The sequence below is a fragment of the Heteronotia binoei genome, chromosome 15, assembly GCF_032191835.1.
Source record: "Heteronotia binoei isolate CCM8104 ecotype False Entrance Well chromosome 15, APGP_CSIRO_Hbin_v1, whole genome shotgun sequence".
NCBI classification, from domain to species: Eukaryota; Metazoa; Chordata; class Lepidosauria; order Squamata; family Gekkonidae; genus Heteronotia; species Heteronotia binoei.
In genome coordinates this window covers 33,151,872-33,223,960 of record NC_083237.1, presented here as the reverse complement: position 1 = coordinate 33,223,960, position 72,089 = coordinate 33,151,872, and the positions used below count along the sequence as shown (strand labels likewise).

The window sequence follows — 72,089 nt, the reverse complement described above, 5'->3', positions numbered from 1 at the left end:
GATAAGAAAGGATATGTGGTAAGTAGGGTGTCATAGATACAACATCAAGGATTATTCTGAGAATCTAGGAACCTTCAGCAGATAAATTTATTGTTTTTGCTTTGTTTTTACCACATGGGAAGTACAATGTATATCTGTGACCTCTGTCAGCAAGCATTATCAGAAGATCATGTACTACAGACCTTCACCCATCAAGAATGCATTGTGGAGTCCCATGGGCACCAAGGAGGAAAATGATAACCTTAGAAAAATATAAACTATTTTTTGTACACAAGAAAGCCAAAGACACTAAGAAAATGGTCAACCCTGGCATACAAGGATGTCACATCGGCTATACTGCAAAGCTCTGAGAAGAGAGTTTAGGAGCAATAATTCAGATTGCTGTACAGAAATGCCCCAAGTTTGCTTATATTTCTGTCACACCTTTCAGTGGACAGAACTTCAGAAGCAGAATGGAATCTTCGTAAGTTCATTCCCATAGATATTTTACATGTCATTGTGAAGTTTGTGCTGTTGAGTTCAGTTCTCTAGTCTTCAGTTGTTGCACTTGGGTGCCTATCTCCAACCAGCATGTTGCCACCAAAGATACACATTCTTCTCATTCATTCTGTTATGCAGTGACATCTCTTCTGTCTTTATATTTCATACCGCTCATCTACTGGATCCAAAACACATACCTCATTTTTATCCTCATGCTTCTTCATGGCCTCCCTACCCCTTTTTACTCTTTATTACTTGCACATCTTGCTCAGCCCTCCTGTCCCGGGAAAAAAGCAATCTTTCGCGCTGCATGTAGCAACCTCCAGCGCAAGCTTCGAGACATTCAGAACGAGTGGTGGACCAACTTGCAGAGAGAACCCAGCTGTGTGCAGACACTGGTGATTTAAGAGGGTTCTACGAAGCCCTGAAGGCAGTATATGGCCCATCATATCAGGCTCAGAGTCCCTTGCGTAGTGCAGACGGCCAAGTGCTCCTCACAGACAAGGCATCCATACTGAACCGGTGGTTGGAGTATTTTCAGGTTCTCTTCAGTGCCAACCGCGTAGTTCAAGATTCAGCAATCCACCTCACCCCACTTCAACCAGTGAAAACAGAGTTGGATGAGATCCCCACCCTAGAAGAGACTGTTAAAGCCATCAAGCAACTGAAAAGTGGCAAGGCAGCGGGAGTTGATGGAATCCCACCAGAGATCTGGAAGCATGGGAGCACAGTACTACATAGCACACTTCACAAAGTACTTGTCACCTGCTGGGAACAAGGCAAACTACCACAGGACTTTCGCGATGCAATCATCATCACTCTACACAAGAACAAAGGAGAAAAGTCAGACTGCTCCAACTACCGGGGGATAACCCTGCTCTCCATCGCAGGCAAAATCCTTGCCAGAATACTCCTGAACAGACTGGTGCCCACCATTGCAGAAGAACTCCTCCCAGAGAGCCAGTGCGGCTTCAGAGCTAACAGGAGCACCACCGACATGGTATTTGTTCTCAGGCAGCTCCAAGAGAAATGCAGGGAACAGAACAAGGGTCTATATGTGACTTTTGTCGACCTTACCAAAGCTTTCGATACCGTTAGCAGGAAAGGCCTGTGGCAAATCTTGGAACATTTAGGATGTCCCCCAAGGTTCCTCAGCATGATCATCCAGCTACATGAAGACCAGCGAGGCCAAGTCAGACACTGCAATGACCTCTCAGAGCCCTTCCCAATAGGCACAGGTGTAAAGCAAGGCTGCGTTCTCGCGCCAACTCTCTTTACGATCTTCTTTAGCATGATGCTTCAAAGAGCCACAGTAGATCTAGATGATGACGATGGTGTCTACATCCGCTATCGCACTGATGGCAGCCTGTTCAACCTGAGGCGACTAAAGGCTCACTTCAAGACAATGGAAAAACTCATCCGAGAGTTACTATTTGCTGATGATGCTGCACTCGTCTCCCACTCGGTATCAGCTCTGCAGCATATGACGTCCTGCTTTGCAGAGGCTGCCAAGCTATTCGGCCTAGAAGTTAGTCTGAAGAAGACAGAAGTTCTCCACCAGCCTGCACCCCAGGAAGATTATCACCCTCCCTGCATCACTATGGGTGAATCAGTACTGAAGACAGTCCAGCAGTTCAGCTACCTGGGGTGCATCATCTCCTCAGATGCCAAGATCGACAAGGAGATTGACAACAGGCTGGCAAAGGCAAACCATGCATTTGGCCGACTGCACAAAAGAGTGTGGAGCAACAAGCATCTGAAAAAAGGCACAAAGATCAATGCGCTTGTGATGACAACCCTCATCTACGGCTCCGAATCGTGGGCTTTATACCGTCATCACCTGCGACTCCTTGAGCGCTTTCATCAGCGCTGCCTTCGCACCATCCTCAACATCCACTGGAGTGACTTTGTGACCAATACTGAAGTCCTCAAGAGGGCTGAGGTTACAAGCATCGAAGCACTGCTGTTGAAGACGCAGCTGCGCTGGGCAGGGCATATATCTAGGATGGAAAACCACCGCCTTCCCAAGATTGCTCTGTATGGCGAACTTTCCACCGGCCATTGAAATAGAGGGGCACCAAAGAAGAGGTACAAGGACTCCTTGAAGAAATCCCTTGGCACCTGTCGCATCAACCATCACCAGTGGTCTGACCTAGCCTCAGATCGCAAAGCATGGAGGCACACCATCCACCAGGCTGTCTCTTCCTTTGAGAACGCACGCATAGCTGGTCTTGAGGACAAAAGGAGATTGAGGAAGAATCTCAGTGCTACAGCACCAACCCCAAATCAGACTTTTCCCTGCAGCCACTGTGGCCGGATCTGCCTGTCCCGCATTGGTCTTGTCAGCCACCAGCGAGCCTGCAGCAGATGTGGACTACTGCACCCTTCTTAAATCTTCGTTCGCGAAGTCAAGCCGAGAGAGAGAGAGAGAGACTATGCCCTGGTATATCTCTGCCTTTGGTCTTCATTTTTCCAGACTCACAATGTGAGCCATCCTAAGGTCTCTCATCACACTTCCATTCTTTCGCCTCTTTGTGCTTCTCAGACCACCAGAGGGATGACAGCTCTTTCACTGCCTTCTGATCCTTCTTTAAATTCCCCCTCTTCTGTGAAGTTTTGGTCAAGACCCTTTAGATATTTACATAACAAAATTACATGCCATGGAGCCCATTCTTCCTCTTTTTTCCTCTCTCCACTTCGCCTCTTTCTGCTCTTTTTGCTGTCATTTATGCATCAAATTATAGATTTCATGTGGACAAGACAAGAGCTAAAATTCCCTTCATAAAAATACTGTATGAACTCATGATTTAGCTGGATAAATAAATGGCAAAAAGAATATGAACGAATGACTTACACAGGTTCAGAAACAAACAACTGTGCTGGCTGCTCTTTGTAAGTAGGAGTTTTGTATACGTAGAAGACTTGAGAAACAATCTCACCCACAATCAGGTCACTGGGCTGTTAAAATGCATGAGGAATAGGAAAAAGATCAGCAGCTGAGGTACACTGAATGGGATGCTTCTTGCAAACGCCATGGCACAGCAATAAAAGCAGCAGTACTACCAGCAACTTCATCATGCCCCACTTTTCCTCCATTCACAGATATGTGTTACCATGTGTTGTGTTTTCAATATAAGATTTTTATTTTTCTGACTTTCCTGGATCAGCCAATTAATCTGTGGATGTTCTTTAGCCAACTTTAGCCTGTAAGGAAATGTAAGTGGAAGGTTCAGTTAAGGGATTCTTTCCTTCCTCTCCTTCAGCACTCTGAACAATTCAGCGGCTGTTGTATTGCCCAGTTTAACTTTCTGTTAAGAAATTACCTTCTCTAAAATAGTTGTAACCAAGAACTCTGCCTGGGTGTGAAATGTGGGGGTAAATTCTGAAATCAATTTCCTTTTAAAAATGCAAATTGGAAAACAAATTTTTGATGGTCTAAGTAGCAAAAATACTGACCAATGTCACAATGATGCAACGAGCCCCACCCCGTAATAATGAAGGGACATCACAGTAATGTTTCCCTGACTGGTAGTAGATAAACCATTTGATCCACTCCCCTTTCCAAATAAAATTAAGTGGAAGTTAAAGGCTAAGGAAGAATAGGGAAGAGATGGTGTTGAATTGGGGCTAGATTCAACCAACCTCCGTGTCAGATGGCTGTTGTCCATGCAGATCCTAGGATTATCAAGATTGCCTTTATATGTGGTCAAGAAAAAGAAAAGAAAAGACCAAGGGTGTCAGCAAAGGAAAAACATGTTTTATTATTTGGCTGCATTTTGCCAATAAGCTTCTTCAGGGGAATATGTTCGTATTTCTGTATTTCTTCAACAAGGTTACGATCTTAATTTTAATTTTCTTTCTTAAATTAAGTTTACTTTAAACCTTAAAATTTATAATTTTTCTTTAATGTACATCTTTCAGTGTTCCTTCAAGAAAAGTACAAGAAAGGATTATTAAAAGTAGAGTAATGCAATGCAATTTTAATTTACTTGCACCAGCAACCTTGGCCTTATTTTTTACCTCTTTGTGACTGGTGTAGCTCTTTTATTTTCTCCTTGGTCAAAGATGATGCCTCCTTACTTGTCACCAGCAGAACTCTGGTTGGATTCAACTTCTACTCATCTTGTACATTTTTTTTTTGTTAAAACGTATGGTGGAATGAGTAGGAAAATACAGATGTACAGTAGAAATAATGGTTTAGAAAGCCTGACAGAACCCTGACTGCCCTTGCCTCTAAGTCATGCTGCTATATGGAGATTTTATATGCAGTGATTTTTCCCCTTTGTGCTGGTCCCTGGAAATTTGCTGTTGAGTGGAGAGGGCAGGAAGTATAATGAGTATGGCACTCCCTCCTGATTATGTGTTCTGATTTCACCAGCTTTGATCTCAGCCATTGAAATGGGCACAATTTAATTCAATATGTATTTGTACAAGTGCAATAATTTAAGGGTGAAACAAGCTAAAAATCAAACCCTCTAGTTGTACCTACTTTGAACAACTGTTTAGTTTAGTTTACTACAGTCTCAAGACCAGAATACAGTGCAAACATAATTTAGAAAAGTAAAAGCAAACATATTATATAGAACTAGCAATCTAAATTTAAGAACTTTTAAAATGCAAATCCCACAGTCTAAGAATCAATGCACAAAGCTTAGCAACTAAATGTTTAATCTCTGGGCGTTTTCCCACAGAGCTTACCGCGGAGCGACGTCCCTCTTCACCGTGCAGCGTCTGTGCGGATTTCCCACCAACTGCTCCATATAACCAGGAAGAGCCGCGGCTTTTGCGTCGCTAACGTAAACTGGTTTTTAGCAGTTTACATCTGCGACGCAAAAGGTCCGGCACTTCCTGGTTCTGCGGAGCAGTTGGTGGGAAATCCGCGCAGACGCTGCGCGGTGAAGAGGGACGTCTCTCCGCAGTAAGCTCTGTCAGAAAATGCCCTCTGAATTCTTATCTGATAAGAGCCAATAAAGTCTCTGATGTTTCCAAATGACCAAAAATGTCCTTATTCTGTGGTTATTAACAAGTAAGGCATGCCATGATCTAAGATGCTCTAAGAATTAGCATCTGCTCATGTCTGATGATGATAAGTTGAGCTTCTATGTCGAACTTGAAATCTTTCTTTGCCAGAAGTTAAACAGTCAATGGTGATGCCACAGACCAACAGATGAGGTCACTGTATGCATCATGCTCACAAACAAATATTCAATTAGCTGCCCCTTAATCCTCAAACAACCTTAAAAATTATGCATAATGCAAAGAGTGTGTATATTTCTATCCTGAGACAAAATTTCATTGTATTGTATTAGAAAAGATCCCATAGAAACAAAACAAACAAACAACAAACAAACAAATTGTGGTGGCCAAATTAATTGTGCTTGACAACACCAAAATATTTGGAGTCTTAAAACACACTTCCATATGAGGCAGGATGCTATCTTTGAATGAATGCACGTTTCATTATTTGAATACTGAATGAATGATTAGTCCTTATACTTTAAAAGACTTTTATTTTTTATGCTGTACAAACAAAATGTGCTGAACATAAGCTATTAGGAAACAAGCACAAACTGTTTTAAATAAACATTTTAAATAAAACCATCTAATTTAAGTGATACCTGGCATTGTTTGCACATTTTTTATTCCAAGGTATAATTGATCCAGTGTCATTGTTGTTCCCTTCCAGGTTTCGGATTTAAAATGCATGATCAGACAGCGACATCTGCCTCCCATTCCCCAGTGTTTGGCATTCGTTTTGACTCACCTTTAAATCAGAGTTACTAGGTCCCAGGGGAAATCTGGTCTTTACATATGTCAGCACTTTCACCCTAGAAGTGTGTGAATCTTTCTGTCCATTTCTGCCCCCCACCCCTTGTGCATCCCCCCACCCCCTGCATTGTCAGTTACTGCTTGTGCATTTCTTCACCCAACACTCTTTTGGATTTGGGAGCCCCTGGGGGAGTTGCTTTCGAGTGACAATTCCTCCTGCAAACCCCTCCTGTTTCTTTGGGTTGAAGAGCCAAGGAAATAGTTCCAAGTTAGGAACCCATATCACCAGGGAGCCTGGGAAGTGTGGCAACCCTACTCCCCATCCCACTTTCCCCTATGCAAACTGTGTTCACAGAAAAAAAGTTGCTATTGGAGAGCACCCCAAGGCTGAAATAAAAGTAAATGTTCTGAAGTCAATGGGCCTACTCATGTAAATCTGCATGATGCTTACACTCTTTCCCCTCCCCATGTATTCCAAGGAAGTGAGGCAATTTGAAGAAGGCTGACAGGAGCCACAGTACTTGGCAGAGGGATTGTGGAGCTGTCACAAAGGAGCCAGAACCTCAGATACATGCTTATGTGCATGTGTGGAAGGGGGGGGGGGGGAAGGAAGCCCCTCTCCATGATTACCACGCAGCAACAATCTGAACAGTCAATGATGATGTGAGTGAGCAATGAGGTGGGTTAAGGATGGCATGTTTGGACAAAACTCTCTGGAACAGCTAATACCAGATAAAATAGAAGTACAGCCAGGTTGACCAAGCCTGTGGTCTGACCACAGCCTATACAGGTGCCTTGTCCATAGTAATAAAACTGTTAATATTAGATGTAAATGATAATAGGACAGTCCGCACTACTCTGCAGGAAAGTGTCCTAAGCTTCTAGAGCTTTTGTAATACAAACCCACAAGTGGAGGATCCTCAAGGACATGCCACTTTTCTCTGACAATTGTGTTACATTTCCACTGGTTGTATTTTGGACATAGTATACTGTTTTGCTTTCTGCCATCTTGTCCTCACAACTACTCTGTCAGTTTGGTCTGTCTGAGAATATATCCCTTGGCCAATGTTATCCAGCAACCTTCTATGGCAGAGTGGGAATTTGAATTGGGATCTCCTTTTCTGATATTCACACCACATAGGAACTGATAGGTCAGGGAAGGTGTGAAACTGATTAGTATTGTCAGAAAGGGGTCATTTTCCACCTTACCTTTTTTGCTGCTTGCTCTTTCTTAGTTTCTGTTGAGTGAATCATCACTTCCACTTCAAAGAGCAGAGAACCATTGTGGAGCTGTACAGGATGGTATCATTGCCTTCATTTTTGCAGGTTCATCATCATCCTGGAGCCATTAAGCAATGGTGAGGCACCTAGCTTTATTTTCCTATGAGATATGCCTAGGGATGGTCACAAACTGAGAAAATATGGTTTGGTTTGTAATATGCATAGTGTACAGGCCATAAACTATCACGAACCTTTTGGAGCTAAATGAATCTGTTAAGTTCATGTGGTTTGTGATACAATAGAATATTGTCTGGCATTCTAGAGACACTAACTCACAAAGAATCTTTACTGGCCTGTTCTCTACCTGCCCTCCAAGGTTGGTGAGGATTCGATATATGGGGTCCAAGTTATGCCCTCTCCCAGGCAACCTCAGAAAAGTGTTTTCTGGAAAAATGACAGGTGCAGGTTCAGAAGTGATTAGGTTCAAAAGTGCAAGCAAAGGCAAAAGGAACCCACTTGTGTTTCCAAGGCTGGAGAATTCCACTTATCCTGTTGCTTTGAAGTTGCTTTGTTGCTTTTAAGTTTGTAAGTGTTTTGATTGAGTGGAGAAAGTCTGCCTGGATATATATCCACTAATGAAGTAGCATGAACACCATGACCTGCTTGAAAGAACTTGGAAAGTTTTGACAGTATATGTCGCTTTAAGGCTTCTTAATACTGGTAAAGGATTATGTAACTACAACTAGGGATGTGCAAAAAAAAAATTCGGATTGACACGGATTCGGAAGTATACGGGGGGGGATTCGGAATAGCCGCATATACGGTAGATGCACAGCTATTACCGAATATACGGCCCTATTATACCCTACGGGGCATTGAAATCAATGGTAAATAGGGTATATTTGAAGCCGCATGGAGGGGAGGGGGTTTGAGATAGAGCCCCCAAATTTGCAGGGGACTTGCAGGGGACTCTCCCCTCCAACCCCCCCAAGTCCCAAAAAGATTGGGCCAGGGGATCCCATTCCAGGGGCACCCAAAGAGGGTGCCCCTATTCCATCATTATACCCTATGGGCCATTGAAATCAATGGCAACATAGGGCATAATTAGAGGCTACTGGGGGGCAGGGGGTTTGAGGGAGAGCCCCCAAATTTGCAGGGGACCTGCAGGGGACTCTCCCCTCTAACCCCCCCCAAGTCCCAAAAATATTGGGCCAGGGGGTCCCTGTCTTTGGGCTCCTCAAAAGGCCCATTGCTAACAATGATGGGGAAAACCCAATTAGCCACTTCCTCACTGTAATTGTCGTGGGAAAAGTGGCTCTGGAGAGCAGGGGGTTTTGAGGAGAGCCCCCCAAACTGCTGTGCAGCTTCAGGGCACTGTCCCACACAAAACCCACAAAGCCAAAAAAAAAATTGGACCAGGGGGTCTAATTCCTGGGGCACCCAAAGCCAAACCTAACCACATCAGAGAATCTCTATAGGACCCAAATGCACTACATCCCTCTATCTACAAACCTGCTGGTTCTGGGTCTCTCACCCAGGTGCCAGCTTCTCTGCCACAGAACACACAATCTACAGATGCCAGCTCTCCAGCCCTGCCCCAAACAACAAGGGGAGAGCTGGCCATCCACAACAAACCTGCTGGTTCTGGGTCTCTCACCCAGGTGCCAGCTTCCCTGCCACAGAACACACAATCTACTCTATAAAAACAAGAAAGTGACCCAGCCCACACACACTCTCACCAACCCCCACACCAACCAGAGGCAATTTAAAAAAACCAAAACAAAACCAGCAGAATCACAAAAGGCCAAGTGTTAAAAAAGTGGCCTTTTCACCAACAAGAAAGCTCAGGCCAAATAAGTCAACAACACCCCCCCCCCTAAAACCAGAACCAGGAAAAGGGGGACAATCCCAAAGAAAAAGAAACAATGGAAATTGTTTTAAACAATGGAAATTAGGCCAAACAGCACCCCCCCCCCCAAGAACCCAAAGAAAAGAGTAACAGCAGCAGCACAACACAGCAGCAACAAATCAAACACTGAATACTTTTAGAACAGTAAAAAATTAACTTTTAACAATACAGGAACTTTGCCAACCCCTCCCCCCCAAAAAACCCCTTCACCCTAACCCCAAGAAATCCAAGCAACCCAAATCAGGAGAAGTAAAAGGACACTGCACTTTTAAAAGTCCTCTCACTAAATTAAGATATGGGCAAATTGACAAAACCCCCCACCCAGGCCCCCTCCCCAAGCAGAAACCCCCAAATAAGCTACCCCACCACCACCACCACCCAAATCTGGATAAGTAAAGGGACTCTAAGTCTTAAAAAAAGTCCTTTTACCAACAATAAATAAAAACAAGAACCCCAAGAGTGTCTTACCTTGTCTTCTCTAGTCCAGGGGAAGTCTGGTAAGGCTGAGTGAGAGAGCTGCAGGCAGCACCTTAAGCCAAGGGCCAGCCAGACCTTTGCACAATCTCTCACACACAGCAGCAATGGAGGAGTCAGTCCAGGCAGGAAGGAAGACTCCTTAAAAAGCCCTTCAAAGCATGCATTTGCAATGCATTTTGCAAATGCATGCTTTGGATTGGCTGCTGGGGCTCCTCTTCCCCCTCCCCCCCTCCCTGATCCCAAGGAGAGGTGGGAAGAGGCCACTAAAGGCGCGAAAGTAGGCAAGCAGCTCCTTTGAAGCTGCAGAAGCTACTTTGTCGCCTTTTGAATTGACAGCCGTATACTTACGAATAGCTATTCGTAAGTATACGGCAAGCCATATTCGGCTGCTGTATAATGGGCGCCTATGGGGATCGGCTGCAGCCTATTCCGCATACAGCCGAATCAGTGCTGATTCGGCTGTAAATACGGTTCGGCTGAACCGAATGCACATCCCTAACTACAACTATACAGGTGTAAGTAGAAGCATGTGAGTAACATGTGCATCTCATCAGCCAAATGAGCTATGGGATTGGCTGGTGGGGGTATAACAGCAGAAGCCACACTACTACCTCTTGTGGGAGAGTTTGGAGAGGATTGGAGGAGAGTGGAGTGTTATACTGTTGGATTGATGAATGACTTGGATTGATGGACTGTTAACTGACTATTCTTCTGGACTGTGATTATTGTACCTTTGAACTGGCTGGACTGAATGTGAGTGACCTGACTATTGGACTGTACTTGACTTATGCTTATTGCCTGAACCCTAATATAACTGTTGAACTGGCTGTCTGTGAGTCTGTCTTCATTAGAACTCTAGCTGAAGCTGGGCTGACCAGAGTGCCCTACGGGACGTATTCCAGCACACTCTGTCAAGTTTGTGCTAGTTGACCTGCCATGAACTAGCCAAAGTTCAGCATAAAATTTAGCTTGTGAGGTTGTTTGTCCCCATCCCTAAATATGCCTTCCACAGTGAACCATATTTTTCAGTGTAGGAGGGGGAGGTGCCTTCAGATAACCTGAACTAGGATTTTGAAATTCCCTATCATAAGCAAAGTGTGCAAGCAGAGTGAGCAAGTGAGGACTGTGTATTTTGTAAGTATCAAAGGATTTGTGTGTCTTCTCTGCAAGGCATAACTCATCTCAAATTCAAATATTTCTTAATGGTCACTGTTCCCTTCTTGGAAAACTTGGATTGATGATATGCTTCAATATGAATTACGTGGAAATCTTTGGTTAAGCCTCAGAGTCTTCAATGATTAACATAGAGGATTAACAGCGATATCACAAAATCACCAAGAGTCCTGCTCCCATGGTCCCACCTGTCCTAGACTAATACAGGTTCCCAGACTAGGCCTAGTGAACCTGTGATGCAATAGATATGGAGTTATAGACATTGGTACTGATTTCTCACTGGCATTGCTCTACCCCAGGCTTCTGTTTCCCCCCGGCACAAGCGACCAATTTCCCACCAGCTGTTCCATGAGTGCATTTTATTAACAGAGAACATAACTTTGAATTTAAGACCATAGCATCGAAATGTTATGTTTTAAACGGTTTTATGGCTTTTATGTCTTTGTATGTTTTATACTCATGCATACGCATGAGCATGTAAGCTGCCCTGAGCCCGCCTCGGTGGGGAGGGCGAGATATAAATGGAATTAAATAAATAAATTTGATGTGTGGCTCCCTCCAGCTCCCTTCAGAGTTTCTTAGTCTTTAAAAGACAGCATCACAAAGCTGTGAGAGGATCTGGAGGGAGCCACACATCAAAATGTGACCACAGAACAACTGATGGGAAATAGATTGCTTGCACTGGGGAAAACAGAAGCCTGGGGTCACAGCAATGCTGTCAAGATCAACTAATAACAACTTAAGACTGAGGGATCATGGTCTAAGCAATAGGCCCTGTTAAAATCATAATGGATCCACTGCTGCTAATGTCTCTCCTTAGTTGCTTCCCTTCCCCCCTTTTCTTATTTTGATTTGCAACTGGTGTGAAGGAACTAGTCGGCGCCTTCTCAGGGCCGGTGGTGGGAGAAAGCCTTGCATAACAATTCAAGGGCACTGGCCAGCTATCTCCTGAGAAAGTATCTAGTAGTTATGTGTGAATGTTTCCTCCTGTAAAACCCCCCCCGTAGGAATGTTTTTGAAGTGTACCTTAAAACCCATGTATCAATGTATTGGCTTCATTCTTAGCAAGCTAGAGGCTTGCGCCAGAGTACTGGTTATGAATAAATGAACTCGTAGTATCAACCTTGACTCATTCTTGAATCCATCGACTTGACATTTTGCTAAGAATCAACTTTGAAGCTTAACCACCCTGGCCACTTTGTAGCAAATGGCTGAAAAGATACCAGAAGGTGGTGAGCTTCCTGACACTGAAGAAGGGCTGTCCGTTCCCTGGAACGTCTTGGACACCCGGAGAGCAGTGGCATCTCCTCTACAGTTCCAGCAACTGCTCGTCACCCCGAGGCAGTGGCAGCCGCGGACCTCCACCAGTACAATGGATGAGGCCCCGGCTAGACGCGAAGCCATCCTGACCCGGCACATGCGAAGGATGCAGATGGCGAATGCAGAAGAGCCCAATCCGGGACCCATGGAGCCGGAGGAGATCGACACTATCATGGTGGTTCCGATGCATGAGGAGTGCCCGGAGCCAGATGAGGGAGAGCTGGGTGCAGTGGCTCCCAAAGATGAGGAGGACGAAACGGCTAGGGAGTTTCGAGCCATGGTCCACAAAGAAGTGGAGAGCATGGTTAAGGGCCTGAAGATGGAGATGCATGCCATGACAAATCGCATGGCGGGAGAGATCACCAGGGAGATCTCTCATTCACTAGGGCTGCCTGGGCACAGAAGGATCACTCAACCCCCCCCCCCCCCGATCTGGCAGCAACCAGCACCAGTGATTCCCATGCCAGTGGCACCAGCCGTGGCCCCAGCACCGCCCGCAGCGCCCCGGCAGGCGGCCTTCCCCCCTGCACCTCGAGACGGAGGGAGAGGAAGGGAGCTCGATGCTACCTTTGATGGGGACCCTGATGAAGTGGAATACTTCACAATCCAGGTGAACAGCTACATGCACTATTGGGGGAACACCTTCCCAGATGAGTTCAGCCGAGTAGATTACCTGGGGTCGAAACTGAAGGGGACGGCTAAAGGATGGTACGTGAGTTTGTACGAGGCCATGAGCCCAGAACTGGACTATGTAACAACGTTCCTACAGGCTCTGTTGGCTCAGTACAAAGATCCCCTCTAGGAGACCTGGGCTTTGGCGGCCCTGCGCAACATGCAACAGGGGCAGAAGTCAATCAGAGAGTATGCTGTGGATTTCCGAGCCAACGTAGCAAAAGTGCGAGGGTGGAGTGAGCTGATGAAGATAGAGCACTTCACCCAGGGGCTGAATGCAGGCATATTGGATCGGGCCCTCATCCAAGCCTAACCTACCACGTTGGTAAGTTGAATCCAGTTAGCGGGTGAGGTTGAGACCAATATGAAGCACGTCGCCATGCAACGCCAGCAACAGAGCGGGAAAGGGGGAAGGGACCCGAAAGCAACCCCGAAAGCAGAGGCGAAGAAACCGGCTGGGGGTTCCAGTGGGGGCAAGCCTACCGGGCCCCGCAAGTGCTTTCGGTGTGGAGACCCAGGGCACCTAGCAAGCAACTGCTCGAACCCACCATGAGCACCACCAAGTGCCCCGAAGCAGAGCACCCCCGTTCCGAAAAAGGTCCCCAGCCGCCCTAAGGATGCGGCGAAAAGCAACATGGCGGCCATTGAGAAGGCGGAGGAAAACCCGTTCCTGAGTGAGGAGCTGAGTGAGCTGGTCTGGATGGAGGAACCGTCGGGAAATGAGAATGACCTGCTCTGAAGGGTGCCCACCAGCAGGTCGCAGAGAAGCCGGCACCAGTGAGGGTGAGAGTGACTGGATCACTATACTTTGTACCAGTGAGACTGTTGAACCCCAGTCGACTAATAACGACTTAAGACTGGGGGATCATGGCCTAAGCAATAGGCCCTGTTAAAATCATAATGGATCCACTGCTGCTAATGTCTCTCAGTTGCTTCCCTTTCCCCCTTTTCTTATTTTGATTTGTAACTGGTGTGAAGGAACTAGTCGGCGCCTTCTCAGGGCCGGAGGTGGGAGGAAGCCTTGCATAACAATTCAAGGGCACTGGCCAGCTATCTCTTGAGAAAGTATCTAGTAGTTATGTGTGAATGTTTCCTCCTGTAAACCTCCCCCCCCCGTAGGAATGTTTTTGAAGTGTACCTTAAAACCCATGTATCAATGTAATGGCTTCATTCTTAGCAAGCTAGAGGCTTGCGCCAGAGTACTGGTTATGAATAAATGAACTCTTAGTATCAACTTTGACTCATTCCTGAATCCGTTGACTTGACAAATGCTAGTGAGAAATCAGTCTGGGGTTTTTATTCAGTCTCACCAAATACCCTTACATAGTTCACATTTTTTGAGGGGGGGGGCATTCAGAGCTCAAAATTCACAGCACAGTATTTTGTAGGTAGTCAAAGAACATGCCTCTTTGCTTTGTCAAAGCAGAAAAGCTGGTTAATTCCAACCAATTTTCTAGATGAAATGCTTGATCATTTTGGGAAAATATTCCTCCTTTCAGAAATTAAACTAATAATTGTTAAACTAATATGTATTCGTATTCCTTGAAATAAAAATATGAATTTAGGCAGAATAAAAGATTTTATTAGATGGTAATGATCCTTCCAGGTAAAAAAAAAGATTGATGTATGCCATATGTAGTACATATTTAAAGACAGGACAATGTTGTTGTTCCTTTTTATTTGTATCTATACTGTGAACTGTCACACTGAGACTATGGATAGATTTTTGCAAATATTACACTCTGTACATAAGACTTAACTGTATCTGTAGTGTAAATGCAATATATTTATGCTCAATAAATGGTTTCTTAGAAAAGAAAATAAGTTAAACCAATATTGTGAACCTCTTGCAATTTTCTACATGAAGGATGTACAACTATTTTTTTTTTTTTACATTCTGAAGAAATATGTCTGAAATAGGCCTGGAGATTTTCCTAAATCATAACTGTTTTCCAGGCTAGAGAGATCACTTCTCTTGGAGAAAACAGAAACATTGGGGGATGGACTTCATGACATTACTTTACATTCAGGTCACACTCATCTCCAAATCCCACCATCACCAGGCTGCACCCCACATCTCCAGGAATTTCCCAATGCAGAGATGGCAAGCCTTTTCTGAATGTAGAAAGTGACATGTTCTTGTCACTCTTTTCTCCTTATTAATTGATTCTTGGTGTTCAACTCAGGCTTCAGAATGATGATATAACATTTAGGGGAAAAGATACAAACCAGTAAGCCAGCACTGGAGGCCAAGATGGAAAAGATCTCCACAGTCACCATGGGTTTCCCTTTGGTGCTCAAGTAAGTTGGAACAAAGGACAACCAAACACTGCAAAAGACCAGCATACTGAAGGTGATAAATTTAGCTTAATTGAAACTGTCAGGTAATTTCCTGGCAAGAAAAGCCACTATGAAGCTGACAATGGCCAGGAAACCCATATAACCTAAGACACAGTAAAATATGGCAGCTGACCCTTCATTACACTGTAATATGATTTCCCCTCTAATTGAATGTATGTCCTCATCAGGAAATGGAGGGGAAGTACATAGTCAAAGAAAACAAATGCCTGCTTGAATAAAGGAGCAGAAAAGAACCACAGAATTTGCCATTCTTCTCCCAATCCATTTCCTTATCATGGATCGTGGTTTAATAGCCATGTGTCAGGCGATGGAATCTCAAGGCAGTATTCATTTGAAACAAAAATGATACTTTATTGGAAACTCATAGCTAGATACAAAGATTGAGACTGATGCCTGGAACTAGGCAGTAACTATTCTTAAAGATTCTACATCAAAGACTTTCTAAACAAAGCTTCCTTTCCCATAACATCAAGGGGTTGGAGGTGCAAACTTTCACACGGGCTTCAGCTTATCTCCTTTCCCTGAGAAGTTGCCTTGCAGCCAAGCTATCTACTAACGGCTGCATTCTTTTGTTCCCTGGGAGCATAAACGATGTTTACACATCAATTGCTGTCTCTTTTGATATGCACAGTAACTATATGACAGGAAAGATCTTTGGGTTAGTATCAAGAGTCCATATTGTCAGGCTCTGTTCATTGATGTTATTGCTAAATGCTGAATACTAACCATATTGATCAATGTGCATATGTGCCCACTAACCTGTAGCCATAGAACAGTAGGAGGGGAGCAGTATAGAAAGTAGCTTCCCAGGAATATCAAAGGTTGCCAGGCCTGCTTTGAAGTAAAGAGTGTCTGCCAGACTCTCACCTCCTCCCTGGAGGCGGCAAGGACATTGCCGCCGGGAATTGTAACTACCAACGGAAAAGATAAGGGGGGAAGCCGTGCGAAACTCTCACAGGCAAAAGCAGCCTTTGTTATGGGAATTGGGGTGTAGATGCATTGCTTTGCTGTTAGATGTTAAATACCAATGACTTGAACCATTTGATATCAGTTCCAATGCCTATCATGCTGGAGTAACTTTGGAGTATACAATAAATGCAATTTTGTTTCAAACAACAAGTTTGCTCATTTGGAAACTTCAATGAACCTTCGCTGACACATATGGTTAGTATGTTACATTTATTAGTTAAAAGCATTACAGAGCCTGAGATACTGCCCCCCCTAAGCTCTTGCTCAGGGTTTGTCTGGGTGCAGTAGGTAAAACTTTTTTAGGAGTGAGGGTGCTCGGAGGTCTGGTGATTTGACCCACTCGTCACAGCTAGGAGGAAAGTACTTCCAACGGACCAGATAGTGTAGTACTCCTCATTTTACTTTGACATCTAGTATTTCCTGCACCTCATGATGACTCTGACCCTTCACTTAAATAGAAGTGGGCGTCTTTGGGTGTGGATGTCAATATGTAGATCCAGGGTCTTTTTTCAGAAGGCTGCAATGGAAAACAGGGTGAATTTTACTAAATAACTTTGGTAGTTCTAGTTCCACTGTTACTGAATTTATGACTCATTTAATCTTAAAATGACCCAAGTATTTGTACGGTAATTTCCAGGAGGGTTGTGGCAATGGTAAATTCTTGGTTGATAGAAACACGGTGTCTCCCACTTTGAAATCCCATTCAGGCGAGTGTTTTTTATCAAAGTGTTTTTTATAGTCTTGTTTAGCCGTTTCCAGGTTTTCCTGGATCACTCTCCACCCTTCGGCTAAAGTTTCCCACCATTGCTGGCTCGAGACAGGTGGCGCTGTTCCCTCCAGAGCTGGTAGCAATGGGAATGACTTCTGGAAAAAACTTGTTGACCACCCCCGGACCAAGAGAGGTGAAGCTGCAATGCACCCGCAATCGGGCCTTCTCCTCTGTAGCCCCGAACCTATGGAACCAACTTCCAGAGGAAATGCGGGCCCTGCGGGCCCTTGATCAATTCCGCAGGGCCTGCAAAACTTTCCTCTTTCGACTGGCTTTCGCTGACGAAGAAAGTGGTTGCTAATGATTACCGCCATCATAAAAAAGAACAAGCAGCATTAGCACTTTTATTAATTAATTAATTAATTAATTTTAAATTGATCAGAATTTTAATGTTAAATGTAACTTTGTTTTTTGTATAACTGAATTATGTTGTTAGCCGCCCTGAGCCTGCTCCGGCGGGGAGGGCGGGATATAAATAAAATTACCTACCTACCTACCTTCATAGCCATTCACAATTTGAAATGGCGATGTCTTAGTAGAGCTATGTACGCTGTTATTGTACCCGTATTCTGCAAAGGGGAGTAGCTCCACCCAACTTGTCTGTTGATAGTTCACATAACACCGTAAATATTGTTCTAGAAGCCCATTCACACGCTTTGTTTGTCTGTCTGTTTGTGGATGGTAGGCGGAACTTAGTCCTTGTTTTATGCCCACCACCTTACAGAACTCCTGCCGGAAAGTCTTTGATGTAGAATCTTTAAGAATAGTTACTGCCTAGTTCCAGGCATCAGTCTCAATCTTTGTATCTAGCTATGAGTTTCCAATAAAGTATCATTTTTGTTTCAAATGAATACTGCCTTGAGATTCCATCACCTGACATTTTGAGACTGATCCTGAAAGACGGGGTTTATCTGAACCGGCCACTTTGAAGTCGAATGGCTGAAAAAGTTCTGGGGAAAGGAGAACCTCCAGAGGAACCGAAAACTCCCCCGTGGCACGTCCTTGGACCGAGACAAGCTACGGGACTTGAGTCCCCCTCATACATCAAGACTCTATTCAGCAGCCCTAAGCAGCCCCTCATACATCAAGACACTATTCAGTAGCCCTAAGCAGTGGAAGCCGAGAACCTCCACAGCCCTGATGGATGCTGCTCCGGCCCACCACGAGAATCTTCTCACCCAACTGATGACGGGGGGCTACCGGGGAAGATGTCGACACTTCCCAAGTAAGCCTGCCCGACTCGGAGGAGGAAGAGGTCGAAGAAGGCCCCGGGGAAGAGGGTGAGAATGCCCAACTGGAAGAGAGAATCCTGGGGAAGGTGAAAACTCAGATGAAGGGGTTGGCCAGAGATCTCCGCAGGGAGATCAAAAGCAACACCGACATGATAGCCAGGGAGGTGGGACGACAGATCGACCGTCTGCAGGCCCTGTGGGAGCTAGAACGACAGCAACCCTGAGTACTGGATCCGCCCAGTCGCCAACCTCCAGCAGGTCCGGCACTGCCAGTGCCTGCGCTGCCGGCCCCTCCTCTTCCTCTGTGGGGGCCCTGCACCCCGGGAGCAAGGGAAAACCAGAGAACTAGATCTCAAGTATGATGGGGATCCCGAAGAAGTGGAGTACTTCACCATCCAAGCCACCAGCTACATGCACTACTGGGGGAACACGTTCCCCGATGAGGTGAGCCTGGTGGACTACCTGGGGTCGAAGCTGACGGGAGCGGCCAGGAGATGGTATGTTAGCCTGTACGAGACCCGGGGTCCCGAGTTGGGAAGTGTACATGGGTTCCTGCAAGCAATGCTATGCCAATACGAGGACCCCCTCCAAGAGACTCGGGCCCTTACGGCGTTGAAAGAATTGAAACAAGGGAATAAATCCGCGAGAGAGTACTCGGCCGGGTTCCGGAACCACAGCGTGAGAGTGAGGGGCTGGAATGAAGCAATGAAGATCGAAGCCTACCAGGGTGGCCTCCGGTCTAATCTGCTTGACTGGGCGCTCCACCAGGCCCACCCGACCACCTTAGTAGGATGGATGCAGCTCGCAGGAGAGGTCGAGACCAACCTAGAGCGAGTGGCCCTACAACAGCAGCAAGAGGGAGGAAAAAAGGGGTGTGAGGCTCGGTCGGGAGCAAAGACTGAGTCCAAAAAGACTACACCACCCAGCAGTGCCACCAAGGGGCCCTCACCCCGCAAGTGCTACCAATGCGGGGACCCCGGGCACTTGGTAGGAGATTGCCCCGAGAAACCTAGAGCTCGCCCCTTTACCCTGAAGACGGACGCATCCAAGCCAAAGAAAACATCGGGAAAATCGAGGGAGCCCAGTCGGGGCAACACCGCACTATTGGCGGTACTTGAGAGGATTTTACCAGGGAGAACGAGTCGGAGGAAGAGGCGGAGCCGGCAGGAAACAGGGACGACCTGCCCTGAGTGGTGCCGGAAGGCAGGTCGAAGCCACACCAGCACCACTGCGGGTGAGAATATCCGGAGAACTCTTTCTGGTCCCTTTGACTTTGTTAAACCCCAACTCCAAGAGGCTTATGCACACCTGAGCCCTAATTGACTCAGGGTGCACCCGGGAAATTATCACCCCGAGATTAGTTGAAGCATTAGGATTAGCATGAAACCCCCTGCCCCACCCACTCCAATTTGAGCAAATGGATGGGACAGTAATGAAAGGGGAGCCGTGCGTGGAAGAAACCCAATTTTTTCCAGTGGGGATTAAGGAACACTGGGATATGGAAGTGTTCGTAATCACCCCCTCCTCTTCGTTCGACATGGTGGTGGGAGTGGGTTGGCTGGCAAAACACCAACTGAACATCCAGTGGGCAGAGCAAACCATAGACTTTGATAGCAAAAAGTGCACCCACCACCACTGGTCATTAAAATGGGGGCCCTCACCTCCGCCTAAGAACGAGAGACTGTGTTTAATGATAGAAGAAGTGAGGTCCATCCCCAAAGAATACCGAGACTTACGTAGAGCGTTTAGTGAGGAAGAGGCAAATGAACTTCCACCCCATAGAAGCACAGACTGTGCCATAGAACTCATACCGGGCCAGGAATTGCCCAAAGCAAAGCTCTACTCAATGGGATGGGTGGAAAAGGAGGAACTGAGAAAGTTCCTGGATAAAAACTTAAAGTGGGGATTCATTAGACCAGCAACCGCACCCCACGCAGCCCCGGTACTGTTCAGAAAAAAGGACGGGGGGCTTAGACTTTGTACGGATTTTTGCAGGATAAACGACATGTCCATGTCAAACGCCTACCCAATCCCCCTGATCAAGGACTTATTAAGCACGGTGTCAGAGGGATCCATCTTTACCAAACTAGATTTAAGAGATGCATACCTCTGAGTCAGAATTAAGGAGGGGGATGAATGGAAAACAGCGTTCAACACCCCCCTGGGACAATTCGAGTATTTAGTGATGCCGTTTGGGCTGCAAGGTGCACCAGGGGTATTTATGAACTTCATCAATGAAGTACTGAGGGAATACCTGTACAAAGGGGTGGTGGTGTTCCTGGATGACATCATTATCTATTTGAAAGATCTACCCTCACACATAAAGTTGGTGAGGAAAGTACTCAACGCGTTGCTACTCAACACTCAAAACTGTATGCCAAACTGTCGAAGTGCGAATTTCATCAAGAGGAACTCGATTACTTGGGATTCAGGGTCTCGGGGAAGGGACTAGCCATGGACCCGGTTAAAATACAAGCCGTGCTAGACTGGGAACCCCCGAGAACATGTAAACAACGCCAATCATTTCTCAGGTTCGCAAATTTCTACAGGGGGTTCATAGAAGGTTTTGCTAACATCATGCTACCTTTGACCGACCTATTGAAAACCAAGGGGAAGGGTCCAGAGGTGAATAAACCAGGGACCAGACTGGCGTGGTCCCCCAAATGTCAACAAGCATTCAACAAACTAAAGCAACTGTTCACGAGCGAGCCTATCTTGGCGCACCCAAACGAACTCAAACCATTCATGGTGCAATGTGACGCCGCCGATGTAGCCGTCGGAGCAATATTGATGCAGAAAGATAATGAAGGCAGATTAAGACCATGCGTGTACATTTCCAAAAATTCTCTAAAGAACAGAGCAATTGGTCAGCGGAGTTTGCATACAACAACGCGGTCCATTCATCCACCCAAATGACCCCGTTTGCTGCAACCTACGGGTACCACCCTCTGTTCTTCCCGGCGATCCTGACACTCACGAATGTCCCCGCAGTCGATGCCTACCTGCAAGAACTCCGTGCCAGCCAAGACTTGCTCTGAGAGCAGCTACAGCGGGCCAAGGAGGCATATAAACTGGCTGCGGACCGGAAGAGGCAAGAAGGCCCTCCAGTGCAGCCGGGGGATCATGTGTGGCTCTCGACTCGCTACCTGCGCCAGCCTGGTCGGTCTCACAAGCTGGATGCACAGTTCATTGGACCCTACCCCATCATGGAACAAATAAACCCCATCGCCTTCAGGCTCCAGTTGCCACCCCACCTCCGCATTCACCCTTTGTTTCATTGCTCCCTCCTTGTTCCGGTTGCACCCCCTGACCCAGCTCGGTCTCCTTCCCCACTGCCGCCACCACCGGTGCTGGTGGATGACGAAGAAGAATATGAGGTGCGCCAGATCCTGGACTCCCGGTACCATCGTGGAGGCCTCCAGTACCTTGTGGACTGGGAGGGATATGGCCCGGAAGACTGGTCTTGGGAGCCCCTGGATAATCTTCATGCCCCGGACTTGGTGCAATGGTTCCACAACGACCATCCCGACCTCCCAGGCCCCTCGATGGAGGGGGGCCCTGGGGGGGGGGTGGGATAGTGTCATTGGTGCTGGGGACCCTGCAGAAGAAGCTGAGCCTGCAGAAGAAACTGTGCCCCTGCCACCTGCACCAGTGCCCCTGCCTCCTGCTGGAGAAGAGCCAAGCCCCCCTGCCTCGCCCTCTCGGGTGGCTCGTGTGCGTGACCGCCTTCGTCAGGACCTCAGGGATCGGAGGAGGGTGGCACACTCACGAGCAAGATGCTCCCTGAGTTTTGAAAGGATTCTGGCCCTTTTAGGAGTGAGGATGCTTGAGTCTCAGCAGGATCCTGGCTGCCTCTCTGAGCCAGCAATTAGCCCAAATGGGCAACAGACAGCAGAGGGCTATATAGCTGTGGGCTTTGGGAGGAGGCTTTGTGTAAGCAAGTAGTCACTTACCTGACGTTCTAGCATCCACTTTGGCTTTTGACTTTGGCTTCTGGACCCCCTGACTTTGGCTTTGACTTCTGGACCCCCTGACTTCGGCTTCTGAACCTCTGACCTGCGATACCTGGACTGTGATTCGGTTTTGGTGCCTTGGACCCTCTTTGCTCACCAGCTACAGACCTTGGACTGCCCCTGGACTTTGCCTAACCCGGCCCCAGCCCATGGCATAGTAACATTTCTATACTCTACATACTGTAAATAGAAATCAAGGCAAAATGATACAATGCTTGACAGCAATTAATAAAGAGGAAAAAATGAAAGGAAGTTTCTCTGTGTACAGTGCTCTTATACATTCATGATTTCATGTTGGGGGAGTTAATGGGCTCATTTTGTTTCCCATCCTGAACTTTGGAGTAAGAAGTTTTTCTACTCCTGAATTGTTGGCAGGCCTGGTGCATCTGTAAGGCAGCATTAGGCAGCTGGCTAGGGGCACAGGCCTGGTAGAGGGCACCAGTTTTAGCCCTCACATCCACCCTTGTCAATGAAGCCAAGTTCATCACTTTCAGCATGCTGGTCTTTTGCAGTGTTTGGCTGTCTTTTGTTCCAACCTACCTGTGTACAAAAGGGAAATCCATGGTGGCTATGGAGATCTCCATCTTGGCATCTACTGCTGGCTTACTGGGAAGCATGTTTTTGCCTAAATGCTACATCATTGTTTTCAGCCTGAAATGAACAACAGAGCTCAGGGGGCGAGGAGGGAGCTTTAAATAGGCTAGCCCTGCCCCCTGTGGTGCTGTTAGAATGCCGCTCTTGGCTTGCGCGCCCACCCTCTTGGCAGTGCAGGCACTGGCTGGTCGCCAGTTTGAGAGGAGCCGGGTAGGAATTTTTCACTCCCAACTTATTGGCCTGGTTGGGTGTGTTTTTGCTCACCTTGCACTGTTCAGGGGGAGTGCTGGCAATTGGATGGGTGGTGCCATTTTAAATAGACTGGTCACTGGCCATTGTTAGTTGGGCATTAGTTATGTTGGGTATGGTGAGCATCTTAGGCACCGTACCATTAATGGTGATTGGCCTCTCTGGATCGACCTTTGAACTTTATGGCTCAGGGCCCGAATCCAGGTTGCCAGAGGAACCCCTCACAATAAGAGTATTCCATAGCCCAGGCTGTATGGTTTGGGTGGAGGGTGGAGCTCTGGTGAGTGGGTTGTCAGAAAACAGTGATTCCTGCATCTCGAGGGATACCATCATCTTCAAAAGAATCAGCACAACTATTTGAATGTAATTGGGTGCCCCAATATTCATCTATATCCAAGGATCTAACTATAGAATTGGGCATGCCTTTGTCTGAGAAGAAGACTGAGTGGGCAACCCACTGTTTATTTTCACTAGGAATAGAAAATAATACACTGGCTGAGGTCTTTAGGCTGCTCATTGACAAGATGCACAAATGTCAGGAGTTGTTTCAGGCTGGTCTTTTTTTGTAGCAGGAACTCCTTTGCATACTATGCTACACCCCCCTGATGTAGCCAATCCTCCAAGAGCTTACAGGGCTCTTCCTACAGAACCTACTGTAAGTGCTTGGATGATTTGCTACATCAGTGGGATGTAGCCTAATGTGCAAATGAGTTCCTGCTACAAAAAAGACCTGTTACAGGAATTGTGTGCTAGAAAAAGATCACAGTGAAACAAATGTAGGTGATTCTGAGACATTTGAGCTTTTCATGTATATATATTGCATTGATAGGGCATTTCTGAGGTGTACAATTGATGCATCTAAGGATGTGAAGAAGCTTGCCATATCCTTAGGATTTCTAGTTCAGTGAATACTCTTGGTTAGCATTTCTAGGTTTCCTTTTGAAGGAAGCAGTGGCTACTTGAGCAGAATTTTTAGGGTCCAGTCCAAAGCAGTGGTATTCCACAGCTTTGGAATCTATTTCCATGCACACATGTGCCCAGAGATGGCCAGAAGCCAGGGAGCAGGAAGGTATGTTGAGGGATTTAATTTTTTTTTTTTTGCTTGTCTTAATTGTAGTGGCAGTCAGCATTGGGGGAGAATCATAAAGGATTCAGTAATCTAATTCTGGTGTGACAATGAAGAGTAGTGCAGGTTGTCAACAGTCTTCTAAGAATGTGAGGATTATGTAGCTGGTTTGAGCCTTGGTTCTGAGATATTTTCAAATTAACGTGCTGTTTAAAGCTAGGCACATCCCAGCCTGGAAAACAGCATTTCTGATATAAACTAGTACCGTGCACTGATTGCAATCTGATGCTGATGCCAGTAGAGCTATGGCATATTGGGAACTTGAAGTACAGCACATCATAATGGCATCACTGGCAACCAGCACCAGAGTTGCATATGAAAGGCAGAGTAAAGTATTTTTGGTTTTTCACAACAGGACCAGTTTGGAGCGAGTCTCACCACTGCTGATTGTCCATGCACAGTGTTTCATAGTATACCTGAGGGAGAAGCCACTAGCAACCAAACCATTAAGGCAGGGATGGCCAACGGTAGCTCTCCAGATGTTTTTTGCCTACAACTCCTATCAGCCCCAGCCATCAGCCATGCTGTCTGGGACTGATGGGAGTTGTAGGCAAAAAACATCTGGAGAGCTACTGTTGGCCACCCCTGCATTAAGGGATATCTGGTGGTTTTAGCATTTTTTACTAAGACAAAGGGTATGAGGGATACCACTGGGGACTTTAGAATTAGGCAGGAATTGGAGGGATGATTGAGTATGCAACCTAAGATTAAGGCTGCTTGGTGACCATTCTTTCCTGAGGTAATGAGAATGCTGTTGCAAGGATACAAGGCTCATTGTACCACTGCACCACATAAAGCCATCGCGGGTGTAGTGATTAAAAGTTGTGTATCTAATGTGGAGAACAGGGTTTGATTCCCCAATCATCCACATGAAGGTTCTCTTTCTCCGCATGAAACATTTCTTTCCTGAGGGATTTGATGTTTATGTGATGCTTATGTAGCTGATCCATGTCAAGGACACTACATCAGGGGGTTGTGGCCTAATATGCAAATGAGTTCTTGTTGATTATTAGCATACTTAATAACTGATGATGTAGATCAGTTAAATTTGAATAAACTAGACAAACCCAATTTATGTTCTTGTGTCTCTATTTGGGGTGCTGGGGCAATATAAGAACACAGTACACAGAAAAGTTTTCTTTCATGTTTTCCTTTTTATTAATTGCTCCCTCTTATTCATATCAGGCCTTAGAATAATGATGTAGCATTTAGGGAAAAATATGCATCCCAATAAACCGGCAGTAGAAGCTAAGATGGAGAAGATCTCCACAGCCACCATGGATTTTCCTTTTGTGCTCAGGTAGGATGCAATGAAGGATAGCCAAACACTGCAAAAGACCAACATGCTGAAGGTGATAAATTTGGCTTCATTGAAACTATCAGGTAATTTCCTGGCAAAGAAAGCCACAGTCAAGCTGATAATGGCAAGGAATCCCAGATAGCCCATGACACAGTAAAACATGGCAGTTGAGCCCACATTGCATTTCAATATTATTTCCTCTTTCAGGGAGTGGATGTCTGTATCTGGGAATGGTGGCGAAGTGCTTAGCCAAAGAGTACAAATCCCTGCTTGCATCAAGGAGCAGAAAATGATAATAGAGTTTGCCATTTTTTTCCCTACCCATTTCCTCACACTGGATCCTGGTTTGGTAGCCATGAATGCCAGAACTACTGTGATTGTCTTGGCCAACACACTGGAGAGGGCTACCGAGAAGATGATACCAAAAGCAATTTGTTGGAGAAGGCAGGTCACCTTCCCTGGCTTTCCAATGAAAAGGAAAGAGCAGAGGAAGCAAAGCAGGAGTGAGATGAGGAAAATGTATGTTAGGCTTTGGTTGTTGGCTTTGACTATGGGAGTGTCTTGGAACTTCATGAATGTTCCGAGCACAAAAGCTATGATCACAGAAAAAGAAATAGCCAATATAATTAAGATTATCCCTAGAGGTTCTTTGTAAGAAAGGAAGGTTATCAATTTAGGAATGCATTGATTTTGGTCCTTATTGGAATAGTGGTCATCTGGACATTTGACGCAGGCATCCATGTCTGAAAAAAAAAAAAACAGGTGTTCAATATCTTAACCAATTGCTACAGGGAAAAAACTCCATAATTTTAACAGCTCATAGGAAATCCTCAGTTTATATCAGTGGAGTTCAAAATGAATTGGTGTACTTTACTAGCTAATAGTAAACTGGAAGCCAGTGTGGTTTAGTGGAGACCCTAATCTGGAGAACCAGGTTTGATTCCCTCCTCCTCCACATGAAGCCAGCTGGGTGACCTTGGGTCAGTCAGAGCTCTCTCAGAGTGTCTGTTGTGGGGAGTAGAAGGATGGATAATTGTAAGTCGCTCTGGGACTCCTTTGGGTATTGAAGGCTGTGGAAAAAAACCAACTATTTTTCTTCTAAGATAAATAATTTTCATCAAACAACATTGGGTTGAAGTTATGAATTCCTCTGTTTGGATGTCAGTTAAGCATTCCGTGTTCCTTTCTCAAACAGCTCTAGATCCCAGATTTCATGTGTCTTTAAAATAAAAACAACAACAATAATAACTATGATGATGATTATGATGTCATCACCATCATCATCATCATGGTTAGCTAGAAATAAATCTGCAATTTTTGGAATGCTTAAACATACTATAACAATGGAAGCTGTAAAAGGTAAGAAGGACTTATTTAAGCGGTGGAAAGCTAGTTCAAGTGAGATTAATAAAAGGGAACACAGGCTGTGGCAAATCAAAATCAAATGCAAGACTGTGATCAGGCAGGCAAAAACAGACTATGAGGAGCATATTGCAAAAAACATAAAGACCAACAATAAAATTTTCTTCAAATATATTAGAAGCAGGAAACCAGCCAGGGAGGCAGTGGGGCCCTTGGATGACCAAGGGGTCAAAGGATTACTGAAGGAGGATAGGGAAATGGCTGAGAAGCTGAATGCATTTTTTGCCTCCATCTTCACTGTGGAAGACAAGAAGTGTTTGCCTGCTCCAGAACCACTAATTTTGGAAAGGGTGTTGAAAGACCTGAGTCAGATTGAGGTGACAAGAGAGGAGGTCCTACAACTGATTGATGAATTAAAGATTAATGTCACCATGTCTGGATGGCATACATCCAAGAGTTCTGAAAGAACCCAAAGTTGAACTTGTGGGTCTCTTGACAAAAATATGTAATCTTTCAATGAAATCTGAGGACTGGAAGGTAGTAAATGTCACCCCCATCTTTAAAAAGTGTTCTAGAGGAGATCCGGAAAATTACAGGCCAGTCAGTCTGACTTCAATACTGGGAAAGTTGGTAGAAACCATTATCAAGGACAGAATGAGTAGGCACATTGATGAACACAAGTTATTGAGGAAGACTCAGCATGGGTTCTGTAAGGGAAGATCTTGCCTCACTAACCTGTTACAGTTCTTTGAGGGGGTGAGCAAGCATGTGGACAAAGGGGGCCCAATAGATGTTGTTTACCTTGACTTTCAGAAAGTTTTTGATAACGTTCCTCATCAAAGGCTCCTTAGTAAGCTCTAGAGTCATGAAGTAAAAGGACAGGTCCTCTTGTGGATCAAAAATGGTCTAATTAATAGGAAGCAGAGAGTGAGTATAAATGGGCAGTCTTTGCAGTTGAGGATGGTAAGCAGTGGGGTGCCGCAGGGCTCAGTACTGGGTCCCATGCTCTTTAGCTTGTTCATTAATGATCTGGAGTTGGGAGTAAGCAGGGAAGTGGCCAAGTTTGCAGATGACACTAAATTGTTCAGGGTGGTGAGAACCAGAGAGGATTGTGAGGCACTCCAAAGGGATATGTTGAGGCTGGGTGAGTGGGCGTTAATGTGGCAGATGAGGTTCAATGTGGCCAAGTGCAAAGTAATGCACATTGGGGCCAAGAATCCTAGCTACAAATACAAGTTGATGGGTTGTGAACTGGCAGAGACTGACCAAGAAAGAGATCTTGGGGTCGTCAAGACAGTGTGCGATTGCAATAAAAAAGGGCAACGGCATGCTGGGATTATTAGGAAGGGAATTGAAAACAAATCAGCCAGTATCATAATGCTCCTGTATAAATCGATGGTGCAGTCTCATTCGGAGTACTGTGTGCAATTTTGGTCACCGCACCTCAAAAAGGATATTATAGCATTGGAAAAAGTGTAGAAAAGGGCAACTAGAATGATTAAAGGTTTGGAAAACTTTCTCTATGAAGAAAGGTTAAAACGCTTGGGGCTCTTTAGCTTGGAGAAACATCGACTGAGGGGTGACATGATAGAGGTTTACAAGATAATGCATGGGATGGAGAAAGTAGAGAAAGAAGTCCTTTTCTCCCTTTCTCACAGTACAAGAACTCGTGGGCATTCAATGAAATTGCTGAGCAGTCAGGTTAGAACGGATAAAAGGAAGTACTTCTTCACCCAATATATATATTGGCCACTGTGTGATACAAAGTGTTGGACTGCATGGGCCATTGGCTTGATCCAACATGGCTTCTCTTATGTTCTTAATGTTTAGAAATGTTGTTATGGGTTTCTTGGTGGTTTCTTATGGGTTTTTCCTCCAGAATTGCTGTTGGCCACAATGGAAGACAGAATACTATACTTGATGGATGACTAGACCAGGGGTAGGGAACAGTGGCTCTTCAGATGTTTTTTGCCTACATGGCTAATGGCTGGGGCTGATGGGAGTTGTAGGGTTGATTGGAATACTAGGACCTAGTGGGACGGAGTAGTGTGAGAGTATCTTTGATAGCAGCTCTTGACAGTGGTTAACATAGCAGCTGCTGCCAACGGGGAATGACTGGCTCAGGGATTCCAGTGCTTCTGGGGCGGGGGAGGTATGGCGGTGGGAGCAGATGTTACAAGGGAGGGGGACGGAGACATGACAGTGCTCGGTCCTCCTCCAATCTGCGCCCCATCCCAAGGGTGACAGGTAGTAGGGCCAGGCCGAATAACCCACCTCCGTCATTGGTGTTATGCAACGCCAGGTCCATTAATAATAAGACCTCAATCCTTCGAGAGTTCCTGCTCGAACAGGATATGGACCTGGCTTGCGTGACTGAAACCTGGATTCGGGAGGGTGACATAGTAGCCCTCTCACAAACAGCTCCCCCGGGTTATTCAGTCTTCCACCAATTGCGGACTAGCGGGCGGGGGGGAGGAGTGGCATTATTTATACGGGAGGCTTACTCCTTTAGGGCACTCCCAGCCCCAAAGATTGAGGGTATTGAATGTGCCGGTCTGGCGTGGGAGGCCAGAGAGGGGTTGGCGATCTGGCTGGTGTACCGTATGCCTAATGCACCAGCCAGCGCCTTACCGTTCCTGCTCGAGGCGGTGACAGGCTGGGCGCTGGAGCACCCAAGGTTGATAATCCTGGGTGACTTCAACGTCCATGCTGATGACCCGTCCTCCAGTCAGGCGATGGACCTAGTGTCTTCCATGGAGACACTAGGACTCTCTCAATTTGTTGCAACCCCCGCTCACCAGGCGGGACACATGTTGGACCTGATCTTTGCGGCCGGGATTGCAGTGAGCGATATAACCGCAGAGGCGGTGCCATGGTCGGACCACTTCGCCCTCAAGGCCCGTGTAGATATGCCCCTCCAAACCTGTTTAGGCGAGAAGCCTATTATGGCTCGCCCGCGGAGCCAAATGGACCTGGAACGGTTCCAAATGGCCCTGCAGGATCCCTGGCCCTCTGGCGACTCTCTTAATGGCCTGGTTGAGACCTGGAATAGCCGGCTCTCTAGGGCCATAGAAGAGATCGCACCCCAACGCCCTCTGCAACCTCGGATTAGGCTGGCTCCGTGGTATACCCCAGAATTACGCCAGCTGAAACAAGGTCTTAGACGGCTAGAGAGGCAATGGCGGCGTACCCGCGATGAAGCGACTAGAACATCTTATAGGAAGTTTATGAAGTCCTATGAGATGGCAATCAAGACCGCAAAAAAAACATACTTTGCGGCTAAGATTGAATCTGCAAATTCGCTCCGGCTCAACTATTTAGAATAATTCGGAATCTTACTACATTGCCACAGGGCAATTCAAATGCTAAGGAATTGGAGATAGGCTGCGAGGCTTTTGCGAATTTTTTTGCAGATAAGGTCCAATCGCTCCGCCGCGACTGCCCTGCCAATTTAGATGCAGTAATTGAACTCGAGGCCCAAGGCGTGTCTTCTGATTTAACCCTGGATTGCTTTGACCCGCTCAGCTTGGAGGAAGTTGACAAAATTCTTGGCACCGCATGACCCACAACTTGCGATCTGGACCCATGTCCCTCCTGGCTAATTAAGGCTTGCCAGGAGGAGCTAAGATGTCCTATACAAAGGCCTACCAAAAGACATTGTTATAAGACTAAGGTCTAAGGACATGGCAGGAAAAATTCTAAACAAAAGTTTTCAAAAAGCCTGGATAATAAAAGAGAGTAGAGTCAAAGTAATGAAAGAGTTACCAAGACAAGTGATTAATGACAGGAAGAAATATAAAAGATTAACAGAGAAGCTGTGTGCAGAGGGCACAAGATACAGATGGATACTACCCGAGGGTCTGGGCTTTGAACAACATGGAAGAAGGGTTACAATAAGGAATGAACAAGAGATGTTTAGCTTTTTTGAAGAGAATAAAGACTCTGCACCATAATGGCATACAAGTTACTATCTTGGAATATAAACGGACTAAATTCACCACAAAAACAAAAAGCAACATTTCATTGGATTAAAAAACAAAAATGTAATATAATTTGTCTACAGGAAGTTCATATACAACAACAGGATTACAAATTTTTGTGGAATAAACATTTGGGATTGGAATTTTTTTCATTGGCGGAACAAAAGAAAAGAGGGGTGGTTTTTTATATCAAAGAACAATTAGAACCAAAACTGATATTTAAAGAAGGAAGATATATTGCAGTTGAAGTGATGATGGAGGCAAAAAACCCGTTGTTTTTTGCACCCAATGGATCAAAAGACAAGTTTTTTAAAGATATTAATCGACAGTTGGATGAAATGTCATATGACCAGATTTTGATGATGGGTGATTTCAGTGGGACAATACAAAACAGTATAGATAGATCAAGCCAAAAGAAGAAAGATAAAGAAGGAAAATTGCCAAATTCTTTTTTTGAGTTGGTTAAACAAGAAAATTTAGAAGACATTTGGAGAAAATTTAATCCTGAAGTAAGAGACTATACCTCCTTTTCAGCAAGACATAATTCTTTTTCCAGAATAGATATGTTATGGGGCTCCAAAAGTTTGGGCCTCATAACTAAAAAAGTGGAGATTCTACCGAAGGTTTGTGCTGATCATAACCCAATATGTTGGATTACAAAATTGCAAAAGAAAACAAGAAGATGAAGAATCAATGAGGACTTGCTACAAAATAAAGATATTGTGACCTTTCTAGAAAAGGAAACTGCAGCGTTCTTTCAAATAAATGAGACTGATGATATAGAATTCCAGACAGTTTGGGATACTTATAAAGCAGTTATGAGAGGACTACTAATTACATTGAACAATAAAGATAAGAGGGCAAAAGAAGAGCGGTTGCTAGGTTTACAAAATGAAATAAAGAAAAAAGAAGGGGAATTTAAAAAAAAGACCAGGAAAAAAGAAATTAATAAAGGAAATTACAATACTACAATCCCAAGTAAGACATTTGTTGAATAAAGAATTAGAATGGAATTTTAAAAGTTTGCAACAAAAATTGTTTGAAGGCGCGAACAAACCCAGGAAATACTTAGCCTGGCAATTGAAGAAAAAGAAAGAAAATAAAATTATTAACAAAATTATGGCTCATGGAAAAGAGATAGTTGATCAAGAAGGAATAAAAAGAGATTTTTTAAGTATTATGCAAATTTATTTAAAGGTGCGAAAATTAGAAAAGAAAAAATGGAAGAGTATTTACGAAATATCAAAATAGCACCTCTGACTGAGTGTATGAAAAAGATTTTAAATGACCCAATAGAAAAAATTGAAATTTATACAGCAATAAAGGCAATGAAAGTGGGCAAGGCTCCCGGGCCAGATGGATATACAACTAAATTTTATAAAACTCTTAAAGATGAGATAGTACCAAAATTGCAAAAATTGTTGAATACGATAAGAGAAAAAGGGAAAATTCCAAATACCTGGAAAGAAGCTGTAATTTCGTTGATCCCCAAAGAAGATAGAGATGTCACAAATGTAAAGAACTATAGACCAATCTCACTATTAAACAATGATTATAAGATTTGCACAAGAATTCTGGCAGAACGACTTCAGCAATATTTGATCAATATAAAGGAAGATCAAGCTGGATTTCTCCCCAAAAGGCAAATAAGAGATAATGTAAGAGCTGTTGTAAATATTGTAGAATATTATGAAAAACATCCAGAAAAAGAAGCGGCTTTATTTTTTGTGGATGCAGAAAAAGCCTTTGATAATTTGAACTGGGACTTCATGTTTGCAGTAATGGAAAAAATAAGTTTGGGAGAACATTTTATAAGAATGACGAAAGCAATATACACGGATCTATATGCAAAATTGCGTATAAATGCAGATCTTACAAAAGAAATGAAGGTGAGCAAAGGTACAAGACAAGTATGTCCGCTTTCACTATTGTTGTTTATAATGACTCTTGAAATTTTGTTAAGATGTACGAGATGACAAAGAAATAGAAGGATTAAAAATTAGAGGATTCTCTTATAAATATAAAGCATTTGCGGATGATATTGTGTTTATAACTGAAAATCCGATTCAAGTGATACCTTTGTTGATAGCTAAGATAAAACAATATGGAGAATTGGCAGGACTATACATAAATAAAGAGAAGTCGAAATTTTTATGTAAAAATATGCAATCAAGCAGACAGAAAGAATTGCAGACTTTGACGGGATGTGAAGTTACTTCTAAAGTTAAATACTTGGGTCTAGAAATTACTGCAATTAAGATGAATATTTTGCCAAGAATAATGTATTTGTTCCAAACTATTCCGATTGTGAAAGATAGCAATCAATTCAATAAATGGCAAAGGAAGATTTCCGATTTTGTATGGGCCGGGAGGAAACCAAGGATTAAGATGAAAATTTTGACAGATGCTAAGGAGAGGGGAGGTTTCCAGCTTCCAGACTTAAGATTGTATCATGATGCAGTTTGCTTGACATGGATAAAAGATTGGATAATGCTGTTAAATAAAAAACTGTTATGGCTAGAAGCTCATGGGAATAAATTCAGCTGGAATGCTTATATGTATGATGGGAAAAACAAGATGGATGGTCTTTTTTTTCACCACTATATTAGAAATAGCTTACTAAATACTTGGATAAAATATATGGTGATGAGAGAAAGCCGCTTTGGATAGTGCCAGCAGAAGTAATAAAAATAACAGCTGAATCTGATGAAGAAAGAGTGATGTCATATAATCAACTGCTAAAGATTCAAGGTGATAAAATTGAATTAAAATCCTCAGAAGAGTTAAATAATAAGTATGACTGGTTTCAAATGCAACAAATAAAAAGCTTGATGGAAAACGATGTTAAATCTGATGGAATTAGACGTGAGCAAACGGAATTGGAAAGGGTTCTGCTTGGAGATAACGAAAAATTAATATCGAAAGTATATAAATTACTATTGAAATGGTCTACAGAAGAAGAAGTAGTAAAATCTCAAATGATTAAATGGCAATTAATGTATTTTAACAATTTATTGATAACATATGGTTACAAAACTTAATTATAAATTTTCTTTACTAACCCATATGATATTTCAACCCCCCCTCCCTCCAATGTTGACTTCCCCGAAGTTATAGATTAAGTTCAATACTAAAGGTACCACTAACCAATCAAAGTTCAATATTTTTTTCTCATTAATACTAAAAAATTGTCCAATGTCTTTTTACATTCCACTCTTTCTCCATATATCCTTTAAATTTCTTCCACTCCTTTTTGAATATATCTAAATCATAGTCTCTTAGAGTTCTAGTTAGTTTATCCATCTCACTCCACGATAAAAGTTTCACAATCCAGTCCCATTTCTCTGGTATTTTTTCTTGTTTCCACAGCTGCGCATACAATGTCCTAGCAGCTGAGAGCAAGTACCAAATTCTGTCCTGTCTTCCTTTGGAAATTTTTCTAATTGTAATCCAAGCAGGAAAGTCTCTGCAGTTTTTTTAAAGTCATAACCCAAAATTTTGGAGATTTCTTGTATCATCTTCCAGATTTCTTTCGCTTTTTCACAAGTCCACCACATGTGAAAAAAAGAACCTTCATGTCTTCTACATTTTCAACATCTATCCGACATTTTCTTACTCATCCTAGCCAGCTTTTTCGAAGTCATATATTTATTTTATTTATTTATTTTATTTATTACTTTTCATTTATATCCCGCACTCTCCGCAAGCGGACTCAAGGCGGCTTACAACATTATAAAACAATCCAATAAAACATATAAAACCATAATTTACATATCAACTTTAAAACCATTCTATAGCACTATTTCAATCCAGTATAGGCGGTATTGACTTCTTAACTATGATCAGACCCACCGGTGTCCGGTAGCAGCCCTTTTTCAGTTAGACCACAAAAGCCTGTTTAAACAGTTCGGTCTTTACAGGCCCTGTGGAACGCAGATAAATCCACGTGTACATCATCTTAAAACAGTTCTCTTTGATACTCTGACAAGTTGAGATCTTCATCGAGTTCTTCCAAAGGTGCTCCCACGTATCCATTTGTATTTCTCTATTCACATTGATTGCCCATTTGCCCATTTGAGACTTTACTACCTCTTCTTCTGTAGACCATTTCAATAATAATTTGTATACTTTCGATATTAATTTTTCATTATCTCCAAGCAGGACCCTTTCCGATTTAATATCATTTTCCATCAAGCTTTTAATTTGTTGCATTTGAAACCAATCGTACTTATTATTTAACTCTTCTGAGGATTTTAATTCAATTTTATCTCCTTGAATCTTGAGCAGTTGATTATATGAAATTGCTCTTTCTTCATCGGATTCAGCTGTTATTTTTATTACTTCTGCTGGCACTATCCACAGCGGTTTTTTCTCGTCACCATATTTCTTATATTTTATCCAAGTATTTAGTAAACTGTTTCTGATGTAATGGTGAGAGAAAAAACCGTCCATTTTATTCTTCCCATAACACAAATACACGTGCCAGCCGAATTTATTCCCATGAGCTTCTAACCATAAAGGTTTTTTATCTAACAGCATTATCCAATCTTTAATCCATGTCAAACATACCGCATCATGATACAACCTTAAATCCGGGAGTTGAAGACCACATCTCTCTTTGGCATCCGTTAAAATCTTCATCTTAATCCTTGGTTTCTTTCTGGCCCATACAAAATCAGACATCTTCCTTTGCCATTTATTAAATTGTTTGGTATCTTTTACAATCAGGATAGTTTGGAACAAATACATTATTCTTGGCAAAATATTCATCTTAATTGCAGCTATCCTGCCCAATAAGGACAAGTTAAGTCTATTCCATTTCATCAAATCTTTGTCCATCTTGCACCACAATTTTTCATAATTATTTTTGAATAAATCAATATTCTTCATGGTTATCTCTATTCCAAGGTATTTAACTTTAGTAGTGACCTCACAGCCCATCACATTTTGCAATTCTTTAATTTTATTTGGTTGCATATTTTTGCATAAAAATTTCGATTTCTCTTTATTTATATATAGTCCTGCTAACTCTCCATAATCTTTTATCTTGGCTAACAGCAATGGTGACACTTGGATCGGATTCTCTATTATGAACACAATGTCATCTGCAAAAGCATTATATTTATATGAGAATCCTCTGATTTTTAATCCTTCTATTTCTTTATCATTTTGTATTTGTTGTAATAAAATTTCAAGAGTCATTATAAACAACAATGGTGATAACGGACATCCTTGCCTTGTACCTTTGCTTACCTTCAATTCTTTGGTATGATCTGCATTTATGCACAATTTTGCTTGTTGTTCCATATATATTGCTCTCGTCATTTTTATAAAATGTTCCCCTAAGTTTATTTTTTCCATTACCGCAAACATAAAGTCCCAATTCAGATTTTCAAAGGCTTTTTCTGCATCTACAAAGAATAAGGCCGCTTCCTTTTCTGGATGCTTCTCATAGTATTCCACAACGTTAATAACAGCTCTTACATTGTCTCTTATTTGTCTTTTAGGAAGAAATCCGGCTTGGTCTTTATTTATAAAGTTAATCAGATATTGCTTCAGTCGTTCTGCTAAAATTCTTGTATAAATCTTATAGTCATTATTCAGCAGTGAAATTGGTCTATAGTTCTTTACATGTGTGGTATCTTTGTCTTCTTTAGGAATCAAAGAAATTACAGCTTCCCTCCAGGTATTTGGAATTCTCCCTTTTTCTCTTATCGTATTTAACAATTTCATCAGTTTGGGTTTTATCTCCTCTTTAAGGGTTTTGTAAAATTTAGATGTAAATCCATCTGGCCCAGGAGCCTTACCTTCTTTCATTGCTTTTATTGCTGCTTCAATTTCAATTTTCTCTATTGGGTCATTTAAATTCTTTTTCATATACTCAGTTAAAGGTGCCACTTGGATATTCCGTAAATACTCTTCCATTTTTCTTTCTTAATATTCACACCTTTAAATAAATTTGCATAATATTTCTCTTTTGATTCCTTCTTGATCTACTATTGCTTTTCCATTCACCATAATTTTGTTGATGGTTTTATTTTCTTTCTTTTTCTTCAATTGCCAGGCCAAATATTTTCCAGGTTTATTCGCACTTTCAAATGATTTCTGACTTTTTAAATTCCATTCTAGTTCTTTGTTCAGCAAATGTTTGACTTGGGATTGTAATATCATAATTTCTTTTATTAACTTCTTTTTTCCTGGCCTTTTTTTCAAATCCCTTTCTTTTTTATTTATTTCATTTTGTAATGCTAACAGCCTTTCTTCTTTGGCCCTCTTATCTTTATTGTTCAGTGTGATTTATTATTGTTCAGTCCTCTCATTACTGCTTTGTAAGTGTCCCATACTGTTTGAAATTCCATATCATCAGTTTCATTTATTTGGAAAAAAGCTGCAGTCTCCTTTTCTAAAAATGTCACAATGTCTTTATCTTGTAGTAAGTCTTCACTAATTCTCCATCTTCTTGTTTTCTTTTGCAATTTTGTAGACCAGCATATTGTATTATGGCCCGCCCAAACCTTTGGTAGAATCTCTATTTTTTTTGTTATGAGACCCAAACTCTTGGAACCCCATAACATGTCTATTCTAGAGAAAGAGTTATGTCTCGCTGAGAAGAAGGTATAGTCTCTTACTTCAGGATTGAATTTTCTCCAAATATCCTCCAAATTTTCTTGTTTGACCAACTCAAAGAAAGAATTTGGTAATTTTCCTTCTTTGTCATTCTTCTTTTGGCTTGATCTGTCAATATTATTTTGTATTGTCCCATTAAAATCGCCCATCATCAAAATCTGATCATATGTCTTTTCATCTAATTGCCGATTAATATCTTTTAAAAAATTATCTTTCGCTCCATTGGGCACATATAATTCTAGTAACAATGGGTTTTTTTGCCTCAATTGTCACTTCTACAGCAATATATCTTCCTTCTTTGTCTTTAAATATTAGTTTTGGTTCAAGTTGTTCTTTGATATAGAAGACTACCCCTCTTTTCTTTTGTTCTGCTAATGAGAAAAATTCCAGCCCCAAATTTCTATTCCACAAAAATTTGCAATCTTTTTGTTGTATATGAACTTCCTGTAAACAAATTATGTTACATTTTTGTTTTTTAATCCAATGAAATTTTGTTCTTCTTTTCTGTGGTGAATTTAGTCCATTTATATTCCAAGATAGTAGTTTGTACTCCATTATGATGCTGACTCTTTATTCTCTTCAAAAAAGCTATGCATCTCTTGTTCACTCCTTATTGTAATCCTTTTTCCATGTTGTTCAAAACCAAGACCTTCAGGTATTATCCATCTATATCTTGTACCCCCTGCACGCAGCTGGTCAGTTAACTTCTTGTATTTCTTCCTGTCATTGATCACTTGTCTTGGTAACTCTTTCATTATTTTGATTTTGCTCCCTTCTATGATCCAAGCTTTTTGGAAAACTTTGTTCAAAATTTTTCCTGCCAGATCTTTTGATCTTAGTTTTATAACAATGTCTCTTGGCAGGCCTTTATCCTTTGCATATGCTGAGTTGACTCTGTAGGCATCATCCAACATACTTCTAAATTTGTCAGGGTCTTCCTCTAGATATTCAATGATAGTGTTCACCATATATCCCATTAAATCCGCCTCCTCCTTTTCAGGTATTCCTCTCAGACGAACTTGTGTTTCCATCAGCTTGCAATCATGTATTGTAACCTTCTCTTGAAGTTTTAACAAGATAGAGGCATGTGTATCCACTTTTTCCTCTACCTCTTTAACTCTGTTTTTAACCTCATCTTTAAAACCCTCGATATCTTTTCTGAGATCTCCAACTTGCTTTTTAAATTCTTTTTTCATTGCCATTTGCATTTTGTCCATAGCTTTTAACATTTTAGATTCCAGAGCATCAAATTGAGATTGCATTTTGTCAAATGAGTGAGCCCTTTCACGGGTTACTCTCCCTTCTGACATAGAAAAAGTCACCAAACCTTAAAAAGTTTTCCAATTAAAATTCAACACCAAGTCCAATAGCTTAGAACATGCTTTTTCAAATAAGACTAATTTTGTTTTCCTCCTAGCTTCCTAGGCAAAGATATTGATTTTTAACAAATTTGACAGTTTTTCTCCCTTTTAAAATGGCAATTGTTGTTTCTCTATGGTTGAATTCAATTCCTAGAGAGTTCCTTCTTGATCTTGGTCTTAATTCCTTCCTAGTTCAAATGTCACAGCTTTTGTAATCCTTACAGAGTTTTTTGATTGGTCAGTCCCTTTTACTTCTTGGTGCAGGTTGCTCTGTTCTCGTGTCTAGTATCGCAGCTTTGGAGACTTGTGGGAAAGTATGGAAATAGTCTTCATCATCAGCCACAATCCACAAGCCACAAATATTCAAAACACCTTTTCCTTTTCTCTGAATTCTTTTGAGGCTATTAAATTAGCAAAGTCCAGTTTTAGCAGGCTGACTTTTCATTCAATTATGCCTTAGTTCAGACTATTTATAAATTCCAGCAACTTGTAGGAGTGTAGGAGTGTAAAACACAGCAAGAAGCGAACTGTATCACACGTCACAGACCACAGACCGCAGAGTCAAAACATCTCCCTCTTTTTTCAGATTCTGCTAAAGCCTTTTTACTTTCAAAGTTCAAACTTGACAAGTAATTATCTTTATTCAATTACGCTTCAACTCCATCTGTTTATAATCCACACAATGTTTAGATAAAGTTCAAGGACTCTCGGAGTAGAAATAGGAATAGATCAAAGTACCTTAAACAGCTATTCTTCAGCACTCCGGCTGCTTTATCTTTTATCTTGCAATTATAAAGTCTTTAAGGATTTGGATTCCGACAGGCTTAAGTCAAATTAATGACTTTTAGTCCTCTGTAGACAAATGGCAGACATTTCCCTCTATTGCTGGATCTCAAGATCTGAAGAAGGCAGCTCCCCACTAAATTGAAATCAATAGCTAAATGTGCTTGACATCATCTTGGATTAACCTTTAACTAAGATTAATGGGCATGGACCCCCCCAGAGGGGTCCTTCATACCCTGAACAGAGGGGAAAAATCCCCCTTACTAGGGAGCTGCAGCACTGTCTTCAAGCCAAACAGGAAGTCAAATGGGCAATTAATGTGAATAGAAAAATTCAAATGGATACATGGGAGTATCTTTGGAAGAACTCGATGAAAGTATCAACATGTCAGAGTATTAAAGAGAACTGTTTTAAGATGATGTACAGGTGGTATATGACTCCGAAAAAACTGGCAAAGATTGATAGATGTTGGAAATGTAAAAATCATGAAGGTTCTTTTTTCATATGTGGTGGACTTGTGAAAAAGCAAAAAAGTTTTGGCAGATGATACAAGAAATTTCTAAAATTTCGGGATACGACTTTAAGAAAGTTGCAGAGACCTTTCTGCTGGGATTACAAATGGAAAAATTTCCAAAAGAAGATAAAACTCTCATTTGGTATTTGCTCTCAGCTGCTAGGACATTGTATGCACAGTTGTGGAAGCAAGAAAAAATACCAGAGAAATGGGATTTCCGGTCTGAGCTGAAGACAGAGCTGTAGCCCTCTAAACAAGGGGGATTTTTTTTCCTTTGTTCAGGGTAGAAAAGACCCTTTTGGGGGTCTCTGCCCACTAATCTTAGTCAGAGATTAGACCATGATGACGTCGAAATACCTTTAGTCGTAGATTTTGGCTGAAACTAGGTAGCTGAAGCTGCCTTCTGGAAGCCTTGAGATCCGATGCTTGAGAGGGAACGTCTGCTATCATCTACAAAGGATTAAAAGCCATTAAATTGGCTTAAGCCTGTTGGAACTCAGGCACTTTAAGGACTGATTTATAATTGCAAGAAAACAGCAAAGCCGAAGTGCAAGAACGTAACTGATAAGGTACCTTGATTTATATTTCTGCTCCGGAACTTTTCTAAGCAAATCTAAATAGCACTGGGAATTGAAAATAGACTGAACTGAAGAGGAATAGAAGGAAGATAAGAGCCTGCCAAATTTGAACTTTGTTGAACTAAATGCTTTAATAGAATTTGAAAAAGAAGGAAGTTGTTTTGAATACCTGTGGCTAATGACGCAGGCTTCTTTGTTTATCGCTCTACATTCCCACATGCAAGTTTCAAAGGCTGTGATACTTGATGGATGAGAACTGAGCACCTTAAACCAGGAAGTAAAAGCTACTGGCCAATGAAGTAAAGCCTATAAGGATTATAAAGGTTGTGACATCTGAACCAGGAAGGAATTAAGACCAAGACCAAGAAGGACCTCTCTAGGAACTTTGTTTAACCATAGAGAAATAATGATGTTGGAAATGTAAAAATCATGAGGGTTCTTTTTTTCATATGTGGTGGACTTGTGAAAAAGCAAAAAAGTTTTGGCGGATGATACAACAAGAAATTTCTAAAATTTTGGGTTATGATTTCAAAAAAGTTGCAGAGACGTTTCTGCTAGGATTACAAATAGAAAAATTTCCTAAAGAAGATAGGACTTTAATTTGGTATTTGCTCTCAGCTGCTAGGACACTGTATGTGCAGTTGTGGAAGCAAGAAAAAATACCAGAGAAATGGGATTGGATTGTCAAAGTTTTATCGTGGAGTGAGATGGATAAGTTAACAAGAACTTTAAGAGATTATGATTTAGAAGTGTTTAAAAATGAGTGGAAGAAATTTAAAGGATATATAGAGCAAGAGTGTAACGTAAAAAGACATTGGACAATTTTTTAGTATGAATGGGAAGAGAAAGACATTGAACTTTGATTGGCTAGGGGTACCTTTATATTTGAACTTAAATATATAACTTTGGGGAAAGTCTAGTAATGGAGGGAGGGGGGGTCGAAAATAACATATGGGTTAGAGATAGAAAGGATATAATTAAATATTGTAACCACATGTTATCAATAAATTGTTTTAAACCGAAAAAATACCAAAGAAATGGGATTGGATTGTGAAAGTTTTATCATGGAGTGAGATGGACAAATTAACAAGATCTTTAAGAAAGTATTATTTGGATGTGTTTAAAAAGGAGTGGAAGAAATTTAGAGGATATGTAGAGAAAGAGTGGAATGTAAAAAGACATTGGACAATTGTTTAATATGAATATGAGAAAAGAAAGATATTGAACTTTGATTGGTTAAGGGTACCTTTATAACTGAACTTAAGTATATAACCTTGGCGAGAGTCTAGTAACGGAGGGAGGGGGGATTGGAAAATATCATATGGGTTAGAGATAGTAATGATATAATTAGAGTTTGTTACCATATGTTATCAATAAAATTGTTTAAAATCAAGTATTCCAGCTTAGTGTTGGTTTCCTAGTTAAAATGTTGATGCGACTTTACTGGGATATTCAACTTGCTTGATTTATACACAGCATTTGATATGGTTGGTTGTGACATTTTTATTAAATCTTAGGAAATATGATTTGGGGAACTCAATTACTTCTGATATTTCTAGAAGAGACACTGCAGACTTCACAACATTCTCCAGTTCTCTACTTAGTGTGGTCAATATTCTCTATGGATCTTGATTTTGATTTTTTCTCAACTTTTGAATTACATACACCCATCAGAAAGATGTGTTCAGAGAAGCACTTGGTTCAGAATTTCCTGAATCAAGAAGAAGAGCTATGGAATTGTAGGTTTTCTGATTCCTTCCAGTTCTCATATTATGGGAATCTCTATTTTATGGAAAATTGAAGTGTTTTTATATCCTACCCATTTGATCAGAGATCATTCCTTCTGGACATGGAACACAGTCATAGCAGCAAAATTCCTCTCCCTCCTTCTTCTTCCTGCTGTATCCCAGATAGCAATTGTCATTGCACACAGAAAGTGGCAGAATCTATCAGTGAATATAAAGGACAAATACATGATGAAGAGAATGTTTATAAAGAACTTTGACATGGAATTATTTAGCCAGGAAACTGAAAATGTACTCTTCCATGGAGTAGTCTATTATGATTTGTATGATAATTTTGCAAAAACTCAGGTGACATATGTGATTAATAGCTAATACATGATACATAACTGATGGCCATCAAAATGCTTTCCAGAAAATGTTAAAAAAAAAAGCTGCAATATATGGAAAAATGATTTTTGGTGAGGTATAAGTTCATGATGACACATTAAAAGTAGAACATGCTAATTTACTGAGTATAAAATAGTCCCAAATTTGTACCTTCCAATTACAGATTCATGGAACCTTTCTGTCTTTCCATGTATCGGCCAACATAGATTTTGCAATTGACAATAGAATAGAAATTATCTCCTTTTTTTGTGTTTCCATTTTAGAACACTTCCAGCGATCCAGCAATATAAGTTCAGAGAGGGAAGAGAGAGAGTGAGTGTTCATAAAGTTAAAATCATGTTGTGATCCCTATTTGAAACTAGGATTGTGCGGTAGGAATGCAATTTTTTTTTATTTGCCTGTTCATTCCAGTTCATTAAAAAAATCTGAATTAATTGTGGTTCATTTGATTCGGGAGGGCTAGAAAGCGCCAGTGCTCCACGAAGATGATGTCACTTGGAAGTTTGCTGGGGCAACATACCTAGCATGATAACATCACTTCTGTGTGATATCATCACACTGGGCATGTTGTGGTGTGTGAGCAGGATCCCCTGCCAATAACAACACAGATGAACCAAACAAAAAACAGGCAACTTTATTTTGTGGGTCATGCATACACATGCATACACAAACTGATTTGGAATGAACCACAATTGGATATTTTAGGCACAAATTTGTACTTCAATTTGTGCCCATCCATATTGTGCAGCTAAGGAATATGTCAAGTCCACCCCCAAACAAACCTTCCCCTCCCCCAAATTTATTTTATGAATGAAAGGATCTTCATCAGTGTCTCACCTGGTTGAAGCTTCTATGCCAGACAATTAGATCATTATTAAATGTGAACTCTTGGCCTTGAGGAGCCTGAGGGTCCAGTCTTCCTATTTTTCCTCTCACAAAGGATCCATTTTGGAAAGTTATCCAGTTTGTAATATCAAAACCTTCCACTAATTCACCATTTTCATTAAACTGCACAGTATCCCCAGCACTGTTATTGAAGGAAATGTCTCTTAGAAACTGATGGAGCTAGGATACATAAAAGAAAGGGACAATTAGATCTCTGTGATTCAACTTTTCAATCTTAGGAAACTACAAATAGATGTTGTGGGTCAGCCAGTGCTCTGTGAGGACTCTCAGGAGGAGAGGTCTCCTTAGGGGAAGAAGAGCTCTGAGTCAGTAGAAGCTAGCAAGCAGGAAGACAACTGCAGGCTGGTCAGGATTCACAGCTAACAGTGGTGCACAGCCACCAACAATCTTCAGCCCTAAGTCAACAGGTGAAGCTAAATTAATTGTTCCCAGCCATCCAGTATCAACCACACCCTTTGAGCACTTCAGACAGAGGCTATGAGCAGAACTACAGGAGAGAGGACAACGTGCTCACCTCCTGGCCCAATGTCAGATGCTTGGATAATTGCAGAATTACTCCTGAGCAGCTAGCTGCAAATCTGAGTCTTAGGCACATGCCTATATAAATGTTAGGTGTGAAGAACATAAGGCATTCTATTACTGACTCTATGTCTACAACCTTGTATCCTGCTTAGCTTGTGTGACCCTTGAAGTGGCTTCTGATCAAGGTTTTTGGCTCTGTTTGACTCCTGCTCTTGAATAACCCTTGGATTGCTTGACTTATGCCTCTTGGACAACCTCTTGGTAATGGTTCTCTTGGCTCTGAACACTTGGTCTGGACTCTTGAGTTGGTCTCCCTTGCTGGAATTTTGACTGCCTTCCAGAAACCCACCTTTGCCTGACCTGCAACGATAGGGTTGATCTTGCTAGGTATTTTCATACAATCCTCCCTAATTACCCTCCTTCCTGTAGCTTCTATTCTACATGCAGAGATGGTTCCAGGTTTTGGTAGGCCCAGGACATAAACATCCTGAGTACCTCTCCTTAAATGACCACCGATGGGATCCCACTTATGTCTTCGTTGCAGTTCACCCACATCCTTACCTGCCTGTGCTTCCTTCCCCCTCCCATTTTCATACTGACTGTATAGTCTTTCCTTCATGGTACTGGGTGGTGTGTAAAGATAGAAAAGCACCATTGTGCCTGCCAGGACTGCCACCATTCCTTCCCTGGCAGCATGTGGTTTGGGAACGCTGTAGCAGTGGGTTCTGTCAGAAACTTTGGATGCTGACAGCTGCCCCACCTCAGGCATGCTGACACTGGCCCTGCCCACATGGTTTTTGTCCATGCAGGTCTCAGATCTCCACCACAGCCTTTTTAGGTGGTCAGAGGAAATGTTTTTGTCACCAGCAGAAAAGCTTGTTGGATCCAACCCACATAATCCAGTGGTACAAACTAGGGGTGTGCAAAAATATATATATTCATATTTACACGGATTCAGAAATACACAGTGTCAAAAAATTCAAAATACCGTGTATTTCCGAATACCAGTACTTCAGAATAGCCGCATATACGGTAGATGTGCAGCTATTACCAATATATGGCCCCATTATACCCTATGGCCATTGAAATCAATGGCAAAATAGGGTAGCCATCTGGAGGGAAGGGGGTTTGAGGGAGAGCCCCCAAATTTGCAGGGGGCCTGCAGGGGACTCTCCTCTGCAAACTCCCCAAGTCCCAAAAAAGATTGGGCCAGAGGGTCCCATTCCAGGGGCACCCAAAGAGGGTGCCCCTATCCCACCATTATACCTATGGGCCATTGAAATCAAAGGCAACATAGGGCATAATTAGAGGCTACTAGGGGGCAGGGGGGTTGAGGGATAGTCCCCAAAACTGCAAGGAACCTGCAGGGGACTCTCCCCTACAAAACCCACAAGTCCCAAAAAGATTGGGCCAGGGGGTCCCATTCCAGGGGCACCCAAAGCCAAACCTAACTTCACACCACAGAATCTCTATAGGACCCAAATGCACTATATCCATTTATCTACTCTATGAACCCTGCTGGCCTGGAACCAATATAAACCCAGTTGCTAATGTCACTGCCACACAAAACACAATCTGCTCAAGGTCTGCTCTGTAGACCTGGCTGCAGCAAACCCAGATGCCAGCTCTCCAGCCCTGCCCCAAACAACACGGAGAGAGCTGGCCAAGCACAAGAAGCCTGCTGGTTCTGGATCTCTCACCCAGGTGCCAGCTTCCCTACCACAGAACACACAATCTACAGATGTCAGCTCTCCAGCCCTGCCCCAAACAACACAACTCTCAAACAAGAGAAGCAGTGGACAGATCCAAACAACAACAGATCCAAACAGACCACTGAGAAACAAACTCAACTGTTAAAAAAGTGACCCTTTTAAACAATGAAAATTAGGCCAAACAGCACCCTCCCCCTCCACAAGAACCAGAACCAGAAGAGAAAAGGAACAAGAGCAGCACAACATAGCAGCAACAAATCAAAAGCAGAATCCTTTTAAAACAGTAAAAAACTTGACTTTTAACAATGCAGGAACTTTACCAACCCCCCCCCCCAAAAAAAACCTTCACCCTAACCCCAAGAAATCCAAGCCACCCAAATCAGGAAAAGTAAAAGGACACTGCACTTTTAAAAGTCTCTCACTAAAGTAAGATATGGGCAAATTGGCAAACCCCCACCCTACCCCAGGCCCCCACCTCCAGCAGAACCCCCTAACCCCAAATAATCTACCCAGTACTCACCCACCCAAATCTGTATAAGTAAAGGGACTCTGAGTCTTAAAACGTCCTTTTACTAACTAAAATAAAAACAAGAACCCCAAGACTGCCTTACCTTAGACGTCTTCTCTTCTCCTAGCAGGTCAGGCAAGGCTGAGAGAGAGCAGCAGCAGCTGAGGCCAAGGATCAGCGCAGCACAATCTCTCACACTCCAACACACCAACACAGCATCAATGGAATGGAGTCCAGCCAGGTAGACTCCTTTAAAAAGTTCTCTGGCCCTACACAGAGCAGTTTCAAAAAATACCACTGCTCTGTGATTGGCCAGAGAACACTGTTTACTTGGATACCCAAGTAAACAAAAGAACAACAATGTTGCTGATGGCTGGGGAATTAGCCCAGCCATCAGCTACACAACAGCTTTGCAAAGCATGCATTTGTAATGCATTTTGCAAATGCATGCTTTGGATTGGCTGCCGTATACGGCTCCCGTATAATGGCTTCAAAATGGATTTGGAAGTATACGGCGCCGAATACTTCCGAATCAGGGGTGATTCGGGGGTTTCTTTGATTCAGCCGAACTGAATGCACACCCCTAGTACAAACCTCACATTGCATAATTTTATTGGCTCCCCACCCTTGTTTCTCATAACAGATAAATAAGTTCATTCTCAAAAGCTAACCAACCATATTCAAGAGAAACAACCCACCAACACTTCCTTGAGAAGTCTAAGGTCTACCAACTCTGGATTGGAAAATTCCTGGACATTTGAGGACAGTCCCTGGGGATTATGGAGTTCGAGGAGGCAGTTCAGTGTGGATGTAATGCCATAGAAGTGTCCACTCTTCAATACTATCATTTTCTCCATGGAGACTGATTTCTGCAGCCTGGAGAACAGTTGTAATTTCAGGAGAAGTCTATCTCCCACCTTGAGGTTCATAACCCTAATTATTCTTTCATTTCATTCTTCAATCTGACTTAAGCGTAAAAATGATCACCTGACCTTGGCACTCAGTCAAAGCTCAAGATTAAACTTGCCCTGTCTAAATGACATTCTCAATAGTATTGGGGGATTGAAGATGGAAATTATAGGATAATACACCCATGATGAATTTAATTTCACTCTGACCACTAACAATTTTAGCTTGATTTTGAAGCCCTTGCAAAAGTAGCCAGTTTTTCCTCTAAGCTGAGTTTGTATGAGCTAGATCACAGATTTTTTAACCTCCAGCTGAAACTGCGGTTAGCTCAGAAAAAATGGCCCCAGAACAAATTAATTTATGCAGTAGCTCACAACTTTAACACCAGTATCTCACGAAGTAGAATTTTTGCTCACGAAACTCCATAGCATAGAGGGAGCATTGATGCTAAGTACTAGGGATGTGCACAAACTGGACCATAGACCTAATTATTTCCATGGATTGGGGTCCAGTTCATGGTCCGTGAGCTCAGTCCAAGCCATCCCACCGACATAATCTCCTATGATCCTCTGAGAAAGTTCATAAGGTTTGAGTTAGCGGGGCTTGCAAAAGCCATTTAAAGGGCACATGTCAAACGGCTTTTGCAAAATTGCACAGCACTTGAGTAAAGGCCAACTAGCACCTTCACCCACTTCTAATTGAACCAGAAGTGGATGAACTTGCTACTCAGCCTTCACTTGTGCACCACACAGCTGCCATTTAAAGAAAATGTATTTCCTCTGAATGGCTTTGTAAGCCATGTGACATCATAGATGAAATGGACCATGACCTGTTCAATTTAACATGGAGGTTCATGCTCTGGAGAGTCAATAAACCCAACAGTCCACAACCTCCATGAACCATCATTTTTCTGGACTGTGCCCATTACTTAGCTACATGTTTCTGGCTGATGAGTTACCCTACTAATTTAAGTATTTATCATATTCATACAATTACCTCCCATGGATGCAAATTCTGAAATGTCTTGTGGCTTCCTTCACTCAATTTTCCATGTTTAAATCTGGAAATGTAGAAAGCATACAAAGCATATGCCACAGCATAGGCAGCATTATAGACATTGTAGCTGTGGCCAGTCATTTGCATTTCAAACAAAAACCCTGGAAGGCTCTCCAGCTTCTCCTCCCCGGTGCACATCCTCTCATTCTCCTCAAGCAGACTGGAATTTCTCAGAGAACAGCTGAAGGCTTGCTCCCAAAATTCCTGGATAAAACCATCTCCTGGAGCCCAGAAAGGTCTTATGATCTGGAGGAATTTTTGGAATCCGGGGGGCTGATTGGAGTGAACTGTAAAAGATATGGCACCATGGAAGGTTTCGATATCCCAGAACTTTTGTATGGACAGAGATTCAAAATCCCAGTGAGATGTAACGATCCATACTTTACCTCCAAGGGGCAGGTATTCTGATGCATAGAGCAGGATTCTCAAAATGTGTAGTGTTGGAGGCTCTCCATATACAACATATACAGTGGCTTTGCTCTCTACAAGAACAGGATACTTTTCCTGCAACCTATAAAGCAATGTTATAAACTCATCCTTATATGTCTTTTTTGGTGTTCGTAATATAAAAGAGTAACAAACCTTATTCTGTGAAAGCAAAGGAACCATAGCCTGTAAAAATCTGTCCCCATTGTCATTATCAACAGCAATGAGACCAATCCATGTCCATCTGAAATGGTGAAGTAAACGTATTATTCCTATGTACTGAAGTGCTTCATTTGGGACCATTTGGTACAAAGAAGAGAACAGCATTTGGTCATCTTGCCTTGGGAAAAACGATCCATATGTGAGCTGAAAGAGAATACAGATATGTAGTTTTGATCTATTCTTGCCATGCTTTACAGCAAAATGTTGAATTAAGTTTTAAAGGTATCAAATCTCCTTATCACTATTTCAAATAACTTACCTGTGGAATTTTGTAAATGGATGAAAAGGTGGCCATATGGACAGAGGTTTCAGGAAGAAATCCTCCAATGACAGCCATTGTGTTTTTCTGAAAATCACACTTAAAATTGGGAACAAAATTTTGGTGTGTGGAAAGCAGGCTCAGACTGGCCTTGTAGGTTATCTGTGCAAGGTAGTTGCAGTTGAGGATATGAAAACCCAAAGTGATGTTTGGCAAGAAGTCAGGATTCTCATTGATCTCTTTTATAGCAAATACTAAGGCCAGCACGCTCTGGTAGTGCTTTGGCACTGACCTGCAGTGAAAGTGAGATACTCTTTTGTTCATAAGTAGACATTATGGGTGAAAACAGCAAACTATAACTTTAAAAAAAATATTTTGGTAAATAAATATATTTTTAAAAATTATACTGTATAAGCACCAAAAATGCAAGAAAAGAGCCTTTGAACTGATGCCAGCCAAAAAATCTTCAAAAAATCAATGAAATTTCAACATATTACCCAATTTTAATATATAAAAACATTTCTACTTGGTATCCTCCTTCTGCTTTGAAAGTATTTAAAATTTTAATTAATAGACTGCAGTCCTAAGCTCTGCTCATGACCCGAGTTCTATCCCTGGCGGAAGCCGGCTCCAGGTTGACTCAGCCTTCCATCTTTCCGATGTCGGTCAAATGAGTACCCAGCTTGCTGGGGGGAAAGTGTACATCAGGGGTGGCCAATGGTAGCTCTCCAGATGTTTTTTGCTTACAACTTCCATTAGCCCCAGCCATTGGCCATGCTGGCTGGGGCTGATGGGAGTTGTAGGCAAAAAACATCTGGAGAGCTACCGTTGGCCATCCCTGGTGTAGATGATTAGAGAAGGCAATGGCAAACCACCCCATTAAAAAGTCTGCCGTGAAAACATTGTGAAAGCAATGTCACCCCAGAGTCGGAAATGACTGGTGCTTAAACAGGGGACCTTTCCTTTCCATCTTTACAATATGCAGTGAGAATATTTTGCCATATTAGACTGGTGTACTCATCATTCTGCCTTGCAGAGTAGCATGTTTCTTGGAAGACCCTGTGCTCCTACTAGGTCAGGAGTTCAGAAGCTCTGATATTGTCCCAAATTGCTGCATGGTGATGCCCTTCACTGTAAGCCCAACTTACTTGATATGTACATTGCTACCTCCCGGACATTATAATGTCACCAGCAAGAGGACTGAAACTCCCGTTCTCCACAGTTGTGATACTGCTTAAAGGCTCTGCTCCCTTGCACTGCCTCATTCTCTCTAGCTACCATGAGTATGAAAAATGCACCTTTATACACTTAAGAGATAAAAGGGTTTACGTGCAAACTCCCCCCCCTTTTCTTTTTATAAATATAACTTTGTCAGATATGGTCTGGGTACAGAAATAAGACTTCGAGCAGTCTAATTATAGAAGTCTGAGAGAAAAATAAAACACATACTCTGCAGGAGAACTGAGTAAATATTATAGAAAACTGAATAAATCCACAGTTCTTTAAACCCTCAATTCTATATTTATCCTTCTGTAAATCAGAGTAGTTAGGATCTTACAATATTTGAGTGAATGTCATATAGATGATGAATTCATATAAACATTTTTAGATGTTTGGAAATCTTTTCTCAAAACTTATCTTCAGATCTGTCATCACTGCTGTTTTTGTTTGTTTGTTTCTACTTTCTCTTTCTACATGTTTTCCCAAGCTTGTTTTTTTTAATTATTTACTGGTTTTCATTTTTTCCAGATTGGTGTAGTGGTTAAGTGTGCAGACTCTTATCTGGGAGAACCACGTTTGATTCCCCACTCCTCCACTTACCTTGGGTTAGCCATAGCTATCACAGGAGTTGTCCTTGAAAGGGCAGCTGCTGTGAGAGCCCTCTCAGCCCCACCCACATCACAGGGTGTCTGTTGTGGGGGGAGAAGATATAGGAGATTGTAAGCCGCTCTCAGTCTCTGATCCAGGGAGAAGGGTGGGGTATAAATCTGCAGTCTTCTTTTAATGACAATGATGATAATATTGTACTAATCCTAAACAAGAGGCCATTAAATCTTGAACTTGTAGCATTTAAAGGTTTACAGAGAGACAGACAGGCAGACAGGCAAAACCTTTATTTAAAGGTTTACTTTAGTTCTTACAAATGGAACTTCTCCCTATTGTCCCCTACAACATAGAAACATGGTGTCTCTATCTCCATGGATTGGATCCATCCAGTGTTTCTCTGGTGAAATGGGGTTTCCTTTAACCACTCACACAGGAGATCATGACACCATCATGGAAAAAGCCACATCCCATTGGAGGGGGTGGGGTTGTGCTAAGAAAGAGAGTTGAACAAAAGAAACCTGGCTAGAACTCACCCAACTTAAGCTCATTGGTGATCATGACTGTCAAATCAAGTTAAAAGAAGAAATATAAAATAAATTACCAGAGCAAAAATGACTTGAAGAATAAAACAGTATGGTAATGAGGCATTATCCACTGGTAGAGCTTGGGAAGAAACAGAGTTGGAGATGAAAGATGAGACAGAATGATGTGATGCAAGAACAGGGATTTGAAGTACATTTTGAAATACATTGTGATTTTTTTCCCTGATGCAAATGAATTGAGAATTCTGTTAATGATAATTTGGCTGGCCTCACTTATTATGCTCTGAACATGCAATAGAGAGTCGGCGGGGGGGATCAAAAGTGTTTCTTACACAGGCTCTTTACTCAACGTCCCTTTGGGCTGGTGAAGGAAAGAAGGAGAGTCATAAACCAAGAAGATGTGAGCAACAATCTGGCCAATGAGAACATCACCTGGCTGATAAAATTCATGAGAAACAGGAAGGGGATCCTCTTTTATGAAGCAAATTTTAGAAATTGTCTTGCAGACGGTATGGCCAAGCAGTATTAGCATAAGCAATAGTATCAGCACCATCTTGAACACATGAAGCTGCCTTATCTTGAATCAGACCACCTGTCTATTGAAGTTGATATCTACTCAGATGGCAGCAGCTCTCCAGGGTCTCAGGCAAAGGTCTTTCACATCATCTTCCACCTGGTCCTTTTAACTGTAGATGCTGGGGATTGAACCTGGGACCTTCTGCATACCAAGTAGAGGCTCTACCACTGAACCATTGCCCCTCTTGATCTCACTACTTTCCCTTCAGATGCATTTTTCAGTGTTCCTGTCAACCTTAGCTGGGTATCTTCAGTTGTGGTTCTATCTTCCTTTTCAGGTACAATATTAGTGGTACAATAAAAAAAAACTTTGTTGAAAGAATCTCTGTAGCAGAAAGCATGAAAAACAAAACTTCTGTTCATGGGAACATCCTAAATCACCATAGGTATATAAAAGAGAGGGAGAAAGGAAAATACAATTATCTTACGGAATCCACTTTCAGCTTTTTGTCTTTAAAACCCTGCACCAGTAAAGACAATCAGAAAAAACCCCAAACCCAGATATATTGGAAGGTCTGGATTTTTGTGTCAAGGGAATTTGATTGTTGAAAAGACTAGCAGAGGCCTCCCTATCTCCAGACTGAGATCTTATCAACATGTGGGGTTCTTAAATGCTCCTACAAGATGATGGTGGTTTCAATGCTAGCCATCTCTCAGAATCCTTTGGGTAAATGGGAAAGAACCAATAATTTTTGACAATCATGTAGGAGATAATTACTTCCCAATGGATCAGACTCTGTCATACCATCAAACATTAAAAAAGGAACACTATTAGTTTCCTTAAACTGAACCATAACTGGTTTCTTCTGCCTGAAAGAAAACATGCTATGGGATTTACCCAGCTTTAAAAGAGGACTGTGGTGCTGATGCTAAATTAATATAGACTAGTGGCCATGAGAAGCACATTTGAACAGGATATTGTACGTGGGGAATATTTTTTGGTCCTAAAAATAAATCCTAAAACATGTTATTCTCAAAATAAAATGGGAGGATGCCGCACACTGAGTTCCTTAGAAGAAGTGTGAGTGGAATACAGGTGTGAAAATTGTAGCCCAAAGGGCAGGCAAAGCAAGCAGAGGGGGCCATAATGTGGAAAAGACAAATGCAAAGACCAAGATGGAGTAAAACAGGCCTGATTATAGAGGCAGCATTGGCATGGCATAGGTTGAAGGTCCAGGCATTGGCTGACCCACCTGCAGATGGATGAGGCAAGGCTCCCAGTGTCAGGCAATGTTAATTTCCCTGAATGAAAGATGCTTATTAAGTAAGCACATCAAAGTAGTAGATTGCTAGGGCCTTGCTTGGGCCTCCTTCCCGCTTTTACTAACAACTGCAAGAATTTGTCCTTTGAAGATAAAGCGCCTCCAGGAACGAGCTCCCAGGCTAGTCCCAGGAAAGAAAACCACAGGGGAGATAAGGGAAGAGCAACGGTGCTTTTCCCTTATCTCCCCTGTGGTTTGGCTGCTGTGTGACACAGAATGTTGGACTGAATGGGCCATTGGCCTGATCTAACATGGCTTCTCTTATGTTCTTATGTTCTTAAGCGGGAAGGAGGCCCAAGCAAGGCCCTAGCAATCTACTACTTTGATGTGCTTAGCTTTTTTTCATGGTTAGTAACATTGGTCAGACATTACAACTGTACTTAATAAGCATCTTTCATTCAGGGAAATTAACATTGCCTGACATACTGCCCCCCCCCCCCACCAAGCTCTTGCTCGGGGTTTGTCTGGGTGCAGTAGGTAAAACCTTTTGAGAAGGAGGAAGCCCTGAAGGTCTGAGGATTTTACCCATTCATCGCAGCTGGGAGGAAAGTATTTCCAGCGCACTAAATAATGTAACACCCCCCTTTTCACTTTGACGTCCAGCACTTCTTGCACCTCATGATCACTCTGACCCCTCATTTGAATAGGTTTGGGCTCTAGAGGGCGGGGGTGCCAAGACGTAGCTCTAGGGTCCTTTCGAAGAAGGCTGGCAATGGAAAACAGGGTGGATTTTACTGAATAGTTTAGGCAGTTCTAACTCCATCATCACTTTATTTATCACCCTTTTTATTTTGAATGGCCCCAGATATTTGTAAGCCAGTTTTCGAGAGGTCTGGGATAGTGGTAAGTTTTTAGTGGACAAGAAAACTGTCTCTTCCCATTAAAGTCCCACTCTGGAGAATGCTTCTTGTCAAACTGAGCTTTGCAGTCTCTTTTTGCTGCTTCCAAATTCTCTTGGATGATTGCCCACCCTTTCCACAACATGCCCCACCACTGCTGGCAGGAGGTAGGGGGAGAAGTCTCATAGTTGCTAGGCAACAGGGGGAAGGGTTTCCCTTCATAGCCATTCACCACTTTAAATGGAGTTGTCTTGGTGGAACTGTGTAAACTGTTGTTGTACCCGTACTCTGCAAATGGAAGTAGCTCAACCCAATTGGACTGCTGTTAATTTACATAACACCTTTAGTATTGCTCTAGGAGGGCGTTCATGCATTCTGTCTGCCCGTCCATCTGCGGGTGGTAGGCAGAGCTTAGACCTTGTTCAATGTCCGTCAGTTTGCAAAACTCCCGCCAGAAGTTGGCAACGAACTGTGGCCCGCGGTCGCTAATGACCTTGTCCGGGAATGGGTGTATTTTAACAATGTGCTGGAAAAACAAATACGCCAGCTTCTTTGCAGTGGGAAGTTGCTTGTACGGGATGAAATGTGCTTGTTTTGAGAACGTGTCCACCACTACTAGTATTACTGACTTCCCCTGAGACACTGGTAGTTCTACTATAAAGTCCATCTACACTACCGACCAGGGTCGATTGGTGGTGGGGGTCGGTTGGAGAAGGCCGGGGGTTCCCCCACCCATCTTTTAGCCATTATACAAACTGGGCAAGTGGCCACAAATTCAGAAATGTCTTTTTTCATGTGTGGCCACCAAAATTGCCTATTGACCAGGTGCAGCGTTTTCACATATCCAAAGTGTCAGAACTGGAAGAACTCCAAACGAGGCCCAAGACTTTGTTACAAAAGTATAGGCGTTTATTGAGAACTACAGAGCTGAAGGTACAGGATAACACTGATACCGAAAGTTAGCATTGGTTACATTTTATGCGGTTATGGTGACAACAATAAAACGATCTTTCACATGGCTAGAGACAACTGTCTGTTTCTCAGGGTCTGTTATCAGTAAGGGAGGATGGAGTCCTGCTGAGAAAGCCTGACCGGCCCGGCTTCAAAGGGGCACCTGCAGATGTTGACCAGAGGCTATCTGTCACCCGTCAGTGATCACAGTTTGTTTGAAATGCACAAGAATGCTGGTTAGTGGCTGAAGCAATGTTGCATGGGTTAGTGTCTGGTTACAATATGGAGTCACATAGGCTAACAGCATATAGGAAAATTACAAGTTCTGACATACTGCCCCCCCTAAGCTCTCGCCCTGGGCTTGTGTGGGTACAGTAGGTGGAATTTCTTAAGCAATTGTGGCGCTGATACATCGCTAGCTTTGACCCACTCGTCGCAGCTCGGGGGAAAGTACTTCCAGCGGATTAAGTAGTACAGCACCCCTCACTGGACCCTGGAGTCCAGGATCTCCTGGACCTCATGGTGGCTCTGGCCCTTCACTCGTGTAGGAGGTGGCTCGGGAGGGCGAGGGTGCCAGGACGTAGCCCCAGGATCTTTGCGAAGAAGGCTACAATGAAAAACAGGGTGGATCTTACTCAACAATTTTGGTAGCTCCAATTCCACCGTTACGCTGTTAATCACTCACTTTATTTTAAACGGACCCAAATACTTGTAAGCTAGCTTCCGGCAAGCCTGCGGCAGGGGAAGGTTCTTGGTTGACAGAAAGACTTTCTCTCCTTCCCTGAACTCCCACTGGGGGGAGTGTTTTTTGTCAAACTGCCGTTTATAGTCTTCCTTGGCTTTTTCCAAGTTCTCCTGGATCACTGCCCACCCCTGCCGAACCCCTTCCCACCATTGTTGACAAGAAGTTTGCTTGGGCTCCCCCGCAGGTAGGGGGAGATGGGGGAAGGGCTTGCCCTCATAGCCATTCACTATCTGGAATGGGGAAGTCTTTGTGGAGCTATGCAGGCTGTTGTTGTACCCATATTCGGCAAAGGCCAGCAGTTCCACCCAGTTTGACTGCTGAAAGTTGACATAGCACCTGAGATATTGCTCAAGAAGCCCGTTCACTCTCTGTCTGTCCGTCCGTCTGCGGGTGGTAGGCTGAGCTGAGTCCCTGCTCTATCCCCGTGATTTTGCAAAACTCCCGCCAGAAGTTGGCAACGAATTGTGGCCCGCGGTCACTAATCACCTTATCTGGGAACGAGTGGAGGCAGACCACGTGATTGAAGAATAGATGGGCCAGTTTCTTGGCAGTGGGGAGTTGTTTGCACGGAATGAAGAGCGCTTGTTTAGAAAAAGTGTCCACCACCACTAGTATCACTGTTTTCCCTTGAGAGGGAGGTAGTTCGACTATAAAATCCATTGAAACCACCGCCCACGGCCGTGTCGCAGTTGGCAAGGGGACTAGGTGGCCCTGCAGCTTCCCCCCCTTCACTTGGCCATGATACATGTTGGGCAGGAGCTTACAAACTCCGACACGTCCCTTTTCAGTTGTGGCCACCAAAACTGCCGGGTGATCAAGTTCAGCGTCTTTACGTAGCCAAAGTGCCCCGCTAGGCGGCTCGAGTGGCACTGTTCTAGCACCTCCCCTCGTAGGTTTTTTGGTACATAGATCTTCCCGTTGTGGTACCAGAGCCCCCTTTCTCCCTTCTCCACTCCTTCGGGCCGTTCCCCTCCCTCCGCCTCCGTTTCGGCCACGAAGCGTCCTTTTTCTCTCGGCTCTGGGATCCCTGTCTTTTCCCCTGATCTGGTGGTGACCCCGCTCGCCACTTGGGTGGGTGGAACAAGGGAATCTATCACCTCCTCCCGCTGGCTGTCATGTTGGGGCATGCGCAAGAGCGCGTCGGCCAAAAAATTCTTGGTGCCGGGGATGTGCTTTAGCACGAAATCAAATTTGGCGAAGAACCCCGCCCATCTTATTTGCTTGGCGGTTAATTTACGCTGGCCGGTTAGCGCCTCTAGGTTTTTGTGGTCCGTCCAGATCTCGAACGGGATCCGGGCTCCCTCCAGCCACGATCGCCAGGTCTTGAGCGCGAACGTGACCGCAAAAGCCTCTTTGTCCCACACGGACCAGTTCCTCTGCTCATTTGAAAACTTGTGGGAAATGTACGCACAGTGTCGGAGCCCCCCCTCGTCGTCCCGTTGCATTAATATTGCCGCCACCGCGACGTCGGAGGCGTCGCATTGCACCACGAACGGTTTTAGCTAATTGGGGTGGGCCAACACCGGTTCACTAGTGAACAACCTTTTTAGCTCGTCAAAGGTGCACTGGCACTCGGGGGACCAGGCGAGGCGTGCCCCAGGTTTTTTCGCCTCCTCCCCTTTCCCTTTGGTTTTGAGGAGCTCGGTGAGGGGTAACATGACCGGGCGAATCCTTTGATGAACCCGTGGTAAAAATTTGCGAACCCGAGGAATGATTGTAGCTGCTGTTGGGTTCGGGGCGGTTCCCAGTCTAGGACGGCTTGTATTTTCGCGGGGTCCATCGCTAATCCCTGCCCCGACACTCTAAAGCCCAGGTAATCCAGTTCCGACTTGTGGAACTCACACTTAGTCAATTTAGCATATAATTTGTTCTGGTACAATGTAGTTAGCACTTTTCTGACCAACGGCACGTGCAATTCGAGATCTTTAGAATAAATAATGATGTCATCCAGGTAAACCACCACCCCCTTATACAAGTATTCCCTCAGTACTTCATTGATAAAGTTCATAAACACTCCCGGCGCCCCTTGCAGCCCGAACGGCATCACCAGGTACTCGAACTGTCCCATCGGCGTGTTGAATGCCGTTTTCCACTCATCCCCTTCCTTGATCCGGACCCGGAAGTACACATCACGGAGGTCAAGTTTTGTGAACACTTTGCCCTCTGCCACCTTGCTCAGCAGGTCTTTTATTAGCGGGATCGGGTAGCCGTTTGACATGGAGATCCCGTTTATCCCGCGAAAATCTGTGCAAAGTCTCAAACTACCATCCTTCTTCTTTCGGAATAGCACGGGGGCGGCATGGGGGGCGGTAGCCGGCCGGATGAAACCCCGTTTCAAGTTTTTGTCTATGAACTTTTTTAGTTCCGCCTTCTCCGCCCAGCCCATCGAGTAGAGCTTAGCCTTCGGCAGCTCCTGCCCCGGTATTAACTCGATGGCGCAATCGGTCGGGCGGTGCAGAGGTAGTTCGTCCACTTCCTGCTCGCTAAATGCCTTTTTTAGATCCCGATACTCCAGCGGGATCGATCGTACCTCCTCTATGCTCAGGCACAGCCGTTCGTTTTGCGGCGGGGCTTTGGGCCCCCAGTCCTCCCGCCAGTGGTGGTGCTCACACCTCCAGTCTGGGAAGTGCACTATTTGGGCTTCCCACTGTATGTCTGGTTGGTGCCTCGCTAGCCAGCCCGCCTCCACCACCAGGTCAAATGAGGAAGAGGGTGCCACTACAAACACTTCTATCCCCCAATGGTCCTGGGTCCCTACCGGCATCGCTTGGGTTTCTTCGGTGCATGGTTCCCCTTTCATTACTGACCCGTCCATCTGCTCGAATTGGATCGGGCGGGGTAGGGGGGACTTGGTTAGTCCGAGCGCCTCTACCAGGCGGGGGGAAATGATGTCTCGGGTGCACCCTGAGTCAATTAGGGCTCGGGTGTGCATGAAGCGTTTTGGGCCGGGGTTCAACAAAGTCACTGCCATAAACAAAAGTTCCCCGGTAACTCTCACCGTCATCGGTGCCGGCATTTCTCGAAACTGCTTTGCGGCACCTATTAAAGCAGGTCGCTGTCGTTTCCCGCCGACTTGGGGTCCCACGACTCCTCGCTCAACTCCTCGATGGTTATAGTTTCCTCGTCAATCGCCATGGATGCGGCGATGGCGCCCCGACTGGGCTCTTTGGCGCGGCCTCCTCCCTTCTTCGGGGTGCTCGCGAACGGCTTGGGCGGCGGGGTGGCCGGCGGTACCTTCGCAGGGCAGTTGGCGGCGAGGTGCCCCGGGTCTCCGCACCTGAAGCATCTCCTGCCGCCCCCGGTTGGGGTGGAGGTTGCCGGTGGTTTCTTCCCCTTGGGCTTGGTCGCTGTGGGGGTCGCTTTCCCTCCTCTCTTCCCTAATTGCTGCTGCCGACGCATCCCGACATGTTGCAGGTTCATCTCTACCTCCCCTGCCAGCTGGATCCACCCCACCAGGGTATCAGGCCTCCCTTGGTGGTAACATCGGTCTAGTATGTTCGCGTTCAGCCCATTCTTGAATGCCGTATACTTCATCAGCTCGCTCCAACCCCTCACCGCCGCACAGTGGGTCATGAACTTGGTGGCGTACTCTCGGGTGGTGCGGTTCCCCTGCTCGATTCTCTGGAGGGCTTCGATGGCTTTTTCCTCCCGCAGGGGATCCCCGTACTGCGGCAGCATCGCTTGGAGGAATTCCGCCACCGTGGCTAGCTCGGGCTTCCGCCCAGTGTACAACCCCACGTACCATTTTCTCGCGGCTCCCTTGAGCCTGGATGCGATGTGGTCTACTCGGCTGGCTTCCGTCGGGTAACCGGCTCCCCAGTGCGTGAAGAAACTGTTGCACTGGATGGTGAAGTATTCCACTTCGTCCCCGTCCTTATCGAATGTGATCTGCAACTCGTGCGGTCTCCCGCCGTCTCCCCCCCCCGGGGCGGCGGGGGGTGCTGGCGGCGGGCCCGCCGGCAGCAGCTGAGGTGGCATCGGGGCCACGGGGGCAGCCGGGGCCGCCGGTGCGGCCGGAGCTGCTGGCGCGGCCAGGCCCGCTGGGGCGACCGGGGCCTGCGGTGCGGGCACGGGCAGCCCAACCGGGCCTCCTCCTCCCCCATCGGGGGGTGCCGCGGGTTGCCCTGGCGCCCCGTCAACTGGAGCCGCAGGGGCTCCCCCAATGGGCAGTCCGGGCGGGGCGAGTCCTCCACCGGGGGGCCCGGCTGGCCCCACCGGCACGGCTCCTTGCAGGGTGTGGATCTGATCGCGGATTGCGCCCAGCTGCAGCTGCATTTCTTCTGCCATCTGGATACGGGTCTCGTGGACCTGGTCGTGTATCTCTCTCACCCACTGGAACAGCTCGTTGCGGAGTGCTTGTGTTGGGTCCCCGCTCCCGGGGACTCGGCCCTCCTCTTTGTCAGCATCCCAGTCGTCTCCGCCCGCGCGCGAGCACCCGGTATCTCTCGTCCGCCGTGTCCATTAGCAAAGTGGACTTTCGTGGGCTCCAGCTCCGCAAGGGGAAGACGTCCGTGGAGAAGTGCGCCGGCTCTCTGATTTTGCATCTCACCGCGTTCACCCTGGGCTCTAACGGTCTGTCCTCCCGTGGGGTACTGGGCTCGCCGTTGTCTGGAGCCTTTGCTGCCATCCAGCCAGGTTGCCAGTTTGGATAAGTCCCAGAATAAAGGGATCAGTGTTATAATGTCAGAACCGGAAGAACTCCAAACGAGGCCCAAGACTTTGTTACAAAAGTATAGGCGTTTATTGAGAACTACAGAGCTGAAGGTACAGGATAACACTGATACCGAAAGTTAGCATTGGTTACATTTTATGCGGTTATGGTGATAACAATAAAACGATCTTTCACACGGCTAGAGACAACTGTCTGTTTCTCAGGGTCTGTTATCAGTAAGGGAGGATGGAGTCCTGCTGAGAAAGCCTGAACGGCCCGGCTTCAAAGGGGCACCTGCAGATGTTGACCAGAGGCTATCTGTCACCCTTCAGTGATCACAGTTTGTTTGAAATGCACAAGAATGCTGGTTAGTGGCTGAAGCAATATTGCATGGGTTAGTGTCTGGTTACAATATGGAGTCACATAGGCTAACAGCATATAGGAAAGTTACAAGTTCTGACACAAAGTGACCTGCTAATTTGCTGCAATGGCAGTGCTGTAAAACCTCTTGGCAGAGGGTTTTCGGGACATACAGTTTCCCTTCATAGTACCAAAATCTCCCCTCCCCCTTCGCAATTCCTTCTGGCCTCTCCTCTCCTTCTTCTTCTGTCTCTTTGATTAGTCTATTACATCCCCCCCCGGATCTGGCGCTTTCATTTTCTTCCCAGACTGTCTAGTCACGGCTCCCACTACTGCTGAGGGGGGAATGATCGAATCCACTACCTCCTCCCTCTGGCTCTCATGTTGAGGGAGTCTAGATAGGGCATCGGCCAAGAAGTTTTTCAACCCCGGGATGTGCCTGAGAGTGAAGTCAAATTTGGCAAAAAACCCGGCCCACCGTATTTGTTTCGCAGTTAGTTTCCTACGCTTGGTGAGCGCCTCTAGGTTTTTATAATCGGTCCAAACCTCAAATGGCACTCTAGCCCCTTCTAACCAGGAGTGCCATGTTTTCAGCGCAAAAGTCACTGCAAATGCTTCTTTGTCCCACACCGACCAATTACGCTGCTCATGGGAGAATTTTTTAGAAATATATGCTCAAGGTCTCAACCTCCCCTCTGCATCCCTCTGCATTAATATGGCTCCTACAGCCACGTCGGAAGCGTTGCATTGAACCACGAAGGGCTTAAGCTCATCGGGGTGGGTTAAGACGGGCTCACTTGTGAACAAGTGCTTAAGCTTTTCAAATGCTTTCTGACATGCTGGGGACCATTTCAGCTTGGCTCCTGGCCTTTTTGCTTCCGGGCCTTTCACTTTGGTCTTTAGTAAATCCGTTAGGGGCAACATCACTTGGGCGAACCCTTGAATGAACCCCCTATAACAATTGGCGAACCCGAGGAATGATTGTAGCTGTCTACGTGTCCTCAAGGGTTCCCAGTCCAGCACCGCTTGTATTTTAGCAGGGTCCATTGCCAGCCCCTTCCTGGAGACCCGAAACCCTAGGTAGTCGAGTTCTGTTTGATGGAATTCGCACTTCGACTGTTTGGTGTATAGCTTATGCTCATACAGGGTGGTGAGCACCTTCCTGACCAGCTGGATGTGGGAGGGTAGATCTTTAGAATAGATAATGATGTCATCCAGGTACACCACCACCCCTTTGTACAGGTACTCTCTTAGCACTTCATTGATAAAGTTCATGAACACTCCCGGGGCTTCCTGCAACCCAAAGGGCATCACCAAGTACTCGAACTGCCCCATTGGCATGTTAAATGCTGTCTTCCATTCATCACCCTCTTTGATTCGCACTCGGAAGTAGGCATCCCTTAGGTCCAGCTTGGTGAATATGGACCCTTCCGACACCATACTCAACCAGTCTTTGATCAGGGGGATAGGGTAAGTGTTGGACATCGAAATCCCATTTATCCCACGAAAATCAGTGCAAAGTCTAGGACTCCCATCCTTCTTCTTCCGGAAGAGGACTGGCGCGGCGTGGGGTGCGGTGGCCAGTCTAATAAAGCCCCTCTTTAAGTTCTTATCGATAAATTTCCGTAATTCCGCCTTCTCGGCCCAACCCATTGAGTAAAGCTTGGCCTTGGGGAGTTCTTGCCTGGGGATCAGTTCAATGGATCAGTCAGTGATTCGGTGTGGAGGCAGCTCGTTTGCTTCCTCCTCACTAAACACCTTGCGCAGATCCCTGTATTCCCGTGGGATTGACCGGACCTCCTCTACCGATACACACATTTTCTCATTTTGAGGGGGTGGATTGGGTCCCCACTTTTCCAGCCAGTGGAGGTGCTTGCACTGCTAGTTGGTAAAGTCTATAGTCTGTGCACCCCACTGTATGTCCGGTTGGTGTCTGGCTAGCCAACCAACCCCTAGCACCACATCGAATGAAGAGGAGGGGACAATGACAAAAACCTCCACTTCCCAGTGTTCATCTATCCCCACCGGCAAGCCTTGAGTGTCTTCTACACATGGCTCCCCCCACATTATAGACCCGTCCATTTGCTCGGGCAGGGGAGTCCGAGACAGTCCAAGGGCATCCACTAGCCTCGGGGTGATAATTTCCCATGTGCACCTGGAGTCAATCAGGGCTCGGGCGTTCATGAACCGCTTGAGCTTTGGGTTTAACCAAGTCAATGGGACAAAAAATAATGCTCCGGTTATTCTCACCCGTAATGGTGCCGTTAGATCCACGACCTGCCTCTTGGCACCCTTCAGTGCAGGTCACTCTCGTTTTCCGCCGGTTTGGTCTCCCACGACTCCTCGCTCAGGTCATCTATGATTATAGTATCCTCGTCAAGCACCATCAAAGTTGCGGTGCTGCCCCAACTGGGCTCTTTGGGCTTCCCTGGTGTCTTCTTTGGTCCTGCTGCCGTCGGCTTCGGGTTAAGAGGGGGGGCTCGAGGTTTCTCTGGGCAATTGGCTGCCAAATGGCCTGGGTTGCCACAGCGGAAGCACTTGCGGCCCATGGGGGTTTTGGGTTTCCCCCTTGAGCTGGTCCTTTCTTCACTTTGGCTTTGCCCCACGACCGAGCCTCACATCCCCCCTTACCCCCTTGTTGCTGCTGTCGTTTCAGGGCCACGCGTTTCATGTTAGTCTCAACCTCTCCAGCCACCTGCGCCCACCCCACCAGCATTGTTGGGCGGGCTTGCTGGAGGGCCCGATCCAGGAGACTAGCATTGAGGCCCCATTGGTAGGCCTCGATCTTCATCATCTCACTCCAGCCTCGGACTTTAGCGCATTGTGCTCTAAAGTCGGCCGTATACTCCCTCTCCGATCTCGAGCCCTGTTGCATGTCGTGCAGTACTGCGAGGGCCCGAGTCTTTTGAAGAGGGTCTTCATACTGGAGGAGTAGGGCTTGCAGGAAGATGGCCACACTGTCCAGCTCGGGGCCCCGAGTTTCGTACAGACTCACATACCACCTCCTAGCTGCCCCCTTTAGCTTCAAGCCGAGGTAATCCACTCGACTAGGGTTGTCGGGGAAGGTGTTCCCCCAATAGTGCATGTAACTATTGGCTTGTATGGTGAAGTACTCCACCTCTTCTGGGTCGCCATCGAAGGTGGCATCCAGCTCTCACCCCTGCTCGAACTCTCATGGCCCCGGGAATCTGGGCATCGGTGCTGGGGCCCCCAGTGGCCTTGGTACTGCTAGGGCCACCAGAGCCAGGGCGGGCATCACCGGAGCAGGGGTGGGTGCCACCGGTGGAGCTGCCAGGGCCTGGGGTGCTGGCGGGGTGACCGTGGCAGGCAGGGCCGCCGGGGCCGGGACGGGCGGCGCTGGTGCCATGGGAGCCGGCGGACCCCATATGAAGTCACGTAGTAGCAGCCAGTCAATTTGCCTCTGCATTTCCCTTGCCATAAATGCGACATTCACCTGGATCTTGTCTCTCAGATCTTGGGCCATGGCCATTATCTTTCCCCTCACTGTCTTTAGGATATTCGCCTCTTTCAGAGGGTTCCCATTCTCCTCCTCTGAGTCCGAACCCTGCCTGCGGTCATCATCCGATCTCAGTTCCTCTAGCTCATCGTCCTCCTGGCATGGGTAGTCATCATTTCCATCCCCGGGGTTTCCACTCTTTCCTCCGGGTGCCGGTCTTGTGAGGAGATTCTCGTTGCGTGCTGGGGCCTCATCCATCAGGGTGGTGGAGGTTCGCAGTTGCCACTTCCGAGGGGTGATGAATAGTGTCTGGATGTGCAGCGGGGATCCGTGCCCTCCAACTCTCCGGGCCCCGGTGATGTGTCAGGGGGGAGTCCTAATTCTTCCAAGCAGTTCAGTAGGTTCTCTGTTATCCAGAACTTTTTCAGCCATCCGGCTTAAAAGTGGCCAGTTCAGATAAACCTGATGGGATCAGTCCAAAAAAATATTCACACGTGTTTAGCACAGCATTGTTTAGAAATTGTAGCTTTGTTTAGTGCCTTTAGAGAGCCTTTGATGTAATGCCTTTAAGTATGCCCTGCATTCGTTACATAGTATTAGTCCCAATCTCTTTGTTCACTGCATATGGATTATCAAATAAACTCTACTTTGTTTCAAATCAAAGACTGGTTACTTTGAGATCTGATTGCCTGACACCCAGTGTCAGACAGTGGAATTTCAAAGTAAGCAGACTTCCATTGGTTACAATGTTAAGACTTTATTTGATAATCCAAAGGTTCTGAGCAAGGATACATTGGAACTGATGCTCCTTGGAGCATAGATATTTTAACTAGGAGTACATCAAAGGCTTTCTAAACAAAACTACATTCCCATACTACAGTGATACGTTTCACACGTTTCTTTCCCTTATCTATTGTGGTTCCCTTTCTCACAGGAACAGCTCTGTTAGCTGCCCCTGAGGCATTTTATCTTCAAAGGGTTGTTGTCTTTGTTAGTACCAAGGACGGGAATTCACAGCGGGATTAGCAACAATTTCTACTTCTACTTTGCAAGACTTCTATTTGGGGTTAGTAGCAAATGTTAGAAAATGGAGTCGGTTAGGTCAAGCATCTCATTACAGTTTGAACACAGCCTTATATCATAACAGTAAAGCTTTCCAGTGTCTGACACCCAGCTGTCAGCAAAGGGTTCATTGAAGTCCCAAAAATGATCAAAGGCGACTTGGTTAAGAAACTAAGTTTCATTTATTGATTACAACAAGTTACTCTCTACATAGAACTATTGAAACTGATAATGTATAGTCTGAGCCATTGGTATTTATGAATATACTTCAAAGACTGGAGCTTTAAATCACTTCTCATAATAAATCTACATTCGTCCCCGCAATTGCTACTTTCACACGCCGCTTATCTTTGGTGTTCTGGCAACTTCCTTTCCCACCCCTCCTTCCTTTGCAGGGCGCAAGTATTAGTAAGTTAGCTTTTTATTAGGCATGAAGGTTAGTAAGCATGGATTAAGTACAATTAAAAAACATAACTGACTTCAACTGAACATTGCCTGACACCAGCTTACAAGTATGACATCTATTCATTCTCCATACACTCAACTTAGACATAGCTCTTGGCTATGGCAGGCAAATTCATATGATTAGAAGATGGAAATAAATTGCACTTAAGAGTAACATCATATGAGGATAATGAAGTTTTATTTTGCAAGTGCAGGCATATTGAGAAGCCTTGTCATAATTATTGCACTGGACACTCCATTGTATTCTGGGCAAGCAGAAAGGCTACATCCATTGACTTGGGGAAACAGTTGGGTCTATCCAATGGCATGGTGGGGGGAGGTGTAGAACCAGCTCCTTCCTTCTGTCTGTCAGACGATGGGGGTTCAAAGTAAACGGACTTCCATTTGTTGCAAAAGTTAAGACGTTTATTTGATATCTCAAGGTTCTGAATGGGCAAGCATTGGAACTGATATTGTTTAGCCAGAAAGACACAGTTTTAAACACTCACATCAAAGGGTTTTTAAACAATACTACATTCTCACACTTTTGAGCTACAAGTAACACCTTCCCTACTTCTTATCGCTTGTGGTTCCTCTTCTCACGGAGGAGCCCTGCTGGCTCTCCTTGAGGCCTGCTATCTTCAAAGAACTGTTGCTTTTGTTAGTACTAAGCAGAGGATTTCACAGTGGGGATTAGTAACATCTCTACAGCCATTTGATATGCAAGGTCTCTGTCTCATGGTTAAAATGGGGTTAGTCATGTCAAAAGGCAGGTTACAGTTTAATCACATTTAGCATAATATCATAATAAGATTCTCCAACGTCTGACACTGTCCACCAGGTTCAGAGAGGGAAGTCTTTCTGAAGTCCTGGACAAGAATAATCTAGTGCAAACATAACAATTCACATTGAAACACAAGATTATGGATTTGAAGAAGGTCAAGGAATGTCCCCATGGGATCATTGTTGTGTGCACAGAATTTTTGCAAAGATGGATTCAGAGAGGGGTGTTCAAGTCTTCCAAAATTGAGAGACTATGACACAAAGTAGGCAAGTCTGCAGGTAGACAGGTTTTGGCTGGTGGAGAAGCTGAGATCACCAGGCTATCAGGTATGATATACCTCACTTGTACAGGTATGACGTTCATCTCTTTCCTGAGGAATCTGATGCTTATTTAGTTGATCTATGTCAAGACCACTATGGTCAGGTGGAGAAAGGTATAAACCTAGGCTAACTCTCTTATTTTGCAGGAATTGAATGGGTTGCTCCTAATAGCTAGGGATGAATGACAAGCACTCAGAGGCATCAGGAAGGCTGAATGACATGTCCTGAACATACCCTCAGTAGTTTTATGGTGGTATGGGTCTTGGGAAGAAGCACATTTGGACCTCAGCAACATCTTTCCTAACCTAGTAGTGGCTTTATGGTACATCAGAGAAGGGGGATGGAAACTGGCACTCTCAGCATCATATGTGCAGGTAAGGATAAAAGAGGTGAATGGATGCTGCTAGCTGAGTTTGGAGCCAGAGTGGCATTCCCAGATCAAAGACAGTCATGAAAACACCATTTACCACAACTCATCTCCTTAAATATTAGTATATTTAATAACTAATGATATAGATCAGATAATCTGAACAAACTAGTTCAACCTAAAATGGTTTTTAAGATAATGCTGATTTTAAAATTATTGTATAACTTTTGTATGAATATGTTGCTAGCCGCCCTGAGCCTGCCTAGGCGAAGAGGGCAGGATATAAATAAATTATTATTATTATTATTATTATTATTATTATTATTATTATTATTATTATTATTATTATTATTATTATTATTATTATTATTATTATTATTATTATCCCAAATTGTGTTTTTGGGTCTGTGTTTTGGGTGCTAGACCAATATAAGAGCACAGTACTCAGAGAAGTTTCTTTCATTTTTCCTCTTTATTAATTCCTCCCTGATGTTCATTTCAGGCCTTAGAATAATGATGTAGCACTTAGGGAAAAATATACATCCCAGTAAGCCAGCACTAGAAGCTAAGATGGAGAAGATCTCCACAGCCACCATGGATTTCCCTTTTGTGCTCAGGTAGGATGAAATGAAGGACAGCCAAACACTGCAAAAGACCAACATGCTGAAGGTGATAAATTTGGCTTCATTGAAACTGTCAGGTAATTTCCTGGCAAAGAAAGCCACAGTCAAGCTGACAATAGCAAGGAATTCCAGATAGCCCATGACATAGTAAAACATGGCAGCTGAACCCTCATTACATTTCAATATGATTTCCTCTTTCAGGGAATGCATGTCTGTATCTGGGAATGGTGGCGAAGTGCTTAGCCAAAGAGTACAAATCCCTGCTTGCATCAAGGAGCAGAAAATGATAATAGAGTTTGCCGTTTTTTTCCCTACCCATTTCCTCACACTGGATCCTGGTTTGGTAGCCATGAATGCCAGAACTACTGTAATTGTCTTGGCAAACACACTGGAGAGGGCTACCAAGAAGATGATACCAAAAGCAATCTGTTGGAGAAGGCAGGTCACCTTCCCTGGCTGTCCAATGAAAAGGAAAGAACAGAGGAAGCAAAGCAGGAGCGATATGAGGAGGATGTATGTCAGGCTCCGGTTGTTGGCTTTGACTATAGGATAATCCTGGAACTTCAGGAAGATTCTAAGCACCAAAGCTATGATCAGAGAAAAAGAAATAGCCAATATAACTAAGATGATCCCTAGAGGTTCTTTATAAGACAGGTATGTTGTGAAGGTAGAGAAAGAAGTACTTTTCTCCCTTTCTCACAATACAAAAACTCGGAGGCATTCAATGAAATATGCATAATCTTGTAAACCTCTATCATGTCACCCCGCAGTCGACGTTTCTACAAGCTAAAAAGCCCCTAACGTTTTTACCTTTCTTTATAGGGAAAGTGTTCCAAACCTTTAATCATTCTAGTTGCCCTTTTCTGCACTTTTCCCAATGCTATAATATCCTTTTGGGGGGGGGAGGGGTGTGCTCCCTCTTGGGTATCCTGCCCCCCCAGGGAAAGTGTATGCGCAATACATAGCCTCTCCTTCCCGGTGTAGTGAACACCATGTGGTCACTGTCCGGCTATGCCTGGCAGATGGTCATTGCAATGGCCTCTCCTGCATTACTGCATCCATGGCAACACCTTCCTGCTGGTCCCCCCCACCCCCGTTTCTCACAGAGTTTGCCACGTCATGGTGCGACCGAATGCCCGGTGGTATAACTGGATGGGCAGGCTGGGCTCACCAACCTCGCCAGCCAAGAAAAGGAAAACTCTAACATCAAACCCGGGCAGATAGACCTTGTTAATGTAAAACCGACCACCTGGAGGACTCGCTGCCGGCGTCCTGGCTTACTGGGCCATGGCAGATGACCCCAAGGTGAAAGGGTGGAGCCAGTACCGCGCACACTGTGCTTCACCTAAAAATTCCTCTGCGCAGGCCTGAAGCGCATATCCACATTCACAACCCACAACACACCAAGTCCTGCAGCGATGGGCAAGGGGCGAAACGGCAGCTGGAAGGTGCCACTGGAAGCCGTAGTCCCGATCCTGCATGTAGGCGGTTCGGGGTATTGGTCGCCTGATGCTGACCCAGAGACGAAAGCATCTTTCGGCAGCACCCTGAACGACCAAGCAGCCTTATCTAGGGACAGCACTGCTTGCTCCACACGGAGAGGGGCCTAGAAAAGGTGGCCTAAACAAAGCTCGTCTCCTCCACCCCAGTTGGCTAGCCACGGTCAACGGGCATCCTTACTTCCGGTCGAAAAATAACAACAAAGAAAAGGCATGCACCTGCCTCACAAAGTGTGCAAAGACTTAAGCTTGCGTGTTGGAACATCAGAACCATGCTTGACACAGTAGACAGTGGTCGCCCTGAACGACGCTCAGCTCTAGTTGCCCACGAACTTCTCAGGTTGAATATTGACATAGCAGCTCTCAGTGAGGTCCGTTTCCCTGAGGAAGGTAGTCTTCAAGAACATGGTGCTGGCTATACCCTCTACTGGTCGGGTAAGTCAAAGGCTGAGAGCCGCCTTTCTGGCGTTGGATTCATGGTGAGGAACTCGATTGCCTCCAAACTCGAAAACCTGCCAACAGGTCACTCAGATCGCATCATGTCCATGCGCCTCCCACTTCAAAACAAGCAGCATGCAACACTCTTCAGTGTGTATGCCCCAACCCTTCAAGCAGATCCTGCAGAAAAGAACAAGTTATATGCTGATCTACGCAACCTCGTACGGAAGACCCCTACAGAGGACAAGGTGATCATCCTTGGCGACTTCAATGCCAGAGTAGGTAAAGACTCGGAAGCCTGGAAAGGAGTACTTGGCAAACACGGCATTGGCAACTGCAATGATAACGGGCGCCTCCTGCTAGAATTCTGCATGGAGCACCAGCTCACCATCACCAACACTATCTTTCAGCAGAAGAACAGCCTGAAGACAACCTGGATGCACCCACGGTCCAAGCACTGGCACCTTATCGACTACATTCTGATGTGCCAGAGAGACCTTCGAGATGTCTTACACACCCAAGTAATGCCCAGTGCGGAATGTCATACGGATCATTGTCTTGTACGCTGCAATCTCTGTCTTCACTTTAAACCCACACCCAGGAGAGGAAGTATCCCTTGGAGGAAGCTTCAGGTTGGCAGCCTTCAGTCAGCCGAAGTTAAAGCTGCCTTCCAGGCAAAACTCCAGTCAAGAATTGAGGACCCCAGTTGCCCCACAGACCCTTCCCCAGACGCACTCTGGGAACACCTAAAAACTACCATCCTGTTGATCTCTGAAGAAATCCTGAGGTTCTCCACAAGGAAAAACAAGGACTGGTTTGACGAGAACAATCAAGAGATCCAAGAATTACTAGCGAAAAAGAGATCTGCCTACCAAGCACATCTTGCTCAGCCCTCCTGTCCCGGGAAAAGAGCAATCTTTCACGCTGCATGTAGCAACCTCCAGCGCAAGCTTCGAGACATTCAGAACAAGTGGTGGACCAAGCTTGCAGAGAGAACCCAGCTGTGTGCAGACACTGGTGATTTAAGAGGGTTCTACGAAGCCCTGAAGGCAGTATATGGCCCATCATATCAGGCTCAGAGTCCCTTGCGTAGTGCAGACGGCCAAGTGCTCCTCACAGACAAGGCAACCATACTGAACCGGTGGTCGGAGTATTTTCAGGCTCTCTTCAGTGCCAACCGCGTAGTTCAAGATTCAGCAATCCACCTCACCCCACTTCAACCAGTGAAAACAGAGTTGGATGAGATCCCCACCCTAGAAGAGACTGTTAAAGCCATCAAGCAACTGAAAAGTGGCAAGGCAGCGGGAGTTGATGGAATCCCACCAGAGATCTGGAAGCATGGGGGCACAGTACTACATAGCACACTTCACAAAGTACTTGTCATCTGCTGGGAACAAGGCAAACTACCACAGGACTTTCGCGATGCAATCATCATCATTCTACACAAGAACAAAGGAGAAAAGTCAGACTGCTCCAACTACCGGGGGATAACCCTGCTCTCCATCGCAGGCAAAATCCTTGCCAGAATACTCCTGAACAGACTGGTGCCCACCATTGCAGAAGAACTCCTCCCAGAGAGCCAGTGCGGCTTCAGAGCTAACAGGAGCACCATCGACATGGTATTTGTTCTCAGGCAGCTCCAAGAGAAATTCAGGGAACAGAACAAGGGTCTATATGTGACTTTTGTCGACCTTACCAAAGCTTTCGATACCGTTAGCAGGAAAGGCCTGTGGCAAATCTTGGAACGTTTAGGATGTCCCCCAAGGTTCCTCAGCATGATCATCCAGCTACATGAAGACCAGCGAGGCCAAGTCAGACACTGCAACGACCTCTCGGAGCCCTTCCCAATAG

General features: G+C 44.4%; 1 protein-coding gene across 1 annotated transcript; it reads right to left on the bottom strand.

Moving 5' to 3' along the window:
• Nucleotides 1-25,475: 25,475 nt before the first annotated feature.
• LOC132583362 (vomeronasal type-2 receptor 26-like) lies at nucleotides 25,476-62,684 on the bottom strand. The gene is made up of 11 exons (XM_060255018.1): nucleotides 62,566-62,684; nucleotides 62,042-62,196; nucleotides 60,095-60,675; nucleotides 59,789-59,947; nucleotides 57,471-57,735; nucleotides 57,002-57,299; nucleotides 49,492-49,783; nucleotides 48,525-49,376; nucleotides 43,809-44,036; nucleotides 42,659-42,785; nucleotides 25,476-26,377 (listed from the first exon to the last, which is right to left on the bottom strand). The coding sequence occupies exons 1-11, from the start codon at nucleotides 62,682-62,684 to the stop codon at nucleotides 25,476-25,478; spliced, it is 3,978 nt and encodes a 1,325-aa protein (XP_060111001.1).
• Nucleotides 62,685-72,089: the final 9,405 nt, after the last annotated feature.

Coding starts and splice junctions, on each gene's coding strand:
- LOC132583362 (XM_060255018.1), bottom strand. CDS start 62,684: ATGGTGTCGGAAGGGTCCATATTCACCAAGCTGGACCTAAGGGATGCC. Junction 62,197..62,565: donor ATGCCAATGGGGCAGTTCGA/GTACTTGGTGAT, acceptor CAATTGTTATAG/GGGGTTCATTCAAGGGTTCG. Junction 57,300..57,470: donor AGAGGCGCTAACCGGCCAGC/GTAAATTAACCG, acceptor CACCCACCCAAG/TGGCGAGCGGGGTCACCACC.